This window comes from Lactuca sativa, chromosome 4, assembly GCF_002870075.4.
Source record: "Lactuca sativa cultivar Salinas chromosome 4, Lsat_Salinas_v11, whole genome shotgun sequence".
Lineage (NCBI taxonomy): Eukaryota > Viridiplantae > Streptophyta > Magnoliopsida > Asterales > Asteraceae > Lactuca > Lactuca sativa.
Genome location: NC_056626.2, coordinates 373,417,078 through 373,489,166, shown reverse-complemented (window position 1 = coordinate 373,489,166; position 72,089 = coordinate 373,417,078). Strand labels below are relative to the sequence as shown.

At 37.6% G+C, this 72,089-nt stretch overlaps 3 protein-coding genes and 1 long non-coding RNA gene across 5 annotated transcripts; 2 read left to right on the top strand and 2 right to left on the bottom strand.

Moving 5' to 3' along the window:
• The first annotated feature begins 38,388 nt into the window (after nucleotides 1–38,388).
• LOC122197830 (uncharacterized) lies at nucleotides 38,389–38,914 on the top strand. Its single transcript, XR_006191520.2, has 2 exons — nucleotides 38,389–38,548; nucleotides 38,661–38,914. It is a non-coding gene; the product is annotated as an uncharacterized LOC122197830 (long non-coding RNA).
• Nucleotides 38,915–39,436: 522 nt separating this feature from the next.
• LOC111893883 (cyclin-dependent kinase C-2 C) lies at nucleotides 39,437–43,219 on the top strand. Its single transcript, XM_023889972.3, has 8 exons — nucleotides 39,437–40,295; nucleotides 40,490–40,774; nucleotides 40,875–41,192; nucleotides 41,578–41,805; nucleotides 41,901–41,998; nucleotides 42,074–42,515; nucleotides 42,601–42,675; nucleotides 42,917–43,219. Exons 1-7 carry the CDS (start codon nucleotides 39,897–39,899, stop codon nucleotides 42,634–42,636), a joined length of 1,806 nt encoding a protein of 601 aa, XP_023745740.1. The 5' UTR covers nucleotides 39,437–39,896; the 3' UTR covers nucleotides 42,637–42,675; nucleotides 42,917–43,219.
• Nucleotides 42,696–48,571, bottom strand: LOC111893737 (uncharacterized). 2 transcript variants are annotated; one of them, XM_023889812.3, is made up of 10 exons: nucleotides 48,218–48,571; nucleotides 47,313–47,377; nucleotides 46,354–46,690; nucleotides 46,007–46,096; nucleotides 44,281–44,688; nucleotides 44,055–44,190; nucleotides 43,801–43,963; nucleotides 43,596–43,724; nucleotides 43,194–43,511; nucleotides 42,696–43,097 (listed from the first exon to the last, which is right to left on the bottom strand). In XM_023889812.3, exons 3-10 carry the CDS (start codon nucleotides 46,595–46,597, stop codon nucleotides 42,972–42,974), a joined length of 1,614 nt encoding a protein of 537 aa, XP_023745580.3. In that variant the 5' UTR covers nucleotides 46,598–46,690; nucleotides 47,313–47,377; nucleotides 48,218–48,571; the 3' UTR covers nucleotides 42,696–42,971. The 2 variants fall into 2 exon arrangements, with proteins under 2 accessions (XP_023745580.3, XP_052626615.1); XM_052770655.1 differs by having other exon boundaries at nucleotides 46,007–46,093; nucleotides 48,218–48,570.
• An 18,404-nt stretch (nucleotides 48,572–66,975) lies between these two features.
• On the bottom strand, nucleotides 66,976–68,767 carry LOC111894027 (ethylene-responsive transcription factor ERN1). Its single transcript, XM_023890092.3, has one exon. It carries the CDS (start codon nucleotides 68,708–68,710, stop codon nucleotides 67,718–67,720), a length of 993 nt encoding a protein of 330 aa, XP_023745860.1. The 5' UTR covers nucleotides 68,711–68,767; the 3' UTR covers nucleotides 66,976–67,717.
• Nucleotides 68,768–72,089: the final 3,322 nt, after the last annotated feature.

The window sequence follows — 72,089 nt, the reverse complement described above, 5'->3', positions numbered from 1 at the left end:
CCTTCAAATATTTTATAGCTTGGATTACGGCATACCTCTTCTAAGTTATAAAATAGTTTGTTGGGTCCTAGCCTTAATATTTCATATTGGGTGTCATATTAAGGACTTTAAATCAACTATCTTGAATATCTCCCAAAAGATGTCTGGTTTAGGCACCTATGATCTTCCCAAATCTCTTGAAACAAGGTTCCTAATGAAGATGATGTCCCATGGATATCATACTTCTTTCTCCTCCTCTAATTATTCTCCCTAACCCTCAAGTTCTTGGAAAAGTTTAAGGTCACTCAAGCCCTATTGGCAAGGCAAGGTCTAGGTGTGGTCACATCTTAGAGATGTAGTCACATATTGACAAGCCGGGAGAGTTGGGTGTCAAAGTCTTGAGAAAGTTGGTGGTTCAACCACTTTCTAAGTCACATAGTGAGTTCCTTTGGGACACCTATGAAACAGACTATGACAAGACCCTTAATGATCTTATATATTTGCTAAGATCAACTTCCTAAAACTTTATGGACATTGACAATGATGACATTGGACATCTAGTAAAGCTCTCTCTTCCTAATGGAAAGGGATCGGCCATAGTCAACTCGGTTGACCAAATGGTAAAGAGAAAAGCTAAGTCTGTGATAGTCTCGTGTACCATTATCAAAGGGTCCATATGTTTATATTGCCAAAGGAAGGGGCATTGGTTGCGAAGCTGCCAAATTTACCTAAGGATGTTGAAGTCAATAAGTTTGACTCTACTTCAGGTAAAGTCCACTATCTAACTCTGCTAAGTTTCTATTTTGAGATTCTTGATACATGATGTGACTGGGTCACATGGTGATGTTTAAGAATCAAAGAAAAGTGAAGAAACTTAAAGTAAGAATATGCTGAATTTGATGGCGTAGATGGATTTCTATCGCATAGCTTGAAGATCGGATTCTTGAGCTACTTCTTAGGAGTTATGAGATATTGCTTAGGAATAGATAACAACAAGTTTTCATATGGGTTGTAAGGATAAGTTTTTCTGCAAAGTTTTTAAAATAAAAGAAAATTTTTGATTTTATTTTTTTTAAAATATCCTTACAATGGCATTTGAGGATAAATTGTTGCTTATATGATTCCATTAATAGCAAGAGTGGAAATATGAAATTGATTCTTTCATTTGTGGTAATATCTAAATTTACCAAATAGGGAAAGATTCTCATCACCCAAGTTTCAATTGGACCGGAACTTGGAATCATGCAAGTTGTAAAGCATGATGGATGAGAACTTTCAAGTTTTGGGAAATTAAGACTAATTACTTGTTCACATGGATGTGTGAGTCAAGTAAAGGACTAAGGGATCGAGTACACATTCTTGTGCACTGATTAAGTCCACCACAAAAGATTGATAAGACTATTCGTCATAGTTTACTAAAGCTCGGTAAATATGATTATACTTACAAGCTTAAGTGTAACTCTGAGACATTGGAAAAGGTTCCAATGTATGGCAGAGCGAATAAGAAGAATCAAATAAGGCAGAAGGATAAAAGTTTCTCAAATCTGAAAAGATGGGAGAGTACTTTAGTATCAGTTTTGTGATCATCTTATTGATTAAGAAACCATAGCACAATTAGTTCTCTAAGGAAGTCTTAGTGCATTCTTATGACTAAGAAGAGGGATCTTGAATTGTTGAAATGGTTAAATCAAGAAGATGAGTCATACTTCGTTCCAATACAAGTCTTAGAGTCATACTCCAAGATTGTAACTTGAGTGACATGTCTTAAAGAAGGTTTAAAACACTTGTCAAATGTAAGAGTAAAAGTTTTCTACTCTTGTACATTTGAAATTGGTAAAGTTGTGATGTTTTGGATAAAACAAAGACCAACTAAGGCCAATGTTGTGAAGTGTTTGTCTTGATTAGAATCCGCACTATCTCTTGGATGTTTGACAAGGGAGTCTTATAGGTCAAGAGGACAGTGGGAGTCTTAAAGGTCTTGAAAGTCTCAAGAACTAATCAAGAATAAAACCTGAAGTTCTTCACTAGCACACGACTTGAGGTTTATAACCTATCGTGTCGACATATTCTGTGCCCATTCCAGTAAGTTGGCTATGCATATGAGTTCTTAGAGTTCTCAATTTGTTGCACAACAACTTGGAAGCAATGGTAGGCCCTTGAGCTGCCAGGTGGCAAGAAATTAAGATTGAGTTCAGTCCATATGAGTTTGGATTTGTCATTATCCTTGTCTTGTGACTATGATTTTGACAATTCACATGGATAAGAACACATACACCAGTAAATCTAAGTGTCATAAGGTTTCTCTCCGATTCATGAAAATGATGGTGAGGAAACACTTTCACTAAGTAGATTTTAGCTAGATAGCAATTGTGATATATGCATTCTCAAAGTCGTTAGTGGAGCGTGTGTGGTTTACCGGCACACTAACCTGGACTTGTGAGAAGTGGCAAAAAGGTCTAACCATTATGATTACGGTATACCTCTTCATAATTGTTTAGACACACAAGTGTGCTATCTAAGGGAAGGTGTATGACTTTGATAAAGTCTTATCAAAACAATCTAGTATCAGAAATCTGAACTTTGGTAAGAAAGTCAATGAAGTATTGATTTCTAGAAGTCCAGCTGATTTCTGGGTACATGTCAAAGCTAGTGGGAGCATAAGTGTTATGCTAATAATCATCATGTTAGTGGGAGCATGATAATTATGATAAGTATTGCAAGTTAGCAATGTTAATTATAGAAAACAAAAGTTTCAATTGGGAAAAAGTTGTTTTGCTATAATTAAGGGAGAGGAAATTATACTTCATCTCAAATCTATAAGCTTAGATCGTGAGGTTTTAACCATTTAGTCAAGGATATATATATATATATATATATATATATATATATATATATATATATATATATATATATATATATATATATATATATATATATATATATATATATATATATATATATGAATTTCATGTTGGAATGGCTCAACATAAGGAAATTCTGTATATGGGTCCATTATTTGCGTTCTAAAATTCGATTATGATTACGGCATCCCTTTTCATAATCTGAATTATGAGAACTTGGCAAATTGAAATGGAAATGTTATAGCAAAAGACTGGTTTAGTCTTTATGTGAGACATCATGAATCGTGTCCTATATGCTTCGGATATAGGATCGATTACATGTGCTATAATCATCCGTTCTAAAATTTTCCAAATGCCTGGGGCATTAAGAAGGGAAAAGGTTTAGAACTGGATATGACTAAAAGGATTAAACAATTGTCGAGGACAATCTAAGGTTTACCAAAGATTGGTTACTCAAGGAAAATTGGAAGTATAGTGATAATTCTGGAAGGACCATATTGACATAATCTGTAAGGAGGCAACTCTTGTTTAGAAGTGATAGTCAAAATGGAATCTGGAAATGTTTCAAAGTTAGAAATTTCAATCTGTATAAGATTAAGGAAACTTAATGCAAGAAGGATATTTCCAAGGAGTTGATCTCCTTTGGAATACTCTGTAATGATTGTTGCCAAGTCTTTGTGAGTTTGTGCATAATCGTTACAGGAGGATCAATGCATATAAGTTTAGAATCTAACAGATTTCGGTAAATGGCATGAATTTGAAATTCTTGCATTTGCAGTAAGGATTTGGGAGTGTGAAAAGAGAATCATTGAAGTTATGTTCAATTGATCTAGTTCACAAAGTAAAGATCATAGACAAACATAGTATGCATACTTGGTGTATGGCATGACTAGTGTTTAGAAAACATAGTGTACATGCTTGGAGCATGGGACAACTATTGTTTTAAATTCAAGAATAAAGTTGATAGCTGAAACAGTATACAATGAATAATGTGTAATCATATGGTGATAAATAAAAGGTCTTTTATTTATGTTCAAAGGGTTGATACCATATTGGATTCAAATATTATTGTGTTTCATTTTGCATGTTTTGACTTCCCGAATAAACTGGGTTATTCTTCCGGAATGACTAAGTTATTCAAACCATCCACAGTCGGTCATATGTTGGAAGTAGATATGAATTAAGACTGTCATGGGTTGGCTTGTAGAGGTCTAAGGTGTTGGACAAAGGGCTACAACACTCATGAGTGCTCATAAGTTCTGAGTATTGGATTCAACCTGCGCTCATTGGAATCACTTCATGGATTTTATCACGAGTGATCATGAGATGATAATATCTTATATTCTTCAAACCTAGAGATATGAGTTGTTACTATGAGTTGATAGTACATTGATTGCACGAAAACGCATTTGGTAACTCGGTGCTATAAAACGTGCCTTTGTGTATGATTCAACAAGTAGTAGAACAAGCCATATGAGTCGAAGTTTATCCATTCCTTTTATCTTCAGGATAAAAGCGATATCTGTGGGCCCCTCGATGATTTGATGATGACAAATGGAAGTGCTCGGCCGGGCCAGGACTGATTTGATTTGTTCAATTAGTCAGTCGTCATAAATCGGAAATCGGGAAACAACAAATGGACAGAGAGAATGATTATAATCCATGTCTCAGTCCATATGATATCTAGAATGGAAGAATATATGATCCCTTATCTAATGGACAAGTCATTGACAAAGGTCAAAGTTCATCTACAAGGTCAGAGTTTGACAGAAGCTTTTAAGAGCTACGCTTGCCGGTTGGTTCCTGAAGTCATACGCAATAATAGTTTTAGACTTATCCAAGTGGGAGACTGTTGGATTAATGTCTAAGTCCATAACTATAATTGGTAAGACTTGACCCGAACCGGCATGGTCCATTTGGGTTGCATACCATCATGCACTTGGATAGACTATAATGAGAGAAATAAGACACTTATGGTTATTAATATATTATAAGTTCTAGTATATTAATAATAAGAATAATAAGATTATTTAATTAGTATTGATCAAGAATTAATCTAGGATTAATTAAGTGATCAAAAGAAGACTAATTAAATATATGGGTTGATTGTGTAAATCATCCATACTTGTATAGTGGGCTAATGCTCCATGGATAATCAAGTTGGGATAAAACCCATAGGATGGTCCATGGATGCTCCATGGTGTATTTGTACCCATGGATCATGGAAATGAAAGGCCATGTCAATTAGGGTTTACATGGTGTAACCCTTACTATATAAGCATCTTATTCTTGACCAAAATCGGCCACTAGAGTGTGAAGTGAAAGGGCTAGCCGATTTCATGAGTTGTAGAATTCTCTCAAGTTCTTCTAAGTGTTTTGGTGATTGTGATTCCATTTGAGGCTTCCACACTATTGGGGCTAGGCACTCAAGCTTCACGAAGACTTTCTACATCAAGAGGTATGTATTCTATCTTGTTACATTCATTGTTTTTGTATGCTAGATTAGGATAATACCTTGGAAGTTCTTATTTGCATGTATAATAGAGAAAACATAGATCCAAGGTATTTAGGGTTGCATGTACACTTAGGAGTGTTAGAATGCTCAAAACCCAACACCATGTCCAATAAGGTCCGATTGCGCCTCTCAGTTACACCATTCAGCTGTGGTGTCCTAGGAGGTGTCAATTATGAGACAATCCCACATTCCTTAAGATAGTCAAGGAACTCAGTACGAAGATACTCACAACCTCGATCAGATCGAAGCATCTTAATGTTCCTGCCCAATTGATTCTCCACTTCTTGCTTAAACTCTTTGAATTTTTCAAAGGTTTCCGACTTATGCTTGATTAAGTAGACATATCCATATCTACTAAAATCATCAGTAAAAGTCACATAGAAGCGATTAGCATCTCTTGTGGCGGTTCTGAAGGGTCCACACACATCTGTGTGTATGAGGTCCAAAAATCCTTCACCCCTAGCACAAGTGCCAGTAAAAGGTGACTTTGTCATTTTACCAAGAAAACAAGATTCACAACTATCATCCGACTTTAGGTCAAATGACTCCAAGACTCCATCATTTTGGAGTTGGCCTATGCGTTCTTGCTTACATGTCCAAGACGACAATGCCATAAAGATGCTATATCTAAGCTAGTGGAAGAGTCAATACACAATACATTATTTCCTAGGTTATCTACAATAGATACAATTTCATACACACCATCACAAGGTAATGCTTTAAAATAAATAACATTATTAAAGAAAGCATCAATACTACCATTATTATTATCAAAATAAAAGGTAAAACTTTGTTTATACAATGCATGAAAGGAAATAACATTTCTTGCCATTTCTGGCGAATAATAACATTTATTCAAATCTAATGTAAACCCACTATTTAGCACTAAGGAATAAAATCATATCTTGGTGACAGGTGAAGCTTTCCTATTTCCCATGATCAAGTTTATCTTTCCCTGCTCTACATTCTCACTTTTTCTTAGTCCCTGCAAATCAAAACATATGTAAATACCACAACCTGTATCAAGGACCCAAGACTTAGAATGAGGTGAGTTATTAGACAATATAGTGTATATACCTGCAGGTTGGGTTTTACTTTCCCATCCTTCAAATCTTGCTGGTACTTTGGACAGTTTCGCTTCCAGTACAACTTTTCATGGCAATAGATGCATTCAGCCTCATTAGGGTTAGCAGAAGGAGTGAAAAAACCTTTCTTGGTTTTGCTTGAAGAGGAGCGTTCAAGGGTCTTACCCTTGGTACCCTTAGAAGGGTTCTTTCTCTTCTTCCCTTTGTCATGCCTGATTGTTGGCCATAGTTGGAGTTGGAGTAGGAGTAGTAACAACCGACTTACCCTTTAGTCCACTTTCGGCGGTCTTCAAGATTCCTTGAAGTTTGCTGAGGGTGACTTCTTCCTTGTTCATGTGATATGTCATGTGGAATTTATCATAACACGATGGTAAGGAGTGCAAAATGATTTCTATTGCTAACTCCTCGGGGAAGTTCACATTCAGCTTCAGTAGACGGTCCACATACCTTTGCATTTTCTACATGTGGCCCGTGATGGGTTCACTATCCTTCATTTGGGCTGTTATCATGGAGGAGATTATTTCATATCGCTCTGGACGAGCACTTTGATGGTAGCGGTCCATCAAGTCCTGATGCATCTCAAAAGGATAATAGTTCTCATAGGACTTTTGGAGCTCGGCTGTCATGGTGACCATCATGATGCATGCCACTTTTGTAGCATCTCTTTCATGTACCTCATATTCAGCAAGCTCTTCAGGAGTAGCAGTTTGCTCGGGTACCTTCAGCTCCTTGTCGAGAACATATTCTTTGTTCTCATACCAAGTGACCATCCTGATGTTTCTGATCCAATCTATAAAGTTGGATCCATCAAAGATGACTCTCCCACAAGGATTATTGAGAGAGAAGGAGCCAGTAGGGTTTGAGTCAGAAGCATTGTTATTAGAAGATATCTGAAAAGAAGAGGTAATACATTAGATGTAGAGATAGTCCTTAATAAAACACCCAAATGTGATATTAAGGCTAGGAACCAACACAATATTTTATAACTTAGAAGAGGGATGTCGTAATCTAAGCTATAAGATATTTGAAGGTAGGTCAATGACGATTCACCAATTTCCACCATGAAAAACGAAATATTTAATTAGGTTTTAATTGGTTTAGAAACTCCTAGATTCTTTGAGATTCATTGAACTTTTTCAATGGCATGTTTCAATCTTGAGTGTGCCCTTCAAGTTTTGTGACTGGAATGCCGAGGATCAAAAAACAAGGTGTGAAGTAACCATGCAAATTACTTGGTACCCTTAATGTATTACCCCTCAATTGATGTGTCGGTTAACCACACATGCTCCATCGATACCATGATAAACATTAAGTCACCTTTTGCCTACCTTGACAAGTGCAAGTTAGTGTGCCGGTTAACCACACACGCTCCACTAACGACTTAATCAAAGTGCAAAGTGTAATTTCATGGAATAGCACCTTATTCACATTTTCCTAAAGTAACTAAGATTGGGAATTTAATAAGGTTTAGTTACTCTAGTATATTCATCATACTTAAATGAGAATTATAGTCATTGTCCTACCTTTTCGGCTAACGACCCTCCACCGATCAAGGAAGCGGTGGGTGAGAATGGACACCCATTAAGTTGCCATTTTATGGGCAACAACCTTATACCCCCCTTATAGACCGACTTCGTGAATGAGGCCTACTAATGGTAAGACGAATTTGTTCTTATACATACATTAGGGGTGGCAATTGTTGGCACGACACGACAAAATTACACGACACGAAACGAAAATGGGACGAAATTGAAATTCAAATTCGTGTTCGTGTCGTGTTCGTGTTAAGTATAAAAAACACGATTTCTTGTCGTGTCGTGTTCGTGTTTATAATTTGACACGAAATTAACACGATTTAACATTTATTTGTCGTGTTTTTCGTGTTTGTCGTGTTTTCGTGTTATGTATGATTAAATATTAATTAAATAAACTAAATTTTTTATTATGTTATATTTGTCGTGTCGTGTCGTGTTTGTTGTTTTTTAATCGGTTCGTTTTCGTGTTAGTTAAAAAAAACACGACATCGTGTCGTGTCAGACAAAAACACGACACGATGGCCCAATTTGCCACCCCTTACATACATACATACATATATATATATATATATATATATATATATATATATATATATACATATATATATATATACATATATATATATATATATATATATATATATATATATATATATATATATATTATTAACTTATAATATTATAAAGTATAAGGGTTGAGTTTTAATAATTAAAATTCTAAGGGTTGGAACTAAAGTTTTAATTACGACTTTACTTATTCCAAAACTTGAGGGTAAGTTTTGTAAACTTTCAAAACTTTACATTTCTCTTAACTTATGAGTTAATTGAGTATTAAAATGAAGACTCTTCATTTTTATAACGTATGTGTTCTTATAATGGTTTTTAATTAAAGTGTGACCTTTGGTTTTCCATAACTTGAGGACAAGTTATGGACTCCATTAAAACACATAATGATCAAGAATTAAACTACCAAGGAGGTTACAAATAATTCTTATGATCATCTAATCTCATAAGTTCAAGAACATGATTATCAATAATTTCAAGAATCATAAATAACTTATATAAAACTTGTAATTTTGGATAATAGCCATTGTAAATGGATTAGCATGAACATTACACCATCTAAAATAAGTTTTAAAACACCAAAACAATTTAGGGTAATGTTTCTAGTCCATTTCCAGCAGCAAAACTCGAAAAACTGGACACTGCAGCCTCTACTCGTCGAGTGCATGAACAGACTCGACGAGTAGCATGCATTTCTTCATGGACTCGTCGATTCCCCCCATGGACTCTGTGAGTTCATACGTGCAGTGAACAAAAAAATCGATTTTCAAGCTATTTGCATCAATTATCAAGTAAACAAGCCTAGTCTCTGATACCACTGATGGGGTTTGAGCATTCTAACACTCCTATGGTGTACATGCAACCCTAGAAACCTTGGATCTATGTTTGACTAAGATACATGCAAATAATTATTTTTTCCAAGGTTCTTATCCTAACTAGCATGGCATGGGGTACTTGAATCAAATAAAGCTAGTAGAATTACTTACCTTGTAGTTGTAGTTGATTGCTTGGAGTTTGAGAGCCTAGCACCAATAGTGTGGATGCCTCAAATGGAAGTCACAAATCACCACAAACTTGGAAACTTGAGAGAATAGTCACAACCTTCTTGAAATCGGCCCTCTTAGTATACTCTCCACAATTAGTGTGATTTCAAGAACCAAAGCCTCATTTATATAGTGTGATGGATTAGGGTTACATTCCTGTAAACCTTAATACCCATGTCTTTTCGTTTCCATGAGATCCATGGGTTAAAGCTCTATGGAGTATCCATGGACTTTCCATGCAAGCCTAACCCATTCCAAATAAGCATTAGCCCACACTATATAAATACAAGATCCCATATTTAATTAGTCATAATTTTGATCTCTAAATTAATTCTAGATTAATTATAGATCAACACTAATTAAATAATATGATTTTATATTAATATATTAGAACTTATAATATATTAATAAATCATAACTTATACTATTCTCAAAAGATTATCCATAAATTGTCCGGGTGAAGTGCGACCCAAATGGACCATGCCGGGTCGGTTCAACTATATACCAAATATAGTTATGGACTTAGACACTATATCCAACAAGGGAGTAGGCTACGCATACCAGCTCTCTACGCTGGGCGTACTCTCCATGCAGGCATCGGGGATGCTTGACCCCTACGATGCGCATATTGGGATTACGCCCAGCGTATGCCCCATATTCACACTTCTCACTCATTTGGTCTTAATCAGTTAAGACCTTGGCTCATATCATAGATCTGGGCTCCCTAGAAGCTCTTACTCCATAAAGTCATTGACTTTAAGCCTTTGCATGGCTGATATGGTTACAAACACACAAAACACTCACTCTCTTATCTCAACAAGCTCATATCTCATGCATGGCTTGATTCCAACGTCCAAGATTGGATTTTATGACATTACACCACTAAATACACTCAAAGGGGTTGGTCAAAGTCTCTGGTGCTCAATATCTCATAAAGTCTCCAACTTTTAGGACAAAACCCTAAAATGATCTACTAAGATGCACAAATCAAAAGAGTGAGAAAGCTTGAAGCTTTATACCTCTATATGAAGCTCCCAACTCAGATATGCTCAGATCCAAGAGCTTGGACTCTCACTCCTTCTTCTCCAAGGCTTCTCCTCCACTTCAAGAACACATAATGACTCTTAAAGGCTCATAAATGCACTCACAAGCTCTCAGAACGAAGGATTAAGGCACAATAGGGTTTGTTGTTTGAGAATGGTGGCCAGGAATGAGGCCATCATATCCTTTATATAGGGGACTCACCATAAATTAGGGTTTTCACTCTGGGCCTAGTACGCCTAACGTACCCTCTGGTACGCCGAACGTACTAGGTGGCTTCCTTATCAAATGCACACAGATGAGTACGCTGATCATACACTCGCGTACGCCCCGCGTACTCATTCACCACCCTTTCTCAATAAGGGCTAAAATGGTCATGTGCTCAAAAGATTAAGGGTTGCAAGGTCTACTTGTACTTGGGATGTTACATTAGACCTGTTGCGCACATCCTCATGGGTCCCTTCATTCTTCATGCAACCATCCCGACCCCTCGCGCTCTAACACTAGCTACGATAGCATCCAACTTCTCAGATTATCGAGCCTGACCATGAGTCCGCTTCCTCTTCCCCAACTGCCTACATCTCTTGTTCCCGGGTTACCCCAACCAACCCATCACCTGCCTGAACAGCCAAGGTCCAACCCTCAAACCTGGCAACCAATCTATCAGTGACACGCCCAATGATGTCGAGTAACTGCTAATGTAGAGCTCGAGAAATATCTGCAGCAATCCAATCATGTGGTCGACTCCCTTGAAGACATGGTGCATAACCCACCTCCGGTCCCAAAGGATAAAGGCAAACAACTAGATCCTACTTCTTGAAGGAAATGAGGGTTATATATGAGTTAAGGTGTTTAAATAGGGTCCAAGACCCTAAATTAGGGTTTCCATCTAACCCGATGAATGCAACGCATTCCCAAATGCACTCGCATGCAAATTCCCGTGTACGCCATGCGTTACTCCCTTGGTCCAAACCCTTCTAACTTCAAATGATCATAACTTGTGCATCCCTTATCCGTTTTCGACGTTCTTTATATCCACAGAAAGGTAATGAGAAGCCTACACTTCTATAAACTTTATTTAGTATGAAAACCAACTGAACTTAAATCCAAAATCCATAAAAGGCCCGAACCAACACCTTTACCGATACTCTTGGGCTCCAAAACGCAAATTGAATACCCGGATCATCCAAACTACATCATCCACCTCCAAATGATTCCAAACTCAATTCTTCATCGGTTCTAAGTCTGCTAATACTGACTCCTTGATCACCATCCCGCAATAGGAAACGATTCAAAACATAGAGTTACATAGACGCTTACACAAACAAAATGAAAAATACTATAAAGGGGTAGTTGTCTTTTTTTTTTCATTGTTTTTTTGTTTGTTTTATTATATTTTTATTTTTATTTTTTTATACTTTTTTTTGTATTTTTTTGGGGCTCACTTTTTTGGTTTACCAAGGAGTTATACAAATATTACATCAAATAAAAGTACAAAGCACAACTATATACAAGCTATAACTAGCAAAACTAACTAACAAAGCTAATAACGAAAACTAAGTAAAGGCTAAATTGAGATCAAATAGGAAAATGTGTATATATCATGAAGCAAGATAACATAGAATATAATAGCTAGACACGAAAGATCTCAAAATAGCAAGGTTCTAGTTCTTATGTCCTTCTTTGGAAGATCGGTATGCTTAATAAATAATACGCTCGTGGGGATGGTTTCTAAGACTTTAGGGCTAACTTGTCCCACGCGTCATGTCATGCTTGCAATAAGTCGATTCATTTGCATAAATAGCTTGTACTCTATCCTATGTGTATTATAAGAAGATGTGACAAATGAAGGTCACTATGAACAATTCTATTGTTTTAAAAAGATTTGCACATTTGGCGTATTAAGACTTGCAATTAATGATGTTCGGGGTGAGAATAAAGAGAGAACAAAAATGCATGAGAATAACCTAAACTAAATATTATGCTATAAAAAAATTGAAAATAAGAAACTAAAATCTTTTTGGGTTTTAGATAAAAATGAGAAAAAAATGCATGCAAAACTTAAGTTAAATGCGATGATAAAATGAAAACTCTAAAAATAATAAACTTTTTTTTAGAATTTTCGATAAAATATGATCTAAAATGGAAACTAAAAATGCAACTATATATACAACCTAAAAATGCATGAAAGCAAAAACAATAAAAAAGAAAGACATAAAAATGTATACATATAGAAACTTGAGCATATGAAAAAAATTCTATCAAAGATAACCAATCCCCGGCAACGGCACCAAAAATTTGGTGGGTGTCAACTATCGAGACCACCAAATAAAAAAACCTAAATACGATGACATACAAAAATGAATTGTAATAGTGGTAATAGGGATCGAATCCACATGGATTTGTTCAAATCAAATCTATACATTCAGTTTCTACAAAATAAAAATATAAAATGATATTGGGGTTTTCAAAATGTTAAATGCGATAAAAATTATTTTACAAAAATAACAAAAATGGAAAAATACAAAATCTATAAAATAAAACGTTCAAATATCGGGATAAATCGTAAGTTTAACTATTTGACTAAGAATTATAATTTTGTAGTGTAATGAGTTTAATGGATACTAATTTGGCTATAACAATTTAAGAAGCTTGAGATCATCTAGACTTTTCTTAGTTAATACAATGGTTAGAGAAGCTCATAACACATTTTCTTAGTTAAGGTCATAATTTCCATGAAGTATGTAATTAATGAAAATTAACTAGCATTAAGATTTAAAAGTCATCAAATCCAAGAGGAGTCAAAATGTTTTCACTACCATATTGGAGAAAATACTTTCATGATTGTGTGAAAGGAAAACAATCACAATAACTATTTGTCGCTTGTTGATTTGAGGATCTATTACGCAATCAAGAAATTAACCAACTAATTAAACATTCACATATCTAAACTCATGATTAAAGACATAACATATAATAGATGTTTTATTAGAAAATATTTTCATAGCATACCATCAAAATTACACAACTATTCCTAATCAATTAATTGTTCTATTGATCCATCCAATATTTGAAATAAAAACTAACTATTCATATTAATAATAACAATAAAAATAATAAAAATTATACCAATACCGATTATAAAACGAAAATAACAAAGCTTTTTCAAATCGTCACTTCTTGTTGTTCCAAAAACTTCATCCATAATCCAAATATTAATACAAAAATTAACCTAATATAATCTAAAAAAAATCATTACAATAATAATATCATGAAAGATATATTAATGTTCCAAAAATATGAAATAGCAAAAGAAAGAATAAATTACACGACTGGTCCCTATGGTTTAGGATAATTTGCGCGTTTGGTTCCTAACTTATTTTTTTAACTCAGAATGTCCTTATTGTTTGTTTTTGTTACGCGCTTGATCCCTGTTTTACCTAAAAAGGACTATTTTGTCATTGATTTTTTAATTTATTTAAATAAACACACTCCCAACCCCACCTCCTCACCTTACCTTATATACACCACCATCTTTCCATATTCAAATAATAATCTTTTTAGGTAAGACAGGGACCAAATGCGTAACAAAAACAAACAATAGGGACCAAGCGCATAACAAAAGCAAACACTAGGGACTTTCCGAATTAAAAAAATTAGTTAGGGACCAAGCATGTAAATTAACTCAAACCATAAGGACCATTCGTGTAATTTACTCCAAAAGAAAGGAAAACCGTCACTTCTTTTTCTTTCCTGCCGGCTTATTAAGAATGCGATGAAGTGCCCTAGTGCTCTTTTTGATTGCTGCGTTTTTTTTTCAACTCCACACAAACAAATCAAACAAATGGGTAATACTCAAATTAGATTGGGCTGATGCAAATAGTTCAGAATGGGCTGATAAGTATTCTCTATTGGGCTGCTGAATTGTTAGGAAATGGGCTGCTATATGGGCTGCCAAAATTTGATACTGGGAGCTTTCTGCCCAGCTGTTCACGGGGCCAAAAACCTGACCGAATCTATTTCTTTTTGATGACATTGAATATCTATGAGTTGGGAACCCGCTCGTAAAATTTCAGCTAAATCGGACAACGTTTTCTCTTCCGTCTGATCGCTTGAAAAAGATCGTGCAATGTTGTCAAAATTCGAAAATTAATTTATATCGCTTTGTTTTTCTTGTCGCTCCCGGATTTTTCAATCATGGTTACAAGGCATTAAATGTGGCTTTAGCGATGCTCCAAAATATCATTTTGCTCGCACCAATCTATACAAAATGGATTAAACAAGTAAAAATATTCAAAACAATAAATGTAACGATTTAATGCAAAAAGAATATTAAAAATGCTAAAAGTAAAAGAAAACAATAATAATATATACAAATAATCAAGCTATCAATATGCGACCATGATTTTACTGCTTTGCAAATATTTGGTGGGGTTAAAGGATTGGTAGAAACGTTGAAGACGAATCTCGATAAGGGAGCTAACGATGACGAGGCAAAACATATTAGACAGGAAAAATGTGTTTGGGTCAAACACATACCCTAGAAAAAAAGGATGAAGTTTTTGGGTAATTATATGTTTTTATCTCTCTTTAAACCTAATTTGATATCATTCATTATCTCAATATGTTTTAATTAATTATTATTATTAATAATAATTTTGTTATATGCATTTGACAGATGTTCCTTTTTTATGCTTGCCATGATACAAAATTCATCATTTTAATGGTAGTTGTTGCTTCTTTGGAAGTAATGAATCATATTTATATGTTTTTAATATTAAATAGTTTCTTTTATGTTAAAAATATCGTTGTTTTCTCTTTTATCACATGTTTAATATTTTTCAGGGGATTAAAGAAGGATGGTATAATGTGTGTGTGTGGGGGGGGGGGGGAGAGGGGAGGGATAGATTTAGCTATTATAATTGTCATAGTTGTTACAGGCACTGCTAGAGATGAGTTTAGACATCACAAGATAACTAAACCTATAGTTTTCATTCATGTACATCAAAATTTTTTGTTATCTTATTAATGCATTGTAGTTTGAAAATTTTGCCTAATTATATCATAGTGTTTTTGATCTTTTTAAAAATATGTTAGTGGAAATTATTTTATATTTGGAACACATTGCTTGGATTGGGTTGATTTTCAAAGACAAATGTTGTAATTGGAAGAATGGAAGGGGATTGTTATGATCGGTAAGGAAATGAAAGTAGATTGTTATTATGAGTATAAAGTGAATTACATTGCCTACAAGTAAAAGGAATAAAGTACTTGATTATTTGTTTTTTTCTTCAAGTGTAGGAAAGGCTAAGACAAGGAGTGTGCCCAAAAAGTCAGAATTATGGTGATGGATGTAGTAGGTTGAGGTTAATCACTAATGACAATGGTGATGGGGCATCTTGGTTAGATCTTAACCATCATTTGCGTTGTTTAGCTATGATGCAACTGGAAGTCATTTATTTTATTACATTCAATTGGATTTTGCAAGTTATAGAGGCCACTCCCACTCTTGAACAAAATCAGTTTCATAACATTGACACATAGACACCTATGGCGATATGGATCTATGAACATGCTAAATATGACAAATTACTCCCTAAAGGACTTGGAAGGAAGAAGATTCAAAATGTTACATCCCAAATCTGGTGGCAGGACCTACGTTGGATTAACAATGCCATTTTGCTCAAAAGAGTAAGGTAAAAATGGTCAATATTTGCATTTTTCAACTGTCATTTGTCATATTCAAACGCCGACGTGGTGTCAATTATTTCCAAGATAAAACCATGTTGTCAAACATGGTCATTTTTTTTAAAAATATGGTGAAGTGATCTCTAAGTATGTTAAAAAAATTGTCATTTCTTAAACTGTTATATGGTTATTTTGAATCTGATCAATTAATAGGATTGTATTTGTTGGTCATGTTTCTTGAATTCGGTCAATTCATAGGATTATATTTGTTCGTTTGAGTTTGACCCTCCATTTTATATAAATGTCACATTTGTTAAATCGTGTCACTTAGTAGGATTGGACTTGTAGTCGAACTAAAACGCCACTACAAGTTCATTCTTGATTTACCATAAAGTTACATTTAATTGATATATTATGGTGGTTCATTCTTACTTTGTTGTCAAGTGTACTTTTGATTGGTTGTCATAAGGTGTGTACAATATCTAAATAGTCTAATTGATTTTGATTTTATTATGTACTAGATCTTTCATATAGTAGGGAATATATATATATATATATATATATATATATATATATATATATATATATATATATATATATATTTGTTGAATATGCTTAGATGTTATATTTATTTATTGTGACATATATGTAAATTATCTAATTTTTATTTCTTTTTAATGCATTTTTGTAGCTTTGGCTTGAAGCAGGGTTTTGCCATTATTAAAGAAACGCGTAGGTATCTAGAACTTAAGAGTATTTGCATGAAAAAGAAAATATATTTTTCACTGCTATTGTCGTTTATGTTTTAAAATTATAGCATTAGACTTTTATTTTAATATCAATTATATCGTTTTAGTTTCAATTTCTCAATGAAGCATTCAACATTCATGTTATCGACTATGATGGAGCATTTTACTTTTTTTTTTTCCGGTTATAGCATTGGCCTTTAATTTCAGTGTTGATTATAGCATTTCTTTCATTTTTTTTTCAATTCTAGCATTCAACTTTTATTTTAATGTCAATTATATCACTTTCTTTTTTCAATTTTAACATTCAACTTTCATGTTAAGATTGATTATAGCATTTTGCTTTCTTTTTCTTTTTGAAGTATAACATTTAACTTTCATGTTAATGTCGGTTATAGCATACAATTTCATCTCAATGATAATTATAGTATTTGTATATTCATTATAGCGTTTTTAATTTAATGTGAATTATAACATTTTACTTTTGTGTTAAAATCATTCATATCATTCTATTTTTTTCAAGATTTCGTGTAACGTCCCAAAATTCAAAACTAAAAATTTCTTTTAATAAAACATTACTTTAAGCAAGGTTATCAATCCAAAACATAAACAGAGTATTAATTTCCAAAACACATGTTCGTTATCAGGGTAAACATTCCAAGGCTGTCTAATCTATGGTGTGTGCCATGCGATCACCCCGAGCTCTTCCCTCCGCTATCGGAAGTACCTGAAACCAAAACTGAAAACCGTAAGCACGAAGCTTAATGACTTCCCCACCCTACCACATACTATGCATAACCACATACTGCACATACTGGGCCACGCCCGCTATCCTGGGCCTCGCCCGCTACAACGACCCCGCCACTCCAGGCCCCGCCTGGCTTCGAGCCCCGCTCGGATACAAATCTGTTTCACTTAGGCCTCGCCTGTCACAGGGCCTCGCCCACCAACAAATAATAACACATAAACATATCACAACACATAAGCTAAACACATACGAACTGATCCTGTCCTAAGGCCTCGCCTATCCTGGGCCTCGCTCCTGCCCTGCTACTGATGAGTCATGGAACCCCGTCCATGCTCTTACTGATTGTGAGATACGGGCCCAACCCACACTCACTCTTTTCCTAACTCGGGCCTCGCCCCTGATCTGCTGCTAATGAGATGTGGAACACCATCCACACTCTGCTATTGGTGAGTTACAGGACCTCGCCCACACTCACCTCCCTACCAGGCACGTACAAGCATCACACAAACAACAAATATAAACTATCACATAAACCATTCCTTGGGCACCCGCCCGCTACCACTGGACCTCGTCCTGAATATCATACTAGCATACCGTGCCTAGGGCTAACCCTCGGGTCTTCTACTCATAACTACATGGGCCGGCATTGGGGCCTTAGACCCATTCACACAAAGGGAAACTCACCTGCACTGGTTGAACTTGTTGATGATCCCACTAGCCACTGCCCGACAACTCTCTGAACTCCTGCTCCACTCGCTCCCCGAGCTACCAATATCAATACAACACTGAGTATAACTGACCCCCGAAAGACAACCAAGTCAACTCTGATCAAAGTCAATGTCCTGGTCAAAGTCAACCTTCCAGGTCGACCCTACTCGTCGAGTCACCCTACTGACTCGCCGAGTTCATATGTTTAGAGTCCTTCCATTCGCGACTCGACTCGCCGAGTCAATCCATGACTCGCTAAGTCTACCGATTTCCGAGTCCTGACCTGTCCAACTTACCGAGTCTCCACTCGGCTCACTGATTTAAGTCTCAACTCGAAGGGTTTGGGGTTTTGCGACCTGACTCGCCGAGTCCAAGAACAGACTCGCCGAGTCCAAGACAACCTTCAACAAACTCGCCGAGTTGTTCTTCCAACTCGCCGAGTTCCTGCCCAACTCCATCCGACTCGACGAGTTGTTCATCCCACTCGTCGAGTTCCTCCAAATCTTCATGCTACTTGCCGAGTCTACTCAAAGGACTCGCCGAGTCCATTCAGATCTTCATACATGCAGAGGACTTTTGAGTCATGCATGGACTCCAAACTGTAGATCTACCCTTCCCAAGCCTATTCCTCACGTAAAGTTGCAAACTTTACGTGTAGAGAAAGAGATCTAGGCAAAATACACCATAAACAAGGGTTTAAGGCAAACAGGCTCCATAATCAACTCAAGGACATATACTTTATGCTTCTCAAGACCATAATATGCTTAGATCCGAAGTAGCAACTTCAGATCTGGCTTCTAACTCAAATGGATAGCTAATCATGGCTAAAAAGCCCCCAAAACTCACAACCATAATAGATCTAAAGAAGGGAAACGACTTAATACCTTCAATAACTCAGAAGGTTTCCCCAATCTTCAGATCTAAGGCCAATCCTTGAAGCTTCAATGATTCCCCTTCTTCTTCTTCCTTCAAATCACTCAAAATGGCTTGGAAGCTTGAATGAGCAACAATGGGGCTTAGGGTTCGATGTTCTGGGTGAACGAGGCAGTAAACGAACCCTAGGGGAGAGAATGAGACGTTTAAATAGGCTCCAAGTCCTGAATTTAGGGTTTTCCTCGCACAGACCAGACTCGCCGAGTCTCCTTGACCGACTCGCCGAGTCGGTCACTTACTCCTCGACCCGGATCCCGCTCGGACTCGTCGAGTTCCTCCCTGGACTCGCCGAGTCGTCCCTTAAAATTAGGGTTTCCTTTCCTTTCTTGGCCTTCCTGACTTTGGGTGTTACAACTCTCCCCCACTTAAACTAAACTTCATCCTCGAAGTTTGCTATGGCCCACCGCCTACGATCTGCTTCCAGTATTCCACTAAATGATCCATCACCAGCTGCTTACCTTCGCTGGTCTTTCGCCCGGTCATTCCGACTAACATTAATCCTTGTGGATAATAATCTCGGGTCAACCCTGACCCTGAACATTCTAGAAACACAACTTACTCAACCGACAATCCTTCTGGTACTCACCGAGTACTGCACTGAACCCATAGGGGTTCACCCCTTCTTTCCTTGCGCGATTTCCTTGCCTCCCCCAGGCAATGCTCCATAGCCAACTATTTCCTCTGTTACTGTGAAGATCCTATCTTCACTAATCCATTACTCCCGCTACCTCCAGTTCGGGTCATTATCGCCAGTATCCACTGGGCATTTCTTTCTACTATAATTTGGTGTCGCGCACCCCACGATCAATTAACTGAATTCCACCACACGCTGCATACCCACATTGCTACTGACTGGAAATTCTGCTATTCCTCATCTGACTTCTGGATGAACTGAGACCACCCTGGTCCCTACCAACCTATCAATATCTGGATTACCGGCTCCCACGGATCGCTGTCCCAACACAACTACTAGTTGCTCCCAGCGACTTTCGAAGAAACTTCGACCACCTATAACTGCTCAATCTATTCTGCCATACAGGCACTATAATTTCTGGGATCCCCGATCCCCTATCTTGACACTAAGGTCCCTACTAGGTCCCACCTGTGCTGCTAAAACTCACGGGCCTCGCCCACGGGTCTCACCCGCCTCTATCCCTCTAGTCCTACTTGTTTAGCCATTCTCGCTCGGGCCTCGCCCACGGGTCTCACCCAACCATACTACTGAGCAACCCTGCTCTCAGGTCTTACCTATACTGCTATTCTCATACGGGCCTCTCCTAAGGTCTCACCTCTCTAGGGATATACAGGAAAACTCCCTATCATTCTCATCCACTACCCATTCCTGATCCCTATCTGATCACTAGGAGATAAGGGCCTCGCCCCAACTCCGCCAACGAAGCTACTATGGAATGCTACGGCTTGCCCGCAGTCTTACATCACCTTCTATCACCGTCTGGTAGTGAATGCTACGGCTGACCCGTAGTTTGACAACACTTCCCACCAGTGACTACTAGTGATTGCTACGGCTGCCCCGTAGTCTTACAACACTTTCCACTACTGACTGCTAGTGAATGCTACGGCTGCCACGTAGTCTTACAACACTTTCCACCACTGACTGCTGGTGAATGCTACGGATGCCCCGTAGTCTTACAACACTTTCCACCACTGACTGCTAATGCGAAAGCACCCCATGCTATCAGTTCTCAAGATCTTCCTTCTGACTCACTCGAGCCCTACAGGCGATCCCCCATCCTGAATTCCCAACCACATACTAACCATCACCAGTACACGCACTGACTGAGGGGGGGGGGGGGGGGAGAGAGAGGGTTTCTCAAGCTCCCAACCCTGGACTTCTCAATCTATCAATGTTGTACCACTTCTTTTTCCTTCTCGGAGGTCGCGCACTCATTCTGGATCTGCATGCTCTTACCTTTGCCCGCTCAGAGGATTCTCCCCCACTTCGATCCTACTTAACCCTTGCTACTCAATGCTCGAAAAGAAATCCCCATCCTCGCTACCATTCCATAAACAACCTGCTGAGGAATCCCCAAGCTTACTATAGCTAGGGATCTAACCAATCCATTTCAAAAATCATACGACTCCGAATTAGCGAGACATACCAAGTCCCTCCCAGGCATGCTACAGTTACTGCATCCTAAGCAACCTTCCCCAATAAAGCACATCCCTTAACTACCATTCAAATATCCAAGGTATGCAGATGACATATAACTCGATCACAAGCAAGCCGCACAAAAATAAAATACTCATACCGATAACGATGCAGAACCATAACAATATAATCATGAAATAAAAGAACTGAGAACGGAAATCGCATACCTGTAACGTCCGATGCTGCTCGCGCCTCCAAGGTAGTCATCTGAAAAGCCTGCCTCCTACCGCAGGCGCCTCTGCACGGCCCTGACGGCCGTTTGTAATCCTCAAAGTTGCAGGGGCAGGTGCCATCACCTGTCCTACTGAAAACAAACTGGGGCACTGGGCCTTCTTGTGGCCCCGCTGATTGCAGTGAAAACATATCAAGTCTGATCCCTGTGTCGTGGTAGCAGTACAATCTCTGCTAAAATGACCAATTTGACTGCACTTGAAGCAGCCAGACTCACCGCCAGTACCACTCCTGCACGCGCCCCCGTGCGCCCTGCCACACTGTGACAACCCGATATTTCAACTCTATGTAATGACCTAAAAAGTCAAGTATTGTAACCACTTTTGATATAATAAAATTAACTTCGAAAATAAAATATCCAAAAAGTCTCTAATTAATTACCTACTATGTTAGATGTCATTAAACCGTGATCGTACGTAAAAAGAACGCCCAAATCCAACTTCGTATAATGAAGTTATGATTTTTCCAAGTTCGGCTTAGCGACAGACAGCTAAAACCTCGAATCGGAGATCGAGCGACTTTTGGCTGGAATGACCTAAACGAGAATCGAAGGTCTCAACAAAGGTATTTTAACAGTAAAAATTCTGGCAAAAACAGACGTCAGATAAAGAAGTTATGAATTTCTAACGAAATTTTTCTTACCGCGACCTTTTAAAAATAAATAATAAAAATAATTTCAAAATTTGCCGACGGAATCTAAACGAAAGTTATAGAGCGTAGTCTCACCTATGCGTGGATATAAAGAATGTCGAAAACGGAGTTCGTATGGAGAAGATATGAATTTTAGAAGTTTATTAAATAAATAAAACATAAATTTTATTATTTAATCTCGACATTATCCGAAGGAGGAGTCACCAAGTCGATCCGAGTTACGCCAAGCGTACGCTCGTACGCCCAGCGTACTCGAGGCCTATGCGAGGCTATGCCTCGTCCCATCCGAACACCGAGGCAGTCGAGGATCCGATCACGCGTGACGCACGAGTACGCCCAGCGTACCGAGGCGGTTCCCAGCCCCTATAAAAGGGTTGCGAGGGTTCCGAAGAAATGGCCCAGTTTCCTCTCAATTTTCTTGCGTTTTGCCTCGTTTTTCGTGCAAGTGATATCCCGAAGCCCCGGTTACCTTGCTCAAGTCCCGAAGGTCGTTTGTGCTCCCGAGAATCCCGAGAAAATCCGCTTTCTCGAGTCGAAGTTCTACTCGGTTTTCATCTCGCCTTTTTCCGATCTTTCAAGTGAGTTCATACCCCTTAATTAACCTTTTAAATGTTCTATAAATTCTTTTTATGCTTTCAAGGGGGGAATACAAGTAAAACACACGATTATTATCGTGTGTTCTATAAAGTTTCATTATACACTTTTTATCAACAGAATCATATGTGATTTATAACTTTAATAGGGAAACTTTCGTATGCAAAATATATCACGATAACATCATATTGTTGGAAATGAAAAATGTTGTTATATATGTATAAATCAAACACTCTGCTTAGACTACATGTATATGTGTCCATCTTAGACACTATAAAAATTTATACTTTCATAACAAGTGATTCATTTTCTAGGGATTTATAAACAAACGAGACACACTTAAAGAAAACTATAATATGTATAGTTTTACGAGTACATTACTAATTTCTACATACTAGAAACATTATTTTCAAGAAGTCACTTTCACATACAAGAACAAACGAACATTTTTACACGTAAATCTATTTTTATACTAAGTTTTGTGAGACATTAACTTCACATACGTTCGAGTACACATTTCAAGTCCTGTATTATATCCCAGAATCCCTTGGAGGGGGAGCCTGGTGTTTGTGTATAGATCTATACGGGCTTGACAACCCCGTGCCCTGACTGTTAGCTACAGTACACCATTTGGGGTGACAAACGTCAGAACATTCCAACGCCTGAAGAACGTTGTGTATAGGCAATTCTAGTCGATAGCATGGTTATAAAACTCACATGGAGTATTAAAAATACATAAATTTATGGGGTTTTTCAAACGTATTGGAAATTTTATACGTACATACATTTTCTAGAAACAAACATTGGTCTTGATAGAAGGCTACATTTATGCTAGTAGAAAATATGGGATTTTCTAGGAACAACAAACAAAAACAAAACATTTCATTTCATACAAACTTTGTCATTTAATACTTATGAAACTCACCAGCTTAAATGCTGATCTACTCTTTCAAAACTACTTGTATGTCCCAGGCATTCAGTAATTACAGGTAACAAACAGCTTTTGAAGAAAGGACGCTGCGGCGCCAGTTTAAATTCATATTTTGGCATCATATTGTAATTGGTTTTAAACATGTACCTTTTAACAATGTAAACTTTCAATTATATATATGGTGGTTGTATTGCTTTCTTTACTATGTATTCATTTGTTACGTTACCACATGAAGTCATCCGCCCCCGAACGTTTCCGCTGTTCCGGTTTGGGGGTGTGACAGATTGGTATCAGAGCAATGTTTATAGTGAACTAAGTATATCGAACCACATAAGATATACAAACTATAAATGCTTAAGGGACTAATACTCTCTGATAAAACATTTTTTTTTGTTTTACGCCTAAGCCGCGTTTTGTTTAACTTATAATGTTAGTTCATTCAAGTACAAATACATGCATACAACAAACTTATTTTCATGATTATAACTATACAAGAAGTATTTAGACAAGTTGGACATTATGATTAAGACTCGATATATGTAATCAGATTTGGGAGAAATATAGCATGATCAACTATATTTGTCCGAGATCGGACCACTATATATCGAGGAATGCTCGTAGTGAGCAACAAGTCAAAACTTACCAAAACATCACGAGAATCAAACACACGAATTTAAATACTATAGGAGTATTTATTACCTAGAATAGCTTAACATACATGTTTAGTCTTACATGTTCCAAACATTATTCGATTCTTATAACCCTATTCTCGTACAGTCAAATGGCTGGATTTCACCACCCCGGCGACCCCTACTACCCCAACCAAGGCAATGGGGGATGGATCGAAGAGGATCCCGAGGAGGACGAGGAACCCATAGAATTGGACAAAGAGGATGACTCCGGTACCGACTTAGAGCCAGAAGTGATCAATCCACCACCCGCACAACCTCCCGCCTTCGTAAGGAACTTTCAAGGACCGACTCCCGTCTGGGGAAGTCACATCCACCATTGGAGCCAACAACAAAGTCTACGCCCTCCCTACGGCATGTGCCGAGACTTCTACGATGTCCGCGACGGAGGTTCAGCTGATCGGGCACTCCCAGTCATGGTAGGCAAACTAGCCAACCAGTCCTACCAATCCGGAGTTCAAGCTAGCCGGATTCGGGAAGTCAACGTGGAAGTACAAGTTCACACTTCCGACATCCGTAGGCTGGACAGAGCTCAGGACAATGCCCAACTTCAAACCGAGGCATTCCAAGCGCAAATGATTGCAGCCCTCGCCGAATTGAGGGAACAACAAGCTGCCTTCGACAGGCGTCTTATGAAATCAAAGCAATCAGATGCGGAGTCAAGCTCCAAGCGCAACCTACGACGCAAGTAGTGCTTGCCAAAATCCCAAATTTTGTTATAGATTAGGACCTCGGCTAAAAGTTTTGTTTTCTTTAACTTTGTAACCGGAGACCCAAATAGGGGTCAAATTTTCATGATCGGTGTATCAACTATTATATTAATATAAGTGGCACTATTATTACTATGTTGAGTATTTCATTCAATCCTTAAAATGTTATGGAGAAACCATATGCTTGTTTCGTATTTCAGTCTTACAAATAACTTTCATTCTTCTATCTTTGAGACTCATACTATCATCTGTTGTTAAACTATAACAATTTAGTTCATGAGACACAATCATTTTCTATGCTATGGAATTCTTACCTTTATCTTTTCAACCTATAGTTGAAGGATGCCTCCGCGTAGAAACCCGAGATGAAACAACGGTAGGGAAGCACCTCTACCACCACCGCCTCCACCTCCTCAATTTGATGCTGCCATGTTCCAAGCAGCAGTCACAGCAGCTGTGGCGGCTGCCATGTCACAGATCAATACCCCTGTTACTACTGGCTCGGGAACTGGCACACATCCTTCCCACCATGGCGAGAGTCATGGGCAACCCCGAGAATGCACCTATAAGGACTTTACTAACGCCAAACCCTGAATGTTTAATGGAACTGGTGGTGTGATGATTATGAGGCAGTGGATAGAAAGGACAAAGTCAGTCTTTGAAATATGCTCCTGTCCCGAGCACAGCAAAGTTAAGTTTGTCACCTTCACGCTTACTAAAAGAGCTTTAACTTGGTGGAATGGCCACGTTAAGGTACTTACTCTGATAGTGACGAATTCAATAAGCTGGGAGAGCTTAAAAATCATGCTGTTGAGAGAGTACTGTCCACGAGGAGAGATTCAAAAACTCGAGCACGAACTCTGGACGCTCGGAATGATTGGTATCGACATAGCAACTTATACTAACAGATTCTGTGATCTGGCAATCCTTTGCTCGGATATGATTGCTCCTGAGAGCAAGAAAATAGAGAGATACATTTGGGGACTGTCGCCCCAAATTCAGTCGAGCGTGTTAGCTTCAAAACCTGACACTTTTGAAAGTGCCAAAGAGCTGGCACAATCTCTTATTGATCACGGAAGTCATCAGAACTCGACAATTTCTACACCAGAACCACAAAAGGGAAACAACAACAACAATAACAGGAAGAGAGGATGGAGTAAAGGGAAGGGTGGGTCTTCCCAAGAATCCTCGAAGAAACAACAACTAGTTACAGTGAATGCTGCTACTGTACCTACTACCGTTCCTACAAATCCCTACCCGACAAAGCCATATGCAGGTAACTTTCCAAAGTGGGCAAAATGCACTTACCACCACCATGGACCTTGTCGGGAAATGCAGTGCTCCAACTGCAACAGAAAGGGACACACTGTCCGTTTCTGCAAAGACCCCGTAAAGCCAATCACTCAAGTTCCCAACGCCGGTGTAGGCCGAGCTTGCTACGATTGTGGAGAGGTGGGCCACTACAAGAGAAACTGCCCAAAGGCAGCAAATACCGGCGGGGTGGGACGAGTGTTGACTATAGGCCACGAAGAAGTCGTAGCTGATCCTACAGTAGTTGCTGGTACGTTTCTTCTCGATAATTCATATGCATGCATACTGTTCGATAGTGGAGCGGAGAGAAGCTTCGTGAGTCAAAACTTTATTCACTTACTTAAACATAAACTTAGCAAGTTAGAAAAATCATTCACTATAAAAATGGCAAATGGAAAAAACGGAAAACACTAACTGCATATACATGGGTTGTACATTAACTTTAGACGGTCATTCTTTCCCAATCAACCTCATGCCGGTCCAAATTAAAAGTTTTGACGTCATAGTCGGCATGGATTGGTTAAGTCTTCTTCGCGCCAACATCATGTGCTTTGAGAAAGCAGTTCGTCTTAGTCTCCCTAACGACGAAACATTAGTGATTTACGGCGACAAATCAAGTACAAACCTTCGCATCATTTCGTGCATTCAAGCTCGAAAGTGTTTGCGGAAGGATTATCATGCATTTCTTGCACACATCGTCGATACGAGTCAGGAAGTAAAGGATATTAAGAGCATTCCAGAAGTACGCGACTTTCCTGATATCTTTCCATAAGAACTACCGGGATTACCACCGCAACGTCAAGTCGAGTTTAGAATCGACTTAGTTCCAGGGGCTACCCCAGTAGCAAAATCGCCTTATCGTCTGGCACCAGCAGAGATGCAAGAACTTTTCCAGTCAGATTAACGAACTCCACCAAAAGGGATTTATTAGACCAAGTTTCTCACCTTGGGGAGCACCGGTCTTGTTTGTAAAGAAGAAAGACGGATCGTTCCGTATGTGCATTGACTACAGGGAACTGAACAAACTTACTGTTAAAAACCGTTATCCTCTGCCCCGCATTGATGACCTATTTGATCAACTTCAAGGAGCAAACTACTTCTCGAAGATAGATCTACGATCCGGATATCACCAATTACGCGTACTAGAAGAGGATATTCCCAAGACAGCCTTCCGAACCCGTTATGGAAACTACGAATTTGTAGTGATGCCGTTTGGATTAACCAACGCACCAACAGTATTCATGGACCTAATGAATAGGGTGTGCCATCCTTACTTGGATCATTTCGTCATCGTCTTCATCGATGATATACTTATCTACTCCCGAAGTAAGGAAGAGCATAGTCAGCACCTACGAAAAGTCTTAGAAACATTACGTTCGGAGAAGCTCTATGCGAAGTTTTCTAAATGCGAATTTTAGATTCGAAGAGTCGAATTTTTGGGCGACGTTGTTAGCGAGAAGGGGATACACGTGGACCCCTCCAAAATTAAGGCCATTGAGAACTGGTCGGCACCAAAGACACCTACAGAAATTCGTCAATTTCTAGGTCTAGCTGGCTATTATCGCAGATTCATAAAGAACTTCTCTAGCATTGCGAAACCTCTCACTACATTGATCCAGAAAGGCGTGGCCTTTGACTGGGAAGCAAAACAAGAGAAGGTGTTCTAAACACTGAAACAGGCTTTATGCACCGCGCCGATACTATCCCTCCCCGAAGGGATAGAGGATTTTGTAGTGTATTGCGATGCATCAAACCAAGGACTTGGTTGTGTTCTTATGCAAAGAGGGAAGGTTATTGCTTATGCCTCCCGTCAGCTTAAGACACACGAAGTAAACTATACAACACACGATCTTGAGTTAGGAGTAGTAGTATTTGCTCTAAAGATCTGGAGACACTACTTGTACGGAACAAAAAGTACTATTTTCATCGATCACAAGAGCCTTCAACACATTTTCGATCAGAAGGAGCTCAACATGCGACAACGACGATGGGTCGAGTTACTCAATGACTATGAATGTGAAATTCATTATCATCCTGGCAAGGCCAATGTGGTAGCTGACGCCCTCAGTCGAAAAGAATACACTGGTCGGAGAGTCAAATCTCTGACTATGACTATCTATTCCCACTTATCCACCCAAATTAAGGAGGCTCAACTGGAAGCTTTGCAACCTGAAAATGTGGTGGGTGAATCCCTGAGAGGAATGGAAAAGAATCTAGAAATCAAGGGTGGCGGAGCATATTATCTCATGGACCGTATCTGGACACCGAAACATGGTGGTTTCAGAGACGTAGTCATGGCCGAAGCACACAACACGAAATATTCCGTTCACCCAGGTTCAGATAAAATGTATCTGGATCTTAAGAAACTGTACTGGTGGCCTAACATGAAAGCAGAAATTGCTACCTTCGTAAGTAAATGCCTTACTTGCGCTAAGGTTAAGGTCGAGTATCAGAAACCGTCAGGATTACTACAACAACCGGAGATACCGGAATGGAAATGGGAACGTATTACTATGGACTTCATAACCAAGTTGCCCAAGACGACGGGTGGACTCGATACCATATGGGTCATCGTCGACAGATTGACCAAATCCGCGCATTTCCTACCAATCAAGGAGACTGACAAGATGGAAAGGCTTACAAGAACTTACATAAGGGAAATAGTGCGACTGCATGGTGTTCCAATATCCATTATCTCCAATAGAGATAATAGATTCACTACAAGGTTCTGGTAGTCACTACAAAGTTCCTTGGGGACTAGGCTAGACATGAGTACAGCCTACCATACACAAACAGACGGGCAAAGTGAGAGAATGATACAAACTTTGGAAGATATGCTGAGAGCCTGTGTGATTGACTTTGGAAATGCATGGGATATCCATTTACCCCTTTTCGAATTTTCATGCAACAATAGTTATCATACGAGCATAAAGGCTGCTCCATTTGAAGCCCTCTATGGCCGTAAGTGCAGGTCCCATCTGTGTTGGACTGAAGTTGGCGACACCCAGTTAGCTAAAGGACGAGTTCCTGAAAGCACTCTCACCGGTCCGGAAATCATACGGGAAACGACAGAGAAGATCGTTCAGATTTGTGAACGGTTGAAAGCCTCTAGAGACCGACAGAAAAGCTACGCCGACCAAAGAAGGAAACCTTTGGAATTCCAGGTAGGAGACCGCGTTCTATTGAAGGTCTCACCATGGAAGGGCTTAATACGCTTTGGAAAGCGTGGAAAGCTAAATCCAAGATACGTAGGGCCTTTCGAGATTCTCGCCAGAATCGGCCCAGTAGCTTACAAGATTAATCTACCACGTGAAATTAGTAACATACACCCAACCTTCCACGTCTCGAACTTGAAAAAGTGTATGTCTGATGAGACTCTTGTTATTCCACTCGACGAGATCGAGATCAACGAGAGCCTCAACTTTGTGGAAGAACCGATAGAAATCATGGACCGAGAGGTCAAACAAACGAAACAAAGTCGCATACCCATCGTGAAGGTTCGCTGGAACGCCAAGCGAGGACCTGAATTTACATGGGAACGCGAAGATCAGATGAAACAAAAGTACCCTCATCTTTTTCTCTGATTCACAAGTATCTTTATTACTTTAAATTTCAGGACGAAATTCCCACTAACGGGGGGATGATGTGACAACCCGATATTTCAACTCTATGTAATGACCTAAAAAGTCAAGTATTGTAACCACTTTTGATATAATGAAATTAACTTCGAAAATAAAATGTCCAAAAAGTCTCTAATTAATTACCTACTATGTTAGATGTCATTAAACCGTGATCGTACGTAAAAAGAACGCCCAAATCTACTTCATATAATGAAGTTATGATTTTTCCAAGTTCGGCTTAACGACAGACAGCTAAAAACTCGAATCGGAGATCGAACGACTTTTTTGCCGGAATGACCCAAACGAGAATCGAAGGTCTCGACAATGGTATTTCAACGGTAAAAAGTCTGGGAAAAACAGACGTCAGATAAAGAAGTTATGAATTTCTAACGAAATTTTTCTTACCGCGACCTTTTAAAAATAAATAATAAAAATAATTTCAAAATTTGCCGACGGAATCTAAACGAAAGTTATAGAGCGTAGTCTCACCTATGCGTGGATATAAAGAATGTCGAAAACGGAGTTCGTATGAAGAAGATATGAATTTTAGAAGTTTATTAAATAAATAAAACATAAATTTTATTATTTAATCTCGACATTATCCGAAGGAGGAGTCACCAAGTCGATCCGAGTTACGCCCAGCGTACTCGAGGCCTATGCGAGGCTATGCCCCGTCCCATCCGAACTCCGAGGCAGTCGAGGACTCGGTCACGCGTGACGCACGAGTACGCCCAACGTACCGAGGCGGTTCCCAGCCCCTATAAAAGGGATGTGAGGGTTCCGAAGAAATGGCCCAGTTTCCTCTCAATTTTCTTGCGTTTTGCCTCGTTTTCCATGCAAGTGATATCCTGAAGCCCCGGTTACCTTGCTCAAGTCCCGAAGGTCGTTTGTGCTCCCGAGATTCCCGAGAAAATCCGCTTTCTCGAGTCGAAGTTCTGCTCGGTTTTCATCTCGCCTTTTTCCGATCTTTCAAGTGAGTTCATACCCCTTAATTAACCTTTTAAATGTTCTATAAATGTTTTTTATGCTTTCAAGGGGGGAATACAAGTAAAACACACGATTATTATCGTGTGTTCTATAAAGTTTCATTATACACTTTTTATCAACAGAATCATATGTGATTTATAACTTTAATAGGGAAACTTTTGTATGCAAAATATATCACTATAACATCATATCGTTGGAAATGAAAAATGTTGTTATATATGTATAAATCAAACACTCTGCTTAGACTACATGTATATGTGTCCATCTTAGACACTATAAAAATTTATACTTTCATAACAAGTGATTCATTTTCTAGGGATTTCTAAACAAACGAGACACACTTAAAGAAAACTATAATAGGTATAGTTTTACGAGTACATTACTAATTTCTACATACTAGAAACATTATTTTCAAGAAGTCACTTTCACATACAAGAACAAACGAACATTTTTACACGTGAATCTGTTTTTATACTAAGTTTTGTGAGACATTAACTTCACGTACGTTCGAGTACACATTTCAAGTCCTGTATTATATCCCAGAATCCCTTGGAGGGGGAGCCTGGTGTTTGTGTATAGATCTATACGGGCTTGACAACCCCGCGCCCTGACTGTTAGCTACAGTACACCATTTGGGGTGACAAACGTCAGAACATTCCAACGCCTGAAGAACATTGTGTATAGGCAATTCTAGTCGATAGCATGGTTATAAAACTCACATGGAGTATTAAAAATACATAAATTTACGGGGTTTTTCAAACGTATTGGAAATTTTATACGTACATACATTTTCTAGAAACAAACATTGGTCTTGATAGAAGGCTACATTTATGCTAGTAGAAAATATGAGATTTTCTAGGAATAACAAACAAAAACAAAACATTTCATTTCATACAAACTTTGTCATTTAATACTTATGAAACTCACCAGCTTAAATGCTGATCTACTCTTTCAAAACTACTTGTATGTCCCAGGCATTCAGTAATTACAGGTAACAAACAGCTTTTGAAGAAAGGACGCTGCGGCGCCAGTTTAAATTCATATTTTGGCATCATATTGTAATTGGTTTTAAACATGTACCTTTTAACAATGTAAACTTTCAATTATATATATGATGGTTGTATTGCTTTCTTTACTATGTATTCATTTGTTACGTTACCACATGAAGTCATCCGCCCCCAAGAACAGACTCGCCGAGTCCAAGACAACCTTCAACAGACTCACCGAGTTGTTCTTCCAACTCGCCGAGTTCCTGCCCAACTCCATCCGACTCGACGAGTTGTTCATCCCACTCGTCGAGTTCCTCCAAATCTTCATGCTACTCGCCGAGTCTACTCAAAGGACTCGCCGAGTCCATTCAGATCTTCATACATGCAGAGGACTTTTGGGTCATGCATGGACTCCAAACTGTAGATCTACCCTTCCCAAGCCTATTTCTCACGTAAAGTTGCAAACTTTACGTGTAGAGAAGGAGATATAGGAAAAATACACCATAAACTAGGGTTTAAGGCAAAAAGGCTCCATAATCAACTCAAGGATAGATACTTTATGCTTCTCAAGACCATAATATGCTTAGATCCAAAGTAGCAACTTCAGATCTGGCTTCTAACTCAAATGGATAGCTAATCATGGCTAAAAAGCCCCTAAAACTCACATCCACAATAGATCTAAAGAAGGGAAACGACTTAATACCTTCAATAACTCAGAAGGTTTCCCCAATCTTCAGATCTAAGGCCAATCCTTGAAGCTTCAATGATTCCCCTTCTTCTTCTTCCTTCAAATCACTCAAAATGGCTTGGAAGCTTGAATGAGCAACAATTGGGCTTAGGGTTTGATGTTCTGGGTGAAAGAGGTAGTAAAGGAACCCTAGGGGAGAGAATGAGATGTTTAAATAGGCTCCAAGTCCTGAATTTAGGGTTTTCCTCGCACAGACCAGACTCGCCGAGTCTCCTTGGCTGACTCGCTGAGTCGGTCACTTACTCCTCGACCCGGATCCCACTCAGACTCGCCGAGTCGTCCCTTAAAATTAGGGTTTCCTTTCCTTTCTTGGCCTTCCTGACTTTGGGTGTTACATTTCGAACATGAAAGGAGTAGATATGGACTCAATAGTTGAAAAATATTTAGTAAAGAGAACATTACACATTTAGGAATCTTGAAACAAAGAAGTACACATTTAGGAATTTTGGAACAAAGAAGTTTTTGCATTGGAATGTGTAAACAAATGAATGTTTGCAAATTAATGATAATGACTATGTTTTTGTTAGTATATATTATTTTAATAGTACAAGGGTTTTAACCTAGTTTATTTTATATATGTTGTCTATTTATAATTGATCGGTCGAAACATATGAGACCCACCATAATCTTGAAAAAGCTCATAGCAGAGCTTGTAAATTTGCTTGAACAAGTTTTGATTTAGATAAGAGCATCTAATAGCTTTTTTTTTTTAAATTTAATTGTGGATGATCTTAGTTATTAATCTTGAAAATAAAACTAAAAAGTGTTTGTAGGTCTATCGAATCGTATTTGATTTATAAAATATTAATCTATTTGGACATACTATTACATATGTTCTACCATCTTTAACACATTCTTCTAACAATAGATTCAAATATTTATTCTTAAGTAAGATCATTCTTAAAAGTAATTGTAAAGATTCAACCTAATTTTTTTATATGGAAGCTTTTATTAATTGATTTTATTTTCATTTTTTTTGTTGATTCCATCTTCTTACAAGGTTGTTGATATAATGAATGAATAAAGACTAATAAATATTTTTCCTAATTGGTAAATTTTTCCAAGGATTGATAAAACAAGGTCAAACTTAAGTTCCAACCAATCTAGAATTTCATGTGATTTGATAATGTATAATAATTCCTCAAATAAAAGGAAATCACTAATACATAACAAGAATCAACAATATTCGGTGAAACACAAAATAATCCAGAGTTACACACTGTTTATTTAGAAAACCTAAATTCGGAAAAACCTCAAACATCGAAGACCCCCAAGAGGTCTACTAGTGATTATAATGTTCACAATGAAACAATTTCAAATATTTAGTGCTAAACCGCTCTCTTTCTTCGAACCAAAAAAGGTATTTGAATTTGTCAGGTGCGCCAAACTTTGCTCCATCTGCTGTTTTTTATCTTGGGCTCATAAGGCTGAGATAGAACAATACACATTATGAGGTTTGAAAATTAAGTTTTCAAATTCTAAGTATTGTAGACACTACCATTTTTTTTAATCAGGATTATACTTACAACTTTTTTCATTACTTGGTCTTTTTGATTTTCCAAACTGAGATCGAGATCCTCGTTATCAAAATTATCAAATTATCTTTTTGAAAGTTATGTTGATTTATCTTATTTAGTTTATCGATTGAAATCAACCAAAGTATCTCTTATTATCTTTTCGTTATTATAGGTACAATCTTTCTCATAATATGAACCATTTTGGAAAATTAGTATTAAGATCAAAGTACTTAACAAAAATAATAATTATATAAGTATTCACAAGTGAGGTTCTTGGTTGGTTTTCTCAAGTGGGTGAAACAAAGCAGTTGATGACAATGATTGCCATTTCGCAAGTGATTCTGATTTGTAAAATTGCATAGTCTGGAAGTACAGTATACAAATTCTATGGCTTCATTGAAATTCAGTTTTGTGATTAAAGGCAAGTCCAATTTTTTTGTTTGCTCATTATAAATTGTTGTGTTTTAGATTTGTTTGGTATGGAAAATCCCTATACAAATTAGTTTTATATAAAGGTAGATTTTCATGAAGCACACAAAGTGATAGGGATTTTGCATACCTAACACTTGAAATTTAGGCCCCATAGATGGTGATATTAAAAAAAATGTATATGACTTTCTTGTACCTCAAAACACTATGATATATTAGATTTGTAGAAGTGCTGAATATTCAATATAAAAATTGCCATATAATACACTAGACGAATGAGGTAGGTTATTGAATTGGAAATATAAAGGGATATTGATTAAAAGGGCAATATATTTTTCGATGTGTACATATTTGGTCACTAAGTTTTTTTTTTCATCCACATTTACCCCTTTAACTTGTTAAACTGTACACATTCAGTCCTTATGATCGGTTACTCTAGGTTAGCAGGGAAAAATGACTTAATAGGGTAATATGTTTCTCATTTTGTACATATTTAATCCTTAATATTTTTGTACATATTTAGTCCCTAATATTTTTTTTTTCAAAATAAGTCCTTTTTGTTTTTGCACTCATTTAATACTTATTAATGATTTCTTTAGGTTTTTCTCATGACATCTTATGTGTGACAATCATTGATGAGGTGTTTGTGGCTTTTGATGCTTATGTCCATCGCGATCTTGACTGCTTGGTTGTGTAGGTCTTGTGATTTAGCTTAGGTCTTGTGTTCTGAACGTCGTAACTTCTTCATACGATATCAGATTTTAACGAGTTAGCGTGTTCGTTTTTTGAGTACTACAACTTTTGTTAAGATTAGTATATTACTCTCGTTAAAATGTAATATATTTTTACTTACGATTTTATAAAAAAACATCCATACATGCGTTCATAAAAAACGTATGGATATAAAGATTGTAAGTAAAAATATATTACTTTTTAATGGGAGTAATCTAAACGAAAGTTGTAGTAGACTAAAATACGAACGCATGAATATAAAGATCATTAAAATCCAATATCGTATGAAGAAGTTATGACATTCAAAACACAAGACCTAAGCAACCAAGTAGTCGGGATCGCGATGGACATAAACATCAAAAGCCCCAAACACCTCATTAATTAATGTCTTACGTAAGATGTCGTGAGAAAATCCTAAAGAAATCATTCATAAGTACTGAATGTGTACAAAAACAAAAATGACTTAGTTTGCAACAAAAAAATATTAAAGACTAAATGTGTACAAAAATATTAAGGACTAAATGTGTACAAAGTGAGAAATATATTACCCTAGTAAGTTATTTTCTGGAGTAACCGGTCATAAGGACTGAATGTGTACAGTTTAACAAATTGAAGAGGTAAATGTGAACGAAAAAAAACTTAGTGACAAAATATATACAAATCGAATAATATATTACCCTTTTAAGTCATTATCCTAAATATAATACCTTAATAATGCAAAAACACTTTTATCTACATGTAAAAATACATATTAATATATATATATATATATATATATATATATTAAAGATGTGAAAAATTTTAACAGTACTTGGCTGTGATTGGACCAAATTCTCAGGGGTATTTTTGTCTACACAGCCTCTTTTTTTTTTTAATCGGGTAATGGCTGTTTGTTCCACCGCATTCGTTCTCCACCGCCTTCATCCTCCAATAGATACACTACACTGCATCTTCATATACAGTTTAACTAGATGCTTCCCAACCGACAACATTAATCCTTCTTGGGTGTAACCCCCACCACTTCACCTCCTTATCCAGTTCTCATTTAATTTCTCCAGTTCCTTCCCTCCAACCTTCTTCTACCCTATGCTCCTTCGATCTACCCCAGCCCCACCGATTCTACCTCATCGACGACTTCATCCTCTGATGTTGTTTACTCCTTTTTTATACCCATCAATTTTTTTTTGGGTTCGCTTTACACCCTAATTCGTTTTCTTTTCCACCGCTTTTTCACTGTTTACCATAAAGAATTACAGACCTACGACCTCTAGATTGATTTCATCATTGATCTCTTTCTTCTCCACTTCTTCCATATTTCGTTGTTGTCTTTGGGTTGTGATCATTGGAAATCGGTTGCGCCTCCGTCGTTCTATTCAAATCGATTAAGGAGTTTAGTGTTACTTATATAGCATCGGCGCATCCGGTGGTGGTCGATTTGGTAAACTGCGATAATGACTATTTGGTAAATCGGACCGACTTTGGAAACGTTACTATTCAATGTTGTTGTTGTTGCAAGCACAAACTAATTTCAAGCAGGTATGCTCGACATCGATTGCACTGCAAATCTCGATTACACGTGAGATCAAACGAGAATGAAGGAGGACGATTGCAGAGAAGCAACAATGTTGGGCATGTAAGTCTTTCTTTGCTTCCTCTGATTATCTACAACAAATAATTATATCAGATTTATATGCTATTTCATTTTTATTCTTTTATGCTCTTTGATTTAGGAGTCGAAAGTTTTATTTGCATTACCATGGTCAAAATTCAAGTCGACAGGATATAACATACGTTTATGCTATTCTACTATTCTGTTTAGAAATCGAAGCCCTTATTTTTTTTTCATGGAAACTATCGAAAGTCGATTAAAAGAATTGGAATCCTCTTACATGGGTTACCAAAATCAGGTCACATCTTTGTTCTCATCTGTTTCCCGTTACTTCATGTGATATTGGTGTTTTTGGGATTTAAAGTACTTTCTAATTATTTTGCGTTACCTTCGTGAGATACCAAAATACTCACTTCTTTTTTAATTTATTTGCTTCAGTGATTACTTTTTTGTGATGCTCTTATACACAAATTACATCGTAGGTGAGCTCTTTTATCAAAATTTCTACTTCAAGGTTTGTCTGCCACCTGCTCGATGAAATGCTTAAGAGAGAACTCATTGCTATATTAACCATGTAAGTGGCAGTTTAGTTTTCCTTATTTCATCATGAACTTCATCGACAGGTTTTGTCATTGATTTGTGTTGTCTCTGCTGAGACGGATCTTCCACCGCCTCCGATTCAAATATCGGATCCACCCAAAACCCGGCGAGGTTGAAGGTTAAATTTTCAACTTTGATCATCTATGCCATGGTTGTTGTTTGTTTTTTGGATATTAAAGACATGTTCATTCCATGCTGCCATTCTTAAGTAATTGAAAGACGATTCCTTGATATATAATATACCTTTTCATTGCATGTTGAATCACTTTCTTTAAATATGTTATTGATGGCACAAGCATATGTGATTAGTATTTAGTTTTCTTAATCTTTGCTGAAGATTATGTTTGATTATTAACAATGTAAAAAAGACTAGGTTGTCTTTATGACTTAATGTGCTTAATGGGTTAAGCATTTATATTTGATAGTTGTGCATGATCGTTTTTTTTGGGTGCTTAATATGGATCTAATGATTGGGCAAAAAACTCTCCATTGTTACAGATAAGCCCCATGGTGTTGACACTATAAATACAGAAACACAAAAAGTGGTACGGTTATTTCAAAGGTGACTTTGCTTGCTTCTGGAGGTACAGGGCATATTTATCCATCTACTACAAATCCAACCGTACGTTTATCTCATTTAAAGGTCATTATTTTAGTTGTTGTAATGGAATATGTATTTTGGTAATTTCTTTACAGTCAATTGCGATCTGCTTTTTTGGGCGAGAGGAATGAAATCAGTCTTTCCAATGTTCCTGGTAGTCACTTTTCATATCCAAGAGAAATAGTAGTTGATAGGCAGGCATCTATTCTTAAAATTAGTAAAGTAGTGGAAACAAGAAGTTATGTTTATAACATGTATCTACCTGATCTGTAACTGTGTATTTTACAACTGAACATTTTCTAACCCCCGTAAAACGGGGGTCCTTGCCTAGTTTATATTAAGTTATACATACCTTAAAGGTGTTTGGTTAAGCTTATTTAAGCTCTTTTTTAGCTTATTACTGGTTTCAAACCGATATAAAATAAAACGGGTATTTGATAGAAATAACTTATACCGATGCCATACCGGTAATTAATCAAAATCCATTAGTGAAACACCCTAACTTATCAACTTATAAACAATAAACTATAAATTAAAAAATATTTATGATTTTTCATAAACTTTAACCATACACCCTCTAATGGTAAAATATGTATAGATAAATTTAATGGTAAAATATTTTAAAAATATTTAATGATAAAATATGTACACCGTAACAATAAAATCTATATTGTAATGAGAAGTGCTATGTGACATGATACAATCCAAAATGATGAGAGAGATAGTGGTCTGGTTGCGATCTCACTAGGCCGAGTAGAGCAAAAAATGCCGATAACATTAATTATATGATTTTTAATAAAATAAACTTTAATAGTCATACCAGTATAAAAACTATAGTTTGCTGCATGTATAGGTATTTTTTATTTTTTATTTTTTATTTTTTATTATTTATTTATTTTTACATTTAAAAAAAAAAGGATCCGTGACCACACCCAGAAGGGCGTGCTATATTTTCAAGTAAAGCTGTTTGTTGAACTTAGCGGTTGGTCGATTCTCACTCTTCAACCACCTTTTCGGTCTCTCTCTCCCTCTCTAAAACTCTTCTGTTGCAGAGCACACCAAAATGAAGTAATCAATCAACATGGACCCACATATGTCGCTCTCTTTTACTTTCCTTTTCTTCTTCTTCCCCCTCTCCCAATTTAAATTCATCTTCTCTCCGCATATCTCGCCAGATGCTAAAATCACTGTTTCAGGAATTGGATGACAGTGTCAATCATCAGGGTTTTGTTTTTTGTTTTTTAGGGTTTCTCTCTCAATTCTTCCCCAATTTCTCCGCCCTATTTCCCCTAAATGTATCAATTCCTTTGATGGATTTCGTGTGAATTGCAATGGGTTGCATCGGTTCCAAAAATGTGGTTAGGTCTTTCAGCTCTCCGTTACACGATTCACATTCTTCCACACATTTTTTGGGTTCTTCGTCTTCGAAGAATCACGATCATGATCATAATCGCGGTCATCCAATTGAGCCATCGACGAAGATCAACAAGGGAACACGTAGACGATACGATGATAAGATCAGTAAGAACAAGGACAATCACGTTGTTATTAATGATCCATTATCCGAAACTTCAAATTCCGATTCGATTAATTTCAATTTTGGAAGGTTAACTGAAGCAGAACACATCGCCGGCGCCGCTGGATGGCCCTCTTGGCTTAGTGCCGTCGCCGGTGAAGCCATTCACGGTTGGCTCCCCTTAAAATCCGATAGCTTCCAAAGATTCGAAAAGGTACACGATACTACAATTCAGTCTTCATAATCCCAATATTTCTTCCATTAATATATTCTATGTTACAGAGGTATAAAGATTCACTTGAACAATATCTTGAAATCAAACCATGACTTCATTACACTACTTAAATCCTTGTATCTTCTTCTTCAAATATGATTATGTAAACCAAATTTGTATCCATTCATATTCAGATTGGACAAGGTACATATAGTTGTGTCTACAGAGCACGTCACATCGAGAGTGGCAAAATGGTTGCATTGAAGAAGGTGCGTTTTGACATTTTACTTCCAGAGAGTATCAAGTTCATGGCTCGAGAGATCACAATCCTCCGCAAGCTCGACCACCCTAACATCATAAAACTCCAAGGGATAATCACTTCCCGCTTATCACGTAACATATACTTCGTTTTCGAATACATGGAACACGATCTTTCTGGTCTTCTATCATGTCCTGACATCAAGTTCAGTGATTCCCAGGTTTTGTAACACGTAATTCCATTCCACTTTCCAATTCCAATTCCATTGATACATTCCGATTCCGATCCACAAACCATATGATGTTATTTTTGGTGCGCAGATTAAATGCTATATGAGACAACTATTGAACGGAATCGAGCATTGCCACTCACGTGGAGTACTACATCGAGATATAAAAACCGCGAATATTTTGGTGAATAATGAAGGGATTTTGAAGATTGCGGATTTTGGTCTTGCAAATTTTTATTGTCAAAGGAGTACACAATCGATGACTAGTCATGTTGTGACTTTGTGGTATCGGCCTCCCGAACTTCTTTTAGGGTGCACAAAATATGGGACTTGTGTTGATCTTTGGAGCATCGGGTGTGTTTTTGCTGAACTTTTTCTTCGCAAACCGATCCTCAAGGCGCGAACTGAGGTCGAATACAAAATCTATAATCTAATACTTTCTGACAAAAGAATTGCAGTTTTTATCCTATTGACATCAGTTTTTGTATGTAACCGAAAAAAATTACTGTTTTTGTCTATTAAAATCAGTCTGTAGTCCCCAGTCCCTGTATATAGATGGGGTTAGGGGGCACGGTACAGAAACTGTATGTAATTTATTCTGATCCACTGAAAAATTATAGTTTTTGTCTTATTAACATCCGTCGGCATGGATGTATTTACCTTTTTTTTTTTAATAGGGAATTCCCTTTTATATATAGTTTTTGTTTCTTTCATTTAAATATTGGGGATTCATTTCTGTTACATGTTTTTTTTTTTTTTTTTTTTTTTTTTTTTTTTTTTTTTTTTTTTTTAAGGTGGAACAATTGCACAAAATATTCAAGTTGTGTGGGACTCCTCCTGATGGGTATTGGAACAAGTCGAAGCTTCCATTCGCAACAATGTTTAAACCTCATCGTAATTACGAAAGTACCCTTCGGGAAAGATGTAAAGAAGTCCCGAAAACTGCGATTGACCTTATCGAGACTTTACTCTCCGTAGAGCCTCACAAACGGGGGACAGCTAAATCTGCCCTAGAATCCGAGGTATGTTTCACTTTCGCAGCTTACGGAATCAATTCATTGACTTAAAATCACGACTTGAAGAAGTTTCTCGTTTTTTTGATCTTAAATTAAAACAGTATTTCAAAACGAAACCCTTTGCGTGTGATCTCACAAGCTTGCCGAAGTATCCCCCGAATAAAGAAATCGATGCAAAAGTCCGTAAGGAAGCATGTAGGTAAGTAGGTTTCACTCCTCAGCTGTTTTCGATGGCAATTTGGTAAAATAACGTTGATGAATTGAAAACTGTCAGAAAGAAGCCAGGTGGCATGCTTAGGGCATCTGGAGCAGCTTCGAGAAATCCAAGAATGGTGCGAACAAGTAGCCAAGAGCAAACTAGTTTCCGTAAAGTGGGTCCTACAAAGGTGAATCCAGATAGAAACAATGGCATCAATGGTGGATTCCGTGACACGGTGTCGGAGTATTCACAAAATACAGAAAGGTCCGGTGAATCTGACATCATCCCGACACAACCCACACCTTCAAACGGTGGTTTTGTGTGGGCAACACGGCGGCAGAAGCAGAATCAGAAACAGAAACATCCGGCGACTGGCGGCACCACCCAACGTGGAGGCGCAATGGCGGTGTGTGTGATATATTCTTCTTCAGCCGATGGTGAATGTAGGAGCAGCAGGGGTTTTAGAAATCGTAGGGTCTGCAGTGGTTCTTTTGATATATCTCACAATTTACCAAATGTAAGTGAAAGTTGTGTTTTTAACTTTTTAACTTTTAACTTTTATGATTTAATAATGATTTATTCCTATTTTTATTTTGTAACAGGCTTCGGTTCCCACGAACGAATCTGATAATGATTGACCAGGTTCAAGAAAGTCAAACGTTCATATTTTGATGGAGGTAAATACCAGAATACAAAATGAAACTAAAAACAATAGTTTATAAAATGAAAATGATCCTGTATTTACAAAACCAATAACAATCGATACATCAATATGTACAACAACTTACATAACAATGAACCCGTATCGTTAACCATTCAAAATTGACATTGAAGAAACAATGCAAAGTTTTTACTTTTTGTTACTTCTCTAACTCGGTTTAAGCAAAAATTCACCTTTTTTTTTTACTGGGATTGCAGCTGTGTACTTACATTGGGCAGGAACATTTTACCAAGAAAAGAAGGAAGAATGATTTCAAGAGGAATTGGAATTGTGATCATCTGCGACTAATGTGGGTATTTGACCTTGATTGACAAAGTCAATCTTGTTTAATCTCAAACAGCAAAGAATTTTCTCGGGTAATTCTTCTGGTTTTTGAGCCTGTATGTTTTTTTTTAACAAGAAAAAATATTAGGGAGGGAAAAAGTTGTAATAGTTTGAAAGTACATCAACAATTCATGATTAGATTTAGATTACCTGAATTGTTAAGCCGAGATTCATAATCCCGTGTTTTAGACGTTCACGAAATGCATCCAATCCTTTTCTTGCTATGTAACTAAATCGATGAATATCAAGGTCAATTTCAAAGTAATTTGATCCCTTAAAGAAGTTGTGTTGAGGGCGTGAGAGAACGGGTTTTTCATTGTAAGAGTGCAAAAGTTTCCTCTCAGTACTACTTGAGACAAGGTCATCCGGGTTCACCACACCCACCATGATCTTCAACCGATCTCTGAAAGGCACTGTTGTTTCTTTTGTGAAACCCCGAATCTTTTCCATTTCATCATCCACTAAACTCTTTAAACGTATGTATCCAGCAATTATTATCTCAAACTTAAACTTAAAATATATTTTATATTTAAAAATTTAAATTTAAATTACCTTAATGCTGTCCTGAAGCTGAGGAGGGATATCTTTCTCGTAGGTTTCAGAAAGCTTGAAATACAAAACAAGATTCAACCCCTCACCATCACTGTCACTATGGAACATCTGAGCAGGATAACTAGGCAACTACATATGTAACAACATATTATTAACATAATATGTAAATTTCGAGTAAACTTAAAAAAAAAAAGAGAAGGGAAACCTGAATATTGACAATTAGGAGGGGGGGCAAATTGCCATCGCCTTGTAAGGAAGGAAGCTCGAGGTGTTTGGCGATGTGGTTGATTTTTTTCGGGGATACAAAAAGATCGACACCAAATGGAATGTAAGGGCTATAACTTGGAGCAACTTTTTTCGATTTATCTCTGTGTTCCATTTATATTTAGGTTAAAATAATAAAATGTGATGAAATAAAAGAATTAAATCATTAATTAAAAAGTTTGAAAAATTACACACTTGAAATAATTTTCGCCTCTGAGAGTAAAATTTGAGGGGTCAATAGCCGACCAACATCCTGCAAGCGGTTTTTCATCTGTACAACACGGAATCAAGAATCCGGCTCGGGGACGATAAAAGAACTTCTCTGTAGCACCTGGATTTTATCGAAACAACCCATAAAGTTGAAGGGCTAAATGTGAAAATAAATGAAGGAAAGTACAAAGTGTTGTAGACAGAGACATACGGTGGGTTTGGTCGTCTCCATCGGTGGCTCGTTTTACAGCAAGTTTAATAACGGTGGGTTTTGTGGTATGATTTTGTGAGATGGAATTATAAGTGTTGGTGATTTGATCGTGGAAACTAGCAGAAGGGAACAAGTGGGGTCCACTACCAGACATCATCAAGAGATGGGATTGGGTTTTATCATCTTTATCACAACCATTATAGCTGCTATAACTACGTCCGAATTTGTTTGTAGGGCTTGAGTCACCATGATTCCCTACTGAGTAGTATGATGAGTATGCATCTTCTAAATCTGTCGAGCACTTATCTCCCTTCAATGTCTTCTTTGTCATAATCTCATCGTCTACTTGGAAATAATCTTCATCCCCTTCCCCTTCCCCGTTTGGTTCATCATCATCACCATCATCGTCTTAGTTTAAACAATCAAACAAACTGGGAATCAGTATGACATTTGTGAAATCTAACTCAATTATTATTGACTTTTTGAACCATCTTTTTTGGCTTTTGTTGCCATAAACACTATCTTTTTCTTATTTTATGGCCTTTTATTGTCAAGAAAACCATCTTTTTCGGCTTTTGTCACAAAAAAGATCCAGCGTGTTTGGCAAAAGCAGCTAGAAATGGGTAGCAGGTAGCGTGTGACAGGTAGCTGGTAGCGGAAAGCTGTAGCTTTTATTTGTTATATGAGTGTTTGACAAAAATAGCTTGAAAACTTTTGAAATATATAAAATCACATAAAAGAACAATCGATTAAAAATAAATAAATATATAAATATATATTTTTAAGGGTAATTATGGAAATTGATTTTAAAAGTTCAGCAACGTTTTGTTAAACTCTACATGAAGTAGCTTTTAGATTTGGAGCATTTTGTTTAAACTAAAAGCTAAACGTTCGTAATGCCATACGGAGTTTTTTGTTTAAACTAGAACGTTTTGTCAAAAGCTAAAAGCTAGAAGCTCCCAAACGCTTCCAAAAGCTTCATGCCAAACACGCCCCACATTTTTAATTTTTCAATGCCAAAAGACCATCTTTTCGACTTTTAAAAGCCAAAAACACAATCTTTCTAACCTTTTAATACCAAAAGATCATTTTCTGGCACTTTATTACCAACACACCATATTTTCAGCTTTTTATTGTCAAGAAAACCATTTTTTCCACTTTTTGTTGCCAAAAATACTATCTTTTCGACTTTTTTATTGCCAAAAAGACAATCTTTTGGCTTTAGACAAATATTGCCAAAGAACGACGGTCTTTTTGTTGCCTTTACGTTTTCATGATATGTCCAAAATTGCTCATTCTTGCAAATTGAGGGGACTATTTCAATCCCTTTATGTGAAAATGGATCAATTTGTGTTACATATATCGCTAACTAATAAATTCATGGGTAAGACACTGGCATCTCATCTTAGATGAGATGCAGTGTTCAAGTCTTGGGGGTTACAATTAGGAGTTGGCCAACAGAGGGTATACGATTTACATCGTCTAAAGCGCAAGCCCTCTCCCTCTATCCTTGCATAATAATTAGGGAACCCATTTACTTAGGTTGTAAGTTATCCATGACATAATCATTTCTAAAGTTTTATTTAAAACCAAATCATTATCACAAAAAAATGTAAAAATATTGACTGATCAACCCAACCTTTTTGACCTTTAATTTATTTTTTCCATTTTTCTAAGAACAAATAGAATGGTTGAATAAATTATTTATATAAAGTGAAGTAATTACCTCCATGCACGCTAGCAAAATCATCCTCCGATACCGCACCATCACCATCACCATCAATGCTGCTAATCGTATCAAAAAATGGGTCGTCTGCTGTAAAAAAAAGCTTTAATAAAAAAACTAGAAATAAAAACATAGTTTCATTAATTTATTTATTATAACATCCCACTTTCACTTGTTATTACGAAATAGTACAATCCGTAGTATAACGCCTTAATAAAAACTAAAAGTAGAACGCTTTAATTAAAAAAAAAATTAAAGTGGTATGTTAATGTTATAATACATAAATAAATAAAAATACATTACTATTTCTTGCACAAGTTAAAAGGAAAAGAAGATTGTACCCTTACCATTAACATTGGTGTGTGATTCGGTGTGACTAGGTATAGAAGTACGAAAGGAAGACACTGAGTCCCGAGAAACGGACATTCTATCAACATTATCAGTATCAGCATCACCATCGGTGGGAACGAGAATGGAATCAGTGTCTCCCTTCTTCTTTGTTTTGTCGTGCTTACGTGTCTTTCTACTTCGATGACGCCGTGATCTCCTTGGTTTAATTGTTTTCACGGGGCTCGAAGCACAACTACCCATTTTTTTTTATGTATTTATAAAACAACTGCAATCCTTTGATCCCTCAAAAGCATCAAGAAACGTCTCCGGGTCCCCCAAAAGTTGATCCCAAAACTGATACGAGTTAAAAACTGATAGTTGGTATAATATTAACATTGACATATGTAGGAGGTAGGCCCCACTTGTTACACAGACTCAGTGGCGGATCCATGACGGAAATTAAATGGGGTCCATTTAATTACAAAAAAAAAATGAAAGTATAAACTTCTAAGATTTTGGATTTTTTCGGCATAAGTGGGTACCAAGGATGGGAGGTTTTAGTAAAAGAGAAATTTTTTAAAGATATTTTTAGTAATATATGCGTGGGACCCACTTCCAAGTACATAGTATATAACTAGACACGACGCAAGATTGTTGGCTTTACCACACTTTTGGTGTGCATTGGACTGTGATTAAGAACGAGATTGATGTCCATAGAACATGCCAATTATTTTGGTACAAAAATAAAGTGGGATCTATTTAGCCTTAGATCTTTTATATGGTGCAAAAGACATTAATGTCCTCATTCATATTATTGAAAATATCCCCTACAAAATTTATCGAGTCTTGAGTAATTAAAGGGGCCATAGAGGAAACTTTTTTAGTACATTATGAAAAATATGGTGGTTTTGAAATATCAATTTCTACAACAGTGGTATTACTTTATGTAAACTCCATTGGATATAAAAAAACATACCTTAACTTAACAAGCTGCAAAAATATTCCAACAAAGCCGATATCAGGATTCCTAACACAAGAATTCTGCGATAAACATCAATGACATGGTTCAAATTTCCAATTCTGAAAGAACTTTTTGACATAAATGAACCTCTTCAATGGAAATATTCAAATAACTCAAATGTATGATAAGACGAAAGCGTGATGAGTAAAATGGTCCCTAACAAATGATTATTCTTTTAAAAAAATACCAAAGCTATAGTTTGCAAGAATGGATGATTTTCAACGCGTTGTGAGAGTATAAATGCAAAAATAATCATTCTCCTTGACATTTTTTGCCCGAAATCTTTCATTTATATAAAATACATTGTTCTTTTGTGTTTTTTTATCGTTGTTCATGTTTTTATTGGCATAATATATAATGACAAAACTCAAAAAAATGAGAAAGAAATAATTATTGCAATTCACGAGAATTAATTGCCAACCTCATGAAACCCAAAATACATAAAATAGAATTCAAGACACAGATATCTCATACGTATAGACATACAAATAAATATTACCAAAAGTACAATAATTTATGTCAATGCAATAGATATAATAATTTGAAAATTTGGAATCATGCAAAATTCACCAAAAAGGGAACAAAAAGAAGAAATAAATACCCTTTCAAATGAATCTTCCCATAAAAAAATGGCTAAATGTATCAAATCAAAAAGAAGCATGAAAACAAAAAAATTGGGGAAGATAATGCATATAATTTGGATTTGAAAACTTCTTTTCATTACATAATGAGATATATCTAACAATACAGACAATAAATTATACTCGTAGAGAGAGAATTGGGAAAATAATGCATCTAACAATACAAACAATGAATTATACGTATAGAGAGAGAAAGAAGAGAGAGAGAGAGAGAGAGACCTGTAATTAATGAAACTATCAAGAGGCTAATGAATTTACAATCTCCTCTTTCTCTCTCTCACTCTCTCGCTCGATCACTCTGACGAATTGAAGGAAGCCACCATGGGAGGAGAGGGGAGGGGGAAAGCAGAAGGTGGGTGGGGTCCGACTGTTGTCGGATCCGGGTTCAACAATCACAACCAAATCGATCTATTGATTCTCGTTGTTTCTCAAACCAATGCCAAGTTTCAGAAATTTTGAATTTATAAAGATAATCTCCGAGAAGCATTGTGCGTATGTGTCTCAGAGAGTCTTTCGATTTCAAACCCCTGTTTTTTCCTAAGATTACGATGGGATTGGGAGGAAGAAGAACACCCTCGCCTTCCATTTTCTTCGCTTCCCACATTTTCACACAATTGTGCTTCATTTTGTGCACATTCGTTGCTTATGAGTCCAAAACAGGCTGACATTATATTATTGGAATGGAGGGAAATATTTATTACATTATTTCAAGGTGAATTCTAATACTAAATAGTAATATATTATTATTTTTTATTTCAAATTTTTGTAAATTATAATTTGTGTTACATATAATAACAACAATGATAGTGTCATTAGTAATTTATTTTTTTGATTAAAAACGATTTGTCAAGTATACGTTTAAAATCGAGTGTGAGTAAGTTTCTATCGACTTTATTGGTTTTTTCGCTTAAATTTTGTATTTTATCCGTATGATTTGTTATAGATAAATTACACTTTGGATTCATCCATTAAAAAACAAATAAATTAAAATCAATCACACCCACATTTGATACTCATGCTGTGTTGCATCAATCAAAGACACGATTGTTATAGGATATTGTCAAATGGGTAACATATTACCTTGAAAATATGAGAAAATAAATTATTGCCATAACGTTTCAATTCACGAAAATTGTATAATGCAAGCATTTTCACGACTCTTATAGCTTTTGGAGTAAGTTTGTATTTAAAAACAAAATCATAAAATAAATTGAAGATGCTCCGAAACTATAATTATGCATGGTAATACTTGTTGAATGAACACCTTTCTAGAAGTGTTGTATTAAACGCTGCTGCATCAACATAGTATTTTCCTTGTATGCTCCGATCACCAAAAGATTCATAATCTTCCCGACAGATGAGCATGACGAGCAAAAAGTATTGAATATGGAATTATGGATGTCTTGTTTCGTTTGTTTCCCACATTAGAGAATCACCAAAAGTATAAAAAATTATATAATTAAAGGCCTAAACATAATGTCTGTTTCGGCTAAACATAATATCTATCCTAAACATAAAAAATTATATAATTAAAGGCCTAAACATAATATCTATCCTCTAAATGAAGATGTGTTTATATATAAATACAGGAGAAGATCTTGTCAAAATGAGAGTAAGAGTTGAAGAGGTCACATCTGATTGTTTATTCTAATTTTTGCTTCTAAAAGTTAACATTTGGACGTTTCTTCCTGACCTACCCTAAACATAAAATATTCAATTTGCATACGTATATAGTACGCTTTTTTTTCATGGTGTGCTCCTATCCTAAGCATACAAGTTCAACCTATTCAAGGAAAAATAGGTCAACTTGTGTTAGATTTTATTGCTAATTATGGATCAAATGCATAACATCACAAAATTTAGCCTAACATGTAATTAGGTAAAACGATTTAGAAATCACACACCAAAGGATCTCAAGTGCTACGACCTCCCAAATTGTTCAGTTAAAAAATGAGTCATTTTTAATACTACTAGTTTTGAATCATGTATGATATATTAATTGTTAATTAATATTCTAATAAATTATTCGGATGAGACTTGAACCTTCTAATATTTTGGAGAGGGCATCTCATTGTACTACTAGGCCAAAGATATGTTGTTGGAACTTATTCAAAATTGAAGTGGGTGGGTTATTAATTTTAATGGCATAATTTAATTGGGTTTATGATAATAATAGTAATATTATTATAAAAGGGTTTGGTTTTTGATGTTTAAATGGTAACAAATGGCAATTACAAGTCAAAGGCCACTCTTATTCCTCCAAGTGGTATTGAATCAGCATAATATGGTGAAATGGCAACCAAAAAGAAAGAAATCCACGCTTATCCAATACTTGGAATAATATAGACATGTCTATTTACTCCTAAACACCTAAAGATCTTTGCTTTATGGGGTGCACGATTGTGTTGATGTAGTGATATGCATATCTAAAGATGTGTCTTAGGGTACCTATATAGATAAATAAAGAGTTGAAGAGGTCACATCCTATTGTTTATTCTAATTTTTGTGTCTAAAAGGTAAAGTTTGGACGTTTCCTACTGACTTATTCTAAGAGCAAAATATTCATATTGACTCATGCATGACTAGCATTGTTTATCATAGAGATGCCTCTCAATTATTGAGGGAAAATCAAACCGCATTACAATTTATAATTTGTGCTGATATGTATATGAGTATCGCAGATGGGAATATACTCTTAGATTGATGAATAATCTAAGAGTGTTTTCAAAGTCAGGGGGCAATACGAAGTTTGTGTAGCAACCAATGCTGACATCTGCATCACTTTAAATAATACAAATTGGCATATAAAATTTAAAAAGAAAACTGTCAAAAGAATAGAAGTAATATATGTTATATAGCATATGACTGATTAGATTGTCTCAAGAGAATTTTGTGAACTTTGAGTGAAAACATTTATCATCTCAAATTAATGTGGTCAATTAGCGGCTAGACACACCGTTTTTAGTTACATGGTTTTATTGAGTTTTGTGTTTTATACAATTATTCGTCTTCATTCAATAATGTACTCCCTTAATTATTTTGAACCGTCAAAGCTTTATTAAAGTTTGACTCTAAATTTAGTACTACTTATTTTAGTTTTGTGTTTTGTAGTATATTAATTTTATATATTAATGCTCTTTTGAAGAATTATTTTTCGTAATAAACATATAATATATGCTAAGAAATAACAACTAAGATGAGAGAGTTTTATACAACATTTCAGAATAATAGTAAATTAGTTAATTTTTTAAAACAAAAACTTATAGGATTGACAATATTTAAGTTGGTGTTTGTTTTTCAATATGTAAATGTCAGGGCCGGCCCAAGGACATGGCGAACTGGGCCATTGCCCAGGGCATCAACAACTGATCATGGATTTCATGAGGCATCATATTTTTATCATCTCTTACAAGTATTATCTTAATTGGGCGAAGAATTTGATCCACAAATAGTCCAACCGGTAAGGGAATAAAGTGCACGCCTCTTTGAAGAAGTCGAGGAGACTATTAGAACTACGAGGTGGCCTTTGAGGTTTGTCTGATTCAATAATTATCTAGTTTATAAAATGCAAACTATATTTTGATTATTACTTAGTTTCTAATTTCTTATACACCGAGAGGACTAGGTTTTTTTTAGCATTCTTCTTGTATCTTCGATATCTTTCATACTGAAGGGGCATGGGCGATCTGGAAAGGAATGAGGAATGAGTATTGTGGACTAAGGCACAAGGTTTGTAGAACTGAAGACGAGATTCAAGCATTTAGGTTTCTATTATAATTTTAAGCATATAGTTTCTCAGTTACTTGTCTCTCTATTAGAAATTTAGAATTGAACCTAAGTATATCACCTCCTGAACTCTTGTGTATGTTTCCACGATATTGTTTTAAAACTTCTTTCATGTAATTTCATCTTTAAATGATAAATTAGAATCGTTTTTAGACTTCTAAATTAGGGTCAATGTATTTTCTTACTAATTTCATATAGGATTGATTATTTTTTGTTATGTTAGTAGTTTAGTATTTATTTTTGTGAGATCAGTTTATTTGGTTTTGAATTTTTAGTGCTTAATTTGAAACTGATAAATTGAAGGTGCTTATTAAAAGTATAAAAGAATGGCTTCATAGTTTTGATGCAAAGTTCATTGCATTTAGCTTCAATTCAATAATTATTACATGACTTCATAGTTTTTTGGCTGTTTATATTTGTGTTATTAATGAGTTGCTTTTTTGTTTAAATTATATTTTTTATGAGTCATTGCCAGTCTAAAGTTGAAGCTGAATTATAGGTATCTAAGACATCACTCATGTTGTTGGAAGTTTCAGGCAAAGTTCATTGAATTTAGGTGTTCACCCCTATAGTACATTCCTTTTTCGGAACTGATGTGCAATTTTGTTGCTGCTAGGATGCTAATGTCTGTAACGCTTTAAAAATTCCAACCAATTTAAACTTTTCAAAAACAACCCAATTTCATTAAGTTATTACAAAAAGGTTTTCAATAAAACATAAAAAATATAAACATGAGGAGCAGTATGATCACACCTTTGCCTTGCCACGGTCTCCTGAAGTACCTGAAACGTTAAACCATAACTGTAAGCCAGAAAGCTTAGTGAGATACCCCCAAAATACCAACCACATATACCATACACATAACATGTCATATCATAACAAAACAGAACAGCCATGCACTTCGGGTCTACTGTGTGACTGGTTCGCCGCACCGGGCCTACAGTCCACCTGGTCCACCCTCCGAGTCTAGCCATATACATCAAGTCTATAGTGTGATTGGTCCGCCCGCACCGGGCCTTCAATCCACCTGGTCCACTCTCTGAGTCTACAGTATGACTGGTCCGCCCGCACCAGGCCTTCAGTCGGCCTGGTCCACTCCTCGAGGCTCGGCACGTCTGGTCCGCCCTCTTGGGGCCTACAGTCTATCCGGATCGCTCGCTGGGCCTTCGGGATAACCGGTCCACCCTGGGTATGTTGGCGTACAACACAAAGCAGGACTCGCCTCAACCCAACCCTAGTCCAACAACCATGTGCACATAAACATAAAATCATATATCAATTCACAACTAATCAAACCGATCTTAGCAGATCACATACATAGCACATCCCTACCAGGATTCCAACCTAACCGGGTCTCTAACATACACCATCCTAACTACCAGGATGCAAACATAACAAAGTAATAACATAACAAACAACTACCCGAATTTCCATCCGATAAAGGGCCGACCTTGGTGCCTTAGACCTTGTTGATATAGTGAGGATAACTCACCTCGCAACTGCTGACTGAAAAGATAAGATCACGCTGCTCCAACCTCCGACACGACTCCACCACTGATCAATACCAAAAGTCTGAACTCAATCAATATCAATAATTACCAAAATACCCCTGGAAGTCAACTGGCCAACTCTTGGTCACAGTTAAAGTCCTCAGTCAAAGTCAACCTTCCTGACTCGTCGAGTCCCTCTACTCAGAAACTCCCAATCCACGACTCAACTCGCCGAGTCCAACCAACTCTGAGTCACTTCCTGCTGAACTCACCGAGTCGTCCCTCGACTCACCGATTCACCGCTCAACCAAAAAGGTTAGGACCTTACGAACAGACTCGCCGAGTCCAAGGCAATCTTCAACAGACTCGCCGAGCTGTTCTTCTAACTCGCCGAGTCCATGCAAATATTCATACAACTCGTCGAGTGCATCCATGTGACTCGCCGAGTCCAGACGTGACATCTTCATCCAGACGATTTCAGGCCATTCCAATGCTTCCAATAGATAGATATGGGCTCCTAGGGACAGATTCACACGTAAAGTTTCCAACTTTACGTGTATGTAAGGCTCAACAAGCTCCAACAAGCTAAAAATGAAGGTTTAAGGCAAGGACACTCTCAATCACGCCCCAAGGCTATCACTTTCTGATCACATGGCTCCAAACCAACCTAGATCTGAAGTTGCAACCTTAGATCTAGTCTCTATACCTGAAATAGATCCCAACCATGCTAAAGAACCCCAAATCATACACCATGGATGAAATAACATGGAAATAGCTTAAGGTAAGATCCTATTACCTTAGAGATGAGTCTAAACTGATGTAGACTTCAGATCCACAAGCTCTTTTGATGCTATCCTCAACTTCCTCCAATTTTCTCGTCACCAATTCCTTCTTCAAAGCTTCAATCTTCTCAACAATGGAGTCACACACGAGATGAGGGTTTTTGGATCTCAAATGGGTAGCAAAGAGGCTAAGGGTGGCTATAATGTGCTTTATATAGGGCACAAACCCCAGATTAGGGTTTTCTCCTTTCAGCACCAACTCGCCGAGTCCAGCCGCCGACTCGTTGAGTTGGTCACTTAACACTTGACCAGAACCGCAACTCGACTCGCCGAGTCTATCCATCGACTCGCTGAGTCGACCTTCCTTATTTACACTAAGAACCCTGAACTTGCACCTCTGAACTCGGGGTGTTACAATTCTCCCCCACTTAAATTAGGCTTCGTTCTCGAAGCCTGCAACAACACATCCCAGATGATACTCCCACAATACAGCTCCTGGTCTCAACCGACCCAGGTTCCTCCAAACACTGCTATTAAACCCCTATAAAGTCCAACTCTTTCTCACAGGGTCACGACAACTGCTTCAAGCCGTCCACCGAATTCTTTCCATGACAACAACACTTATCAACCAATGATCACCCGATGATACTTCCATCGTTCTAAATCACATAATCACTTGACTCCTACAAACTAGATATCACCCTGAACCACCGGGTCCTGACCCGGTACCAACTGCTATCCATTTCCTCGGTTGCCACAACTCTATCGAATTTACTACTGGGACTTATCCCGCTTCCTTTCGGAATCCAACTCTTTTCTTTCCATGCTGATAGGATGACACATCCTTCAGCTCCTGAGCAACTCCCATGAGCTCTCCTCTGCAATCACATACACGTGCTGAACCTGCTCTAACATCCTCGGGCTGGAAAAACCCGACACACTGACGATACCTCAAAACATCCCCAAGATGAATTACCGCTACATGCATAACCTCCTGATCACAACCATACTAGAAATCCAAGGCTCCATCCTTGCATCCCTTTCGAACTCCCCTGGTTCTATACCACCGGAAATTCATCCGCAACCTCAACAGACACCCAGTCCGGATGTACTTCCATACCACTGGTACAATCATAGTGCTCAACAACCATAATTAAAATACTCTCAATCATCCCTTCTCACTACAACTTTCACTTCCATGAATCAACACTCCCTCCCAGAGTTACATACCTTTCCCTTTCCTTATCCAAGGAAATCTGCTTGCCAACCTTTCCACTTCAGACAAGTGCCACAGTGCTCACACCCCACTCTAAATTATCCCTTGTAGAGTAACCGCTACTCCATGCATCACACATGCTCTGAATCTGCTCGCAAGGACTCTCGGGTCCATGCACTGCCTTCCACTAACATAATCAATACCCGGGACCAGACCCACTGCTTGCTACTGCATAGCAGCATTCTCAAATCACTTTCCGCATACAGATCTATCAACACTTACAGAGTCTTCAGCATGACTGGACCGCCTTACCAGGCCTTCATCCAATCTGGACCACTCTTAGAACCTTCAGCATGTCTGGACCGCCCTCCAGGGCCTTCAGTCTGTCTGGACTGTTTTCCGAGCCTTTGGCCTGACTGGTACGCCCACCGGCCTTCAGTCTCCCCGGACCGCTCAAACTATCATTCCGAACTATTCCTCCTGGGAATCTCTCCCACACATATTGTTCTAGCCCTCTAGGGTTTCCGAACTATAAATCTATTCCATATACTCAGATCCCGGTCTAATCCTAGGCCTCACAACAACCAATCACCCTTTCCGAAATCCTTGGGCTGTACTCCGCCCCATCGGTCTGGCACTTACTCATACCAGCCCACACTCTTGGCTGACTGAAACACTGCTGGATCCCAAACAGCTAATCAAACTCTAACGCTTATCGACCCTCTTGAGAATTTTCCAATTCTCCCCCACTTAGAGCACTGACTTCCAACCACCGGTGACCCAACTGGCATCACTTAACCAACCCTCCTCAATATTGGATTAGTGTCTAAGTCCATAACTATTTTGGTATGTACTTGACCCGATGGTGCATGGTCCTTTTGGGTTGCCTTCACCAAAGCAACTTGATAGGATGAATTATGGAGAGAAATGATTAAATATGATTTATTAATATATTATGAGAATAATATATTAAAGGAGAAATCATATTGTTTAATTAATATTAGTCAAGAATTAATAAGAATTAAGTTTGTGGCTAAAAGAGATTAATTAAACTTAAGGGACTGGAATTGTAATTACCAATATCAATATTAATCAATATCAATATCAATCAAAAGAGATTAATTAAACTCAATCAATATCAATAATTACCAAAATACCCCTGGAAGTCAACTGGCCAACTCTTGGTCAAAATCAAAGTCCTCAGTCAAAGTCAACCTTTCTGACTGATTCTACTTGCTGAGTCAATCGGCTGACTCGTCGAGTCCCTATATGTGACAGCCCAAAGTTTATTCCGTTACATTACCCCGTTACCGTTAACGGAATATTCCACTGTATAAAGGTTCCGTTAATAAGAGGTCGTTAAATAAATAAATGTTTTATTTGTTTATGTTTTTATGTCGTTATAGTCGTAATAAGTTAAATGAAAACACTTAAATTACATTTCCAAAGTAATTTAGAAAAAGTTAGTTTTTATTATTACGACCACTAAATCGGGTGCGACCAAAAGCCCCGTATAACGATAGTATCGGGTAGAATCCCACTGAGCCCCAACTCCAACCCCTATATAAGGGTGAGTGGAGTCCATTGAAGACTTTTTACACTCTCCCCTCTCTCTCTCTCTCTACAACTTAAATTCGAGCCAAAAATCGTCCGTTTCGAGCCCCAAACGAGTAGGTAAACTATCCTAACTCGTTGTATAACTTATCTAGTGTACAAATTCGAGTTTAAAACATAAGATAGGGACATAATCATGAGTTTACGGCCCAAGAACACTCTTGGGCCGTGAACACCAATTAATGGGGTTTTTAAGCCCCAAAACCCCTCCAAATTGTCCCTAAGGCTTAGATATGACTTGTAGGCTTATGGAATCCTGTTTAGAACACCTTGAAGTAGCATTTGGAAGACTAAACAAGAGTTTACTGCCCAAGAACATGCTTGGGCCGTAAAATCCTCATCATGGGGAGTAAACTCATTTTTGTGTGTTAAAAATGCCCTTAAACACACCAATGGCCTTAGATTAAATTCTAGAATTGACCAACAACAAGCTAGGGACCTTAAATGCAATTAAAACAACTCCATAAGGAGTTTACGGCCGTAAACCCTTCATGGAAGGGTACCTGGGCCGTAAACTCCCACAAAGGGGTTATTTGGTGCCCTAAACTCCCCATTTGACTTGGAAAAATGCTTAGGAATTTACCCACTACCACTTAAGCCCTTAAAACACCAAGAGAAAGAGGGTATAGGAGCTTACGGCCGTAAGCTCCCTTGCTTATGGCCGTAAACTCCTCAAAGAGGCCATTTCATGCTTTAAACTCATTCACACTTTATGGTTTTGGACTTAGAATAATTCCATGAGCAAGTAGAAGCCTTAAAACACCCTAGAACCCATCACCATGAGTTTACGGCCGTAAACTCATGGTGAGTAGTCCCTGGGCCATAAACATGGTGTTAGGGGTTTACTCTTGTAGAGTAAACTCCATTCCTTAGCCATACACACCTTTAGACGCTACCCGGGACACCCAAACACTTATCCAAAGTGTTTTCCGCTCCTGTGAGCGCGTATATTTGTTTAATTAGTATTAAATATACTAATTGTATGTGAACATATGTTATCATATGTTAAATAGGTCATTGTGTGTGTTCAAGTCCTTGCGTGACACTGAACGCCCAAACGGCACCTTCGTCGGACCTACTTACACTAGGTGAGTTCATACCCCTGAATGAACCTTTTAAATGTTTTTACATGTTTTATAGGGGGGAATACAAGTTAAACATGCCATTTATCATATCAATCACATGTGATTGATAACCTGCATGCTCAAGATTTTACCACACAATACACTGTTTTACCGAGTAGGACACTATAATGGTTTTCAAAAAGGTATTTCGTTTGTTTCAAGACTCTTATTTATACTGCTTGATTTAAAACTCACTTTAAACTGGTTTATAAAGGTTTTACAAGATTTTAATCAAAGTTCTCTTTCACAACGTATACTTTTACTTGTTTGTTACTGCTGCTTCGCTTTTACTTATTTAAAACTCCTACTTGATAACGCATTTCCTTCGTGATACGCTTATACCGGATTTTTGTCTCTATATCGCTTATACTTGTAGCCTCTTATACTTGATAGACGCTCTTACTTCACTTATCGTCGTCTCCACTTCGTGATACACTTACACTTGGTACACTTATACTTCACGATTCGATTATCCCACTCTGTACGCTTATACTTCACGACTCGGATGTTCCACTGTATGCTTATACTTCACGACTCGGATGTCCCACTGTACGCTTATACTTCACGACTCGGATGTTCCACTGTACGCTTATACTTCATGACTCGGATATTTCACTGTACACTTATACTTCACAAGTCGGTTATTCCACACTATACACTTGTACTTCACGATATGATTCCACTTGATACACACTCAAGCGTAGTTAGATGTATGTCTGTGCTTGTATAGATGCATATAAATAATGATTGAAGGACTTAAGAAGGCTTGTCCGCCCTATTTCCTTTTCTTCGTTGAGATGTGGTCTGGTGGGATCGGATGTCCATCCGAAGGTCGTTTGATTCATTAGTTATATATTATGTACACAAGCATAGACATACGGGTTTTCTTCAGTCAATTCAGTTAAGAGTCTCTACCTCTAGGTCGGCACTTACATTAGAAACCCACTACCCACTGTTTGGAAGTCATTACCCACTATTTGGGATGCATCTTCGGGACACGGCCTTCTCCGTCGTCTAGTTGGTAACCAGAGTCTCCTGTAGGGAGATCGGACATTGTGTGTATAGATCTATACATGATTGACACCCCCGCACCCTGACTGCTAGCTACAATCCACGACTCACCAAGCCAAGGGGTGACAAATGTCACATTATATAGACGCTTGTAGGGCGTCTGGTACTCTAGTGTCGGTTAGTATGGTTACGAGTATCCCGGGTTACCTTATAATTCATGGCCTTAAGGTAACAGTATTCACCGGCAATCTACACTGTATGCTGGTAACTCATTTTCAGAGTCACACTGTTTTGACCTTGCAAGATGTATCTTTCATTTGATACCGTCTGCGGTCTGTATTCTCTGTTTTGACCTTGCAAGATGTATCTTTCATTTGATACTGTCTGCGGTCTGTATTCTCTGTTTTGACCTTGCAAGATGTATCTTTCATTTGATACTGTCTGCGGCCTGTAATCACTGTTTTAGACCTTACCAGTTGTACCTTTCATTTGGTACCTCCTGGGGTCTGTGTCTTCTTTTGTTAGACTAAACCAGGCATGTCGTTCGTTCGATACCCTCCTGGGGTCTATGATTCCTTGCCTTAGTCAGCAGTCCTCACTGCTGAGGCGTATGTTATTCCTTGATGTCGTTGTTTTCTTTAATAATCAAATTCAATATCTTGATAATGATAGCAATTTAGGGAAAACTACTTTTTATCACATAACACTGACCAGTCTTGGTAGAATGCTGCTTTATTTAAAGAAAATATAGGATTTTCTGGAAAGAACTCTAATACACTGAAATCTTTTAAACTACTTCATTATAAGGTTATTTGAATAAAATGTCACTAAATACTTATGAACTCACCAGCATTGTAAAAATGTTGATACTCGCTTTTCAAATAACTTGTATTCTCAGGTTAGCATTAGACAGGTACATCCCCGGAGCAGTTGATGAAGATAGCTTAGTGCCTCGCTGTACTTACATATATCTGTCTGTATTTCTTGTATTACCTTGGTGTTTTGTAATGAAACCATGTAAAACTATTACTATTAATGCAATATTTTGTTGTACTTTGATTACTATAATGCATGTGTTGTGATACTTGACATGACGTCATCCACCCCAGAACGTTTCCGCCGTTCCGGTTTTGGGGTGTGACACTATACTCAGAAACTCCCAATCCACGACTCAACTCGCCGAGTCACCCCAAGACTCACCGAGTCCAACCAACTCTGAGTCACTTCCTGCTGAACTCACCGAGTCGTCCCTCGACTCACCGATTCACCGCTCAATCAAAAAGGTTAGGACCTTACGACCAAACTCGCCGAGTCCAAGGCAATCTTCAACAGACTCACCGAGTTGTTCTTCCAACTCGCCGAGTCCATGCACATATTCATACAACTCGTCGAGTGCACCCATGTGACTCGCCGAGTCCAGATGTGACATCTTCATCCAGACGATTTCAGGCCATTCTAATGCTTCCAATACATAGATATGGGCTCCTAGGGCCAGATTCACACATAAAGTTTCCAACTTTACGTGCATGCAAGGCTCAACAAGCTCTAACAAGCTAAAAATGAAGGTTTAAGGCAAGGACACTCTCAATCACACCCCAAAGCTATCACTTTCTGATCACATGGCTCCAAACCAACCTAGATCTGAAGTTGCAACCTCAGATCTAGTCTCTATACCCGAAATACATCCCAACCATACTAAAGAACCCCAAATCATACACCATGGATGAAATAAAAAGGAAATAGCTTAAGGTAAGATCCTCTTACCTTAGAGATGAGTCTAAAGTGATGCAGACTTCAGATCCACAAGCTCTCTTGATGCTATCCTCAACTTCCTCCAATTTTCTCTTCACCAATTCCTTCTTCAAAGCTTCAATCTTCTCAACAATGGAGTCACACACGAGATGAGGCTTTCTGGATCTCAAATGGGTAGCAAAGAAGCTAAGGGTGGCTATAATGTGCTTTATATAGGGCACAAACCCCAGATTAGGGTTTTCTCCTTTCGGCACCAACTCGTCGAGTCCAGCCGCCGACTCGCCGAGTTGGTCACTTAACACTTGACAAGAACCGCGACTCGACTCGCCGAGTCGACCTTCCCTATTTACACTAAGAACCCTGAACTTGCACCTCTGAACTCGGGGTGTTACAATGTCACTGTTGAGTTTGCCGTTGATACCTAATTTTTTGAGTTTTCCTATGTTTCAGTTGGTTCTAAATGGTTCTGCCCTTACTTGGATGTTTGTATTTTATTTGGTTGGTGTTGTTTTTGCTTCTTTTCATTTTAGTTGCTTCAAAATTTGTATAGACCAGTTACCACCCAGTCTCTTTTTTCTTGTTTCATATAAATTTAGATTATTGTGATGTTTGTGGGTTTGATATAGGGCATTATTAAGTCTTTTCGCCCAGGGCATGAAAAACCTATAGACCGGCCCTGGTAAATGTATACAGTTTCTCTCCAGGTATGTAGAAGAAAATGTAGACCAACAATTTGTAGTTTACATAAAAAAAATTGTTTATATTTTAAAGTATGTTGACTTGAATTTATTCTTTATTATCTAAAAAGCACAAATCGAAACAAAGGAAAAAAAATAAACAAAAAATCAAATCAAAGAAAACAAGAAAATAAATAAAAACCGAAACAAACGAAAAACCAAATCGAAGAACAACAAATAAAAAACTAACATATAAATAACGAAATCGAAAAATAAACATGAATAAAAACAAACAAAAACCGAAAGAAAATAAAAAAGTGAAATTTCAAAGTTAAATGTTAAAAACATCTTCCAACTTCCGAAGTTATTTTATATGGTGCTGCTATAGCTACTCTTTCATACCTATTTGTACATCTAACATTAGTCAAATCAATTAGGCTACCATCATATTAACTTTTAGTCAAATATATATATATATATATATATATATATATATATATATATATATATATATATAATTTTGCGTATTGTACCCCATTATTATTTATTGCACCTTCATTGATTCGGTTTTTTGTCATCTTGTTGTTCTTTTTGTCTTTATTATTATTATTATTATTATTATTTTAACGCCCGAGTCGTCAGGTATAAACCTTTAACCATTATTTCAATTAATCAAGGACTAGACCAGAGTACGATGGGCGTACGTAACACAAGGTACGCACAACGTACTCATTTGCATGCGCGCATCGGGGATGGCCCCTATGAACATTGGGCGTACCCATGTGTACGCAGAGCATACTCAAGCAAGAGGAAACCCTAATTTTTAGGGTGTGCACCCTATTTAAGCTCATTAAGTCATTCAAGTTCATCACCTTATCAGCCTCCTTTGCCTCTTGAGTCATATCTCGAAATCCTAATCCATTTTCCCTAAAGTTTGAGCTTGTGTGTGTGTGTTTTAGGTGTGTGTAGTGCTTAAAGAAGAAGAAGAAGAAGAAGAAGAAGAATAAGAAGAAGAAGAGTTGTGAAGAAGCATTGGATCACAAAGAGCTTGTAGATCCAGAGGTTTTTCATAATTTATAGCTTATTGGAGGTAAAAAAAAAAAAGCTTCTACCTTGATGACTCCATTTGTTAGTTTGTAGTTTAGGCTTTATTTCATCATAAAATGGTCCTTCAGGTATTTCTTAAGAGTATGAGCTACTCCAGAAGGTTATAATGTTAGATCCTAGTGTTTCTAACGTCCCTTGAGCATACAAATGGTGTCTTGATGGATTAAGTTCAACCATGAAAGGTTTGAAGTTGGGTTCATGAAGTTAGTTCAAGATTTGACCCATTTAAGACATCCAAAAGCATAAAGTTTGCAACTTCATGGATTAAGACACTCTAATAAGCTTAGATTGAAAATTAGATGTTAGGTCTTAAATGATTAAGACCTTGGAGGTGGACTTTGGCCAGCTGCACCGTACGTTGCGCGTACGCTCAAGAAGTCCCGTGGATGCGAAGGCAGTGAGTATGTCGGGCATACTGGAAGTATGCTGAGCGTACTCACCATAGGGGGTGGGATTTATTTTCGGCTGTTTTGGGGCTTACAGACTTTGGGCCCTTGTTGGGCCGTGAGTTTTCTTGTGATGGGCTTTTAGACTTGGACCCATTTTTGACATGGCATATCTTTTGGGCCCTGGGACTAATTGTATGTGGGCCTTGGTTGGTTAGGCCCAATAAGGAAAGGATTAAGTAGCTTTTTCCCTCAAAGATAGGATATAGGGTTTGGACCCTCGTGGTGGGCTATTGACCTAATTTCTAATTAGGGTCTTATACTTGTGATCTAATGAGAGGATTTTGCGAGTCAGCAGCCTGAGTGTGATTTGATATCTTCAGTATGAGGTGAGTTTCTTTCAATGTATCCGTAGGTCGATGGCACCAATTCCGACCCACTATTTTATGCTTGTAGTATGATGATTGTCTTCGTGATAAATGTTTGTTATGCATGTATTTGCTTGTTATCTCCGTGGCTCTTTTGCTATGCTATTATGTGGTAGTGGTATGGGGTGAAATAGACTCGATACCGCTTGAAAGAGACCGAAGGGGTTGACATATACCCAGTACCAGTTGAAAGAGACCGAAGGGATTGAAATATATCCTGTACCAACCGAAGGGGTTGAAATACACCCGATACCGGTTGAAAGAGACTAAAGGGGTTGCAAGCACCCAAATATGCTTGTTTGTTATGTATGTATGGTACGAGGCATTTTGGGGGAACTCACTAAGTTTTGTGCTTACGGTTTTTAGTTTATGTTTCAGGTACTTCCAGCTCAAAGGGGAAGGGCCCGACCTGATCGCACTACATCCACCTATGATTTTTCCACATCATGTGATTTTAGGATTTTATACTCAGATAATATGTTGTTATGATATACTTTTGACTGTTTTAGTATGATTATCATATGATTGAAAGGAATTTAAAAACAAAAAGAATATCTGAAATTTTCGGACATTACAAGTTGGTATCAGAGCCTTGGTTTTAGGGATTCAAGCATGCTCTCGGGTATGCCTGAACTCAAATCTAGATTTTTGTTGATTTTCCATAAAAGAAACATTTTAAGTAAGAGATTTAAATAAAAGAAAGAGGTGTGATGTGTGCAATCAGCCGAGCTCAAGTAAATCTTCCCAAAATATCCATGCATGTTATATGTTTTATGCTATGATGTGAGTCTTGCATGCTATATTAGGGCTAAGGATCTGCTCAGAACTGCATGATAGATTGCTAGGAGAGATGCCTTTATGTGCCTATTGTATGAGCTTATAGATTTTCATACTAGTATAAGATCAGTTATTTGATAGGATGACATGTTTAGGTTGTGTTTCGATTGAACTACTTGATGCTTGAATGATATGTGCTTTGTGATTTTAGGAATTTTATTAGTACCAGATGACTAGCGTACGAATAGGTTGGGTTATATATTATTGAGATTAGATAATTTTATAGAATAGGTTTAACTCTATTGCGCAACTCTTGTTTCAATCCAACCATTGTAGTGTGGGACCTCTCATTTAAAGAATTATCTAGTACTGATAGTATGTAATTGTATTTGTGTGGTAGTTGGATGGTATTAGTGAGAGCTCCTTTTGCAGCTGATAGCAGAAAGTGGTGAGGATAGGAACCCTAGGGAGTTCTTGGATTATGTCTTGGCGCTTAGGACGCTTAGTAGTAGGGGATGAGTATTAAATGGGAAGAGAGTGACTTTGAGGAGTCGAGGTAGTCCTTGAGGAGGGTATAGATAAGTGTGGAAGGTAGTATTGGGCCCATACTAGCGAAAGCATAGGATTTATACCTGAGACCAGGAAGACCACAATAAATCTGAGAAGCTCGAGAGTGCGAACCTCTTCATGTTTGTACTATTTTTTATGTGTTATGTTTCAACATGGCGATGACCCGTGGTGGAGTAAGAGGTCTAGGATCTGGATCTGGTTCGGGTACGAGCACCGAACCAACTGATGAGGGTTTGTGCAAGTTCATTGCATATGAGGTTACTAGAGGAATCCTAGATGTGACCCCAATGATGTTTGGGTCGATCAAGGAGGGTATTATTGAGCTAATGGAGGATTGTCTTCAGATTTTCAGGGCCTATCTGGCCGCTAGCCAGTATGGGGCCCACACTCTCTCCTTCAAGGATTTCAGGGGATATGGGGCACCAGATTTCTTTGGGGCAAAGGACCCAATTGTCGTCAGGCGTCGGATAACATACATTGAGTGTGACTAGATGATGAGCTTCTCCCCCAAGGGGTCGAAGGTGAGGTTCATTGTAGGATGTCTGAGGGAGCGATCCCGAGATTTGTGGGAGGAGGTCGACTATACCTTGGGAGCCCCAGCCATTGAGGCCATGACTTGGACCGATTATGTGTCTGGATTTAGAGCAGAATTTGCACCAACTGTTGAGTTGTAATAGCTAGCGAGGGAGTTTCTGGACATGAGAGAGACGAATGAGACCGTGACGGAGATCACCGCCAAGTTTCGGGAGAGGGCTCTATCGGTACCATAATATGCTGCAGATGAGGAGATGGGGAAGAACTGGTACCACGATATGTTGAGATCAGATATTCGGGAGTTTGTTAGTTTTTTTTCCTGCTCGAAATTGTATGACATGGTAGCTAGGGCCCGTGAGCAGGAGATTAATTTGGAGCACCTGGGCAGAGGAAGGCAGAGCAGTGTCAGGTGATTGGGTTTTCAGTTAAGAACCCCTAGGGATTTGATTTTAGATCGAGAGGCCAGCAGGGCGGGGGCCGTTGTGGCAAGTGAGACAAGACTCATGACGGAACCTGAAGGATGGGTGGTACGGGCGGCTATAAGTGCGGCAGGACAGGGCACTTTAGTAGGGATTGTACTGCTACCACTACCACCGTCTAGATGACATATCTGATTTGCTTCCATTGCAATCAGAAGGACCATAAGAAGGCAAACTTTCCAGGTTTAGCATCAAGAGGACCAGTAGCAGCTCCAGCTCCGAAAACACAAAGGATCACAGATGGACGCCAGGGAAAAGAAGAGGCGCCAATTGTTCGGAGTCGGGCATTTCAGCTGACAGCCGAGGAGGCTCGTGCAGCACCTGATGTGGGCATTTCAGGATCGGGCACTTCGGCAAGGATTGTCTCTTTTCCCTTTTGTATGGTGTTATATCCTAAAAAGTGTTAATTTCTTCATATTTAACCTTAAGTTATCTTTCCACTTGCTCCTAAGTCGACCTTTCGTCATCGACCTATCAAACGTAGCAATTTTTACCCTTCTAAATGTATTCGTTGTTTCCCTCCTTTCAACATGTCCATACCTCCTTTCAACATGTCCAAACCACCACAACCTTCCTTCTTTTAATTTTATGTTGATTGACACAATTCCCAACTTATTTATGAATACATGGGGTATCCTATCTAACACGGAACATCCCCATTTCCATATTTTCCATCATCGTCCGATGTGCCTTCTTTGTTAACAAGTATATATGCAAAGTCACATGCCATACCTTTTAAAGATTCATTTTCAGTTTCAAAGTGACCCTTTTGTTACTCGATATCTCCGATTGAACTCTTTGGTGGCGGTATCTACTCTCGTAGACAGACTTGTAACCATGCATCATTTTACTTCATGTTGAAATTGCACCATAAATATTTGATCTTAATTATACTTGTCCATAAACTTTTTCCGTAAGGTCATCCTCCAAATATTTAATCTAGCATTTAGTTTTATCTTCGTCTCTTCCACCAACACAATGTCATCGGAGAAAAAAAAACACACCATAGACCTTGGCACCCCTCCTTTAATCCTAAATCAGGGTTAGATATATGGGTAAGTGTTGATCGTTGATTGACTCCGATTTCCACCGTGGGTAAGTGTTGATACTTGATTGAGTCTGATTTCCACCGTTCAAAGCTTTGTGTCATCTACACCTATATGGGTTTGGACATGGTCCTAAATCTCCAATATTTATCATGTATAGCGTTATCATATCTCCTCGACCCCTTTATCTGCCACACATAGCCCTGATGATCTTAGGACCCTCTATCTGCTATGTTTTATAAGATCATATGCCTTCTCAACGATGTTTTATAGGATCATATGCCTTCTCAAGGCAAACGAACATTGTATGAAGCTCCAACTTCTTTCTCTATATTTCGGTTTACCATTTTTTTTATATTTCCTCATCACGCGTCTAAATCACCTTACTTGTCCTCCCACACATGAAATTCAACCGGTTCTCTATAAAGGCTATTTAATCTTGTGACCTTGCCTCCCAACGATTTCCGGAAGTTTCATAACGTGACAAAGTTTAGACTTCTATAGTTTTCACAATCGTGTAATTTCCGCGATCTTTTTACGGAAAGAAAATAAGTTATTACAATCTATTCAAATTCAACCTTAGTTAAAAAAAAATAAAAAAATAAAATAAAACAAAACAAAAAAACACATGCCAGTAAAATCGATTCAACAGTCACCGTTTTACATCTTACATAGGATGATTAGGATCTGAATTCAATAGGCAAAAAAACTCCATTGATCCTTTGAAAAATGACACAAAGTCGCATTCTTAACAAATCTTACATTCTACAACACCACATCTTAGAACGAGGAAGCAAGGTTCATCGTGCATATTTGCTCCCAATAACTCTAAGGTGTACAATCTTCACAAATCACAACATATGAACATCGTGAAAAAATAAAGTTTATCTTCCAATGATCACCAAGTATCAAAACCCATATCAAAGCTTAAGATCGAGATCTAATTAACATAACATATGGTAGGAAGATCAAACAAGTTCCACATAGACATATCTCCATCGATAAACTCACCCGAAGACGACGAAACCAAACACATTTCTTCCACACCATTTTTACTTTCTTCATCCACTTGATGAGCCATTCTATGCATTTTCGACCTTTCTCTACCCTTCGCACCTCCTCCCTGCCCACCCTTTCTTTGTAAACACTCTGGAATCCCATGGAAAGCATAAAGAGAAGCCGAAAACTTACGTTCATATTTCATCCTTTTCATCGCTTCACTTATCGTCATCGGCTCTTCTTCCCCATCATAACTTTGCTCCGACACCATTTCTTGAGCCATATCAAATGGCGAAAAATTACAACCCGTTCCAATTTCATCAATAAACCTAAAATCCACCCCTTCTTCTTCTTCTTCTTCTTCTTCCACCTCCCTTTCGCCTCCACCATTTGTATCTCCACAAGAATCCACATCAACCGGCATAAACGATTCAAAGCTCACGTTGCTACCAACATCACTAGCCATCATATCGTTTACAGAGAGACACCCGTCTACATCGTTTAAAAAGTCGGTAAAATACGTATCTAAGAACTCCGACTCCACCTCCGGTTGCTTCACGTCTTCATGTCGATTCACCAAAGCAGATGGTGGTCGAGGGTTGTTTCGGGCTTCGAGCCTATGAAGAAGAAGATTTGTGATTTTCGATGGGAGTGCGGGTGTGGTGGAGAAGGATTGAGAAGAAGGCCAGAAGTTGGTGCGAGTGTTGGATCCACGTAACAAGCAAGCGGCTTCATCATAGGCTCGAGCCGCTTCCTCGGCTGTATCAAACGTCCCTAACCATACTCTGATTTTTTGTATGGTGTCTTTGATTTCTGCAACCCATCTACCCGATGGTCTTTGCCTCACCCCAACAAACTTCTTCTTGGCTCTCTGGGGCCCACCGAAAGCCATGGTTTGTTCTTGATTGATTTCTAGCTTTCTCTTCCTAGCCATGTTTGTACTCTTGAGAGACTTGAAAGATGTTTGATTTGTTAGTGGTTGGTGATATACTGATATGCATCCCTTAAATCAAGATATGTGTATATATAGATTAGACAAGATTGAAGAGGTCACATCTGATTGTTTATTCTAGTATTTGTGTCTAAAAGTTAACTTTTGGACGTTTCTTCCTCTTTGACTAGTATTGTTTATCATCAAAGATGCCTCAGTTATTTGGGTAGAGTCAAAGTGAATTACAACTTGTAATCTGTGCAGTGATATGTGTACGTGTGTATCACAGATTGGAATATTGAGTAGGATATGTCAGCATTGATGAATAATCTAAGATTGTTTTTAAAGTCCGGGGGACAATATGAAGTTTGTATAAACTAATGATGACATCCGCATTACTTTTAATAATACAAATTGGCATAAAATATTTATAAGAAGTCTGCCAAAATGGAAGTAATATATGTTATACTATATACTACTCCATCTGTTCTATTTCATATGAAATAGGTAATTTTGGGTTATAATTATTTGCTAATAGGTTATAAAGTTAAACATTTTTAATAATAGTTTGGAACCATGTTTAATATAAATTAAATGTTACAAAAAAATTTTGAAAAAAAAAAAAAACCAATTAGTTAATCCAACCACTTTACCATGGAACTTATAAATGATGTGACTATAATTTGAGGAGACTGCCACGTGGAATGACGGGTTAAGTTAATGTCATAATTAAATTGGGGTTAAGATAATAATATTATGAAGGGGTTTCGTTTTGTTGTTTTTTTTTTTTTCGAAAACAAATGGGAAAATTACAAGTCAAAGGCCATTCTAATCCCTCCAAGTGGCATCCTATGAATAGAACAGTGGTTATCCTGAACATAACTATAGTTAATACTTGTAATAATACTACACACACAGCTGCATATTCATTATTCAACATTTACGTAATTACTTCAAAAAAGTGGGATTGCTGTGCTTTGCGACGGGTTTATTAATCATATATTTTCACACCATTAATGTAATGCCACTTACATAAGACTAATTTATGTAATTTTTGTGAAGCATTGGACCATATCTGTAAATTTGCTATCAGGTATGGAGCAATTCTGTAATTTTGTAAACACAGGAACCATTTATGTTATTTCGCAATTAGGCAGCGATCATTTATGTAATTTTGTGAAACATGGGACCATTTCTGTAATTTGATATTATATAAGGCCATTTTTGTAATTTTGTTAAACGTAGAGATCATGTATGTACTAAAGATTGATAAGAGAGTGAATATGGAGGAAGGATCTTCCGATTTTCTATATCTTCTTCACAAACACAATACATGAATTTATACAGGGAAAAATTTAATACCGACCTATTCTACCTTTGGCCTTAATTCTAGGATCTAATAATATATATGCTATAATTAAAAAATCTTATCTATTTTTACATATTGCTCTCGCTAACACTCCCCCCTCAAGGTGGAGAATCCAACATTCACAGCTTGTCAAGAGAGCACTCGAACACTCTCCCACACACTGCTTTTGTTAAAATATCCGCCAGTTGATCTTCTGAGCTTACATGTGGTAATTCTTTTGTTTTTCCTCCAGGTGATCCTTCAAGAAATGCCTGTCAATCTCAACACACTTAGTCCTGTCATGTTGAATAGGATTATTGGCTATCTTCACAGCTCATTCGTTATCACAGTAAAGTTTAATAGGGCTCATTAGAGATACACCAATGTCTCGAAGAATTCGCTTTATCCACAGTAGTTCGCATACACCATTCACCATTCCTCTATACTCAGCTTCTGCACTTGATCTTGAGACCATCTTTTGCTTCTTACTTCTCCAAGTAACCAAATTACCTCCAACAAAAGTGAAATACCCTGAAGTAGATTTACCATTTGTTCGGTCACCTGCCCAATCTGCATCAGTGTATCCCTTCAAACTACGGTCTTGATTCTTTCCAAAAAACAACCCTTTCCAAGAGTAGCTTTAAGATATCTAAGAATTCGATATATTGCCTTCATATGTTCTTCACTAGGAGCATGCATGAATCTGCTAACAACACTCACATCATACACAATGTCGGGCCTCATGTGTGACAAGTAAATAAGTTTCCCAACAAGCTTTTGGTATCTCTCTTTATTAGTTGGGACTTGATCTGGTAATATGGCCAGTTGATGATTTGTTTCAATTGGTGTGTCAATGGGCTTACAATCAAGCATCCCAGTTTCTGCTAACAGGTCTAGTATATATTTCCGCTGACACATATTGATCCCAGTTTTTGACCTTGATACTTCAATACCCAAGAAATACTTAAGCTCACCCAAGTCCTTTAATTCAAATTCAGTAGCAAGCCTTGTTTGAAGTTTAGCTATTTCTTCATCATCATTACCTGTTAGGCTGTTACCACCATATCATCTATGTATACTACAAGTGTTGTAATTTTCTTGTTCTTGTTTTTAACATATAAGGTATGGTCTGCATCACTTTATTTGTATCCGATCTTCTTCATGAACGCCGAGAACCTACCAAACCAAGCTTGAGGTGATTGCTTCAGCCCATACAACACCTTTTTTAGCTTACAAACTTTCCCATTAAAATTCATACTTGGAGGAGCCTCCATGTAGACTTCTTCTTCTAGATACCCGTTTAGAAACACATTTTTTACATCCAATTGTCTCAAGGCCTAGTTTTTTCGTTAGCTGCTATGGAGAATAGCACTCTTATTGTATTCATCTTTGCCAACGGGGCAAAGGTATCTCCGTAGTCAATTTCGTATTTCTATGTGTACCCTTTTTCCACGAGTCTTGCCTTGAACCGGTCGATATTTCCTCTTGAATCTAACTTTACAGTAAATATCCATCTACACCCTACTACTTTCTTTCTACCAGGAAGCTTTACAAGCTCCCATGTATTATTTTTAATTAGGGTGTCTATCTCTTCCATGATTGCCTTCTTCCATCTTTCATCTTTCATCTTTCATAGCTTCATACACGTCTCGTGGTATCAAAACGGTGGACAACTCATTAATTATCGCCATGTTGGAGCTAGCTAAGCTATGTTGCGATACATAATTACCAATAGGGTACTTAGATTTCGCCTTCAAGTCAACTTGGTATTGTATCTTTGGAATTCCTTGAGTACTTCTTACGGGAAAACATGATTCAAAGTTATTGCCAGCGTGTACCTGATCTTGGGTTGCATGTTCTTAGGCTTGTGATTCGTTTTCCTGATCTCAGGCTGCATGTTCTTGGGCTTGTGATTGGTTTTCCTACACAACATCAGATGTAACACTTTCATTATTAGTTAGGTTGTTAGTTCGATCATAAATAGTATCATCGTCATCAGGTTCCGATTCATGAATAGTCGTCATCAGGTTCCGG

Bases quoted from the DNA above. Each gene is read 5' to 3' on its own strand.
- LOC111894027 (XM_023890092.3), bottom strand. From the start codon at position 68,710: ATGGCTAGGAAGAGAAAGCTAGAAATCAATCAAGAACAAACCATGGCT.
- LOC111893737 (XM_023889812.3), bottom strand. From the start codon at position 46,597: ATGGGTAGTTGTGCTTCGAGCCCCGTGAAAACAATTAAACCAAGGAGA. The intron at 44,191-44,280 runs GTATGTCTCTGT...GATAAAATCCAG, and splicing joins TGGAGACGACCAAACCCACC to GTGCTACAGAGAAGTTCTTT. The intron at 43,725-43,800 runs GTTTCCCTTCTC...TTACATATGTAG, and splicing joins TCCTAATTGTCAATATTCAG to TTGCCTAGTTATCCTGCTCA.
- LOC111893883 (XM_023889972.3), top strand. From the start codon at position 39,897: ATGGGTTGCATCGGTTCCAAAAATGTGGTTAGGTCTTTCAGCTCTCCG. The intron at 40,775-40,874 runs GTTTTGTAACAC...TTTGGTGCGCAG, and splicing joins TCAAGTTCAGTGATTCCCAG to ATTAAATGCTATATGAGACA. The intron at 41,999-42,073 runs GTAAGTAGGTTT...GAAAACTGTCAG, and splicing joins GTCCGTAAGGAAGCATGTAG to AAAGAAGCCAGGTGGCATGC.